Source organism: Ruditapes philippinarum, unplaced genomic scaffold, assembly GCF_026571515.1.
Source record: "Ruditapes philippinarum isolate M1 unplaced genomic scaffold, ASM2657151v2 ctg1622_1_1_1_1, whole genome shotgun sequence".
Lineage (NCBI taxonomy): Eukaryota > Metazoa > Mollusca > Bivalvia > Venerida > Veneridae > Ruditapes > Ruditapes philippinarum.
In genome coordinates, this window is record NW_026857434.1 from 158699 (window position 1) to 230787 (window position 72089).

General features: G+C 32.6%; 2 protein-coding genes across 2 annotated transcripts; both read right to left on the reverse strand.

The window, feature by feature from the left end:
- Nucleotides 1–1000: 1000 nt before the first annotated feature.
- Nucleotides 1001–7964, reverse strand: LOC132749737 (collectin-12-like). The gene is made up of 6 exons (XM_060739633.1): nucleotides 7532–7964; nucleotides 5165–5341; nucleotides 3775–3824; nucleotides 3178–3259; nucleotides 2206–2291; nucleotides 1001–1579 (listed from the first exon to the last, which is right to left on the reverse strand). Exons 1-6 carry the CDS (start codon nucleotides 7815–7817, stop codon nucleotides 1463–1465), a joined length of 798 nt encoding a protein of 265 aa, XP_060595616.1. The 5' UTR covers nucleotides 7818–7964; the 3' UTR covers nucleotides 1001–1462.
- A 15202-nt stretch (nucleotides 7965–23166) lies between these two features.
- Nucleotides 23167–33697, reverse strand: LOC132749738 (asialoglycoprotein receptor 1-like). Its single transcript, XM_060739634.1, has 5 exons — nucleotides 33306–33697; nucleotides 29048–29097; nucleotides 28636–28717; nucleotides 28174–28259; nucleotides 23167–26717 (listed from the first exon to the last, which is right to left on the reverse strand). The coding sequence occupies exons 1-5, from the start codon at nucleotides 33586–33588 to the stop codon at nucleotides 26601–26603; spliced, it is 618 nt and encodes a 205-aa protein (XP_060595617.1). The 5' UTR covers nucleotides 33589–33697; the 3' UTR covers nucleotides 23167–26600.
- Between the last annotated feature and the right edge of the window lie 38392 nt (nucleotides 33698–72089).

The following is a 72089-nucleotide window of genomic DNA, read 5'->3' on the forward strand; positions in this document are numbered from 1 at the left end:
ATTGTGTTACCACATGCCTGTTTGTTTTAAGAACTGAACATAACGACTTATGCACCCGACAATACATTGACTTGACTGAATAAAATACAGTCATCACACAACATTACACTTCAATAACTGAGCGCATTTGGATTTCCACCCAGTATATTGGGATTTTGACCCAGCATATTGTATCTCGGACTCAACAGAATCACATTTAACCATGTATATCAGTCATTCTACACATAAGACAGTCCAGGCGTTCCATACTTTGTGCTGCAAAATTAATCCTTTAAGGGAATGACTGGTGACATGTGCCGATTTCGTAATCGACAGCGAAAGCTGCATTTAGTGCATGAAAGGGCGGATGGACCCTCATTAAACATAGATCTCAACATCATAGGGTCAATGTTTATTATATATACAGAGTAAAGAACCTGAGATTACCGATGCTTAACCTTACAAGTTTTAGGCCCTACGATAGTGCCACCACCAAAAAATCATCAGTTTGGTAGTGTGATAATATGGGGTTCCAACAATATACATTATACTATCTTTAAACAGAGGGATTACAAACATAATAAATTAAAATCAAACAGTACAGAGTACACACAATTATATTACAAGGGAAATATTTACCCATATACATGTTGATAGGAATCGATACTTTAAACTTGTCTTAACGCTTTTTCCATTCACTATCGATAATTTAATTTAAATTGAAGTCTAAAGTTGAAAGATTCTAGAATGTTAATCATGGGAATCAAAACTGATGCGCAATATCCGAAACAAAAGTCATTTATTTAAGTCCTGCCATTCATTCCTACTTTCAAAATTATCGCAATCAAATATATTTTATTTTATCTATAGAATATAAACATGTGCACAAAAATGTATAAACTTCCCTGTAGCGAATTGAATTTTTTATTCAAAACCTATATGATCTTATATGATCAGAAAATAAATTGACATTGAGGGTAGGTAATTTTTCTGAGGTTAAGAGAAATCAAAACAATTCGAATAAGTGAAATTTGTTTATTGTTTTATAACTGTGTACACAACTATCCTGTATTTATATAAATACAAATATTAAAAACATGTTTATTTGATTTCAGGATATATAAATGAATATAAAAGTGACATTATGCCCATCCAAGGGTGTATAGTGAGTGAACGGGTGAAAGTCAAAATATGGTTTCATTTTGCCATAATTCCTTTTAATTTAATAATTAAGTTCGCATAAACATTGAATAACTCACAGATCCACGCGAAATTTCTGTAAATATCCATAAGAATTTACCTATAACGCTTTGTTTATAAAAAGAGTGGGGCAGTCTTTTTAAATTTTAGACAGATTTATAATTTTACCCATAACATTTTCCAATATCAACTGTTGGTCAATCACCATTTTGACAGTCAATCTTTTGAAATATAAAGTTAATTTAGCTCAACTTGACGATGAAAATATGAGCATAATGTCACTTTAAAGATATTCGCAAATAAATTCATTTAATGCATAGCAGACAGTATCATCCCATTTGTTTCCATAGTAACCGATCCATACACAATTCCTACCCTGTGGCTCATTAGGCGCCCATGCCTGTAACGAAAAAAATCTATAAATTATCGTTCTTGCCATAGATATTTGCAGCGTGCGTGTCTTATGCGTGACGTGGCTCTGGTAATTTAACAAAATAACACTACGCCTGAACAATTGGAAAATGTATGAAAACGTATTTGTGCGCATAAGTATCGACATTCAAGTACCATTTTATCAGAATAAGCATCCCAGATACAAAAAGTATGTTTATATTAGTGACAGCATGGCTAAGTGATTAACGCGTCGGATACTTAGGAGTGTTGACAGTGTAAATTTAGAACCCCGTCAGGGACGTGAAGCATTATTTTTCCTATAACAAGAAACTCTTTTCTTTACTCATTGTTAAATACTGTTTGGTTATTCGAGCATGTTTTTCCATAGCTTAACTCTCAACGTAGCTGAATTAAAATAAATTCTTTGTAAACTAAATATATATATATTTAAACAAGTCTAATGTATGCGGGGGAATATATATACAGCATATTTCCAGTTTGAAAACGGATTTAACATTTATCATCACGCTTATGAATCCACCATGTGATGAAGATTTGATGCAAACGTAAAACAGATAAAATTGATAACTGTAAATGTTACTGTATTTTATTTAGAGACAGAGAGATACGCACCGTGAAACCAAGATCAACGCTAGTCCCGTCAATCCATTTGCAGTTCTCACCCTGAGTGCAAGTCATTCCAATCCAGTGGCTAAATCCTGAAAACAAGCAGTGAAATAAACCACACTTAAACTTTCAATTTTTAGTCACTGACTGCTGATATTAATGAGGCATGGCTTTAGGGGAGCAAAACGCATTTTTATAATCCTATAATATGATTAAAAAATATAAAGTGAACGTTAAATGTATTCATATGCCAAACGTGGCCGAATTACCGTTGTGTTACTTACAATAAGTAAATTAATGGTTTGCACATTATGACCAAGAAACGGTTATTTCTGTAAGCGAATGGTATGATTACTGAATCAGCGGCCAAATAAAGATTATAATTAGGCTGAATGTCAAAGGTCACATTCCATGCAGAAAATTGCCCCTGGATTACTAATCCAATTATGTTTCTTTTAGCTTAGCATGTTGTTTGTAGACATACCAACAAAATAAAACAACAGCTAGATTTATCAATTTAACTTAAACAAAAGCATGTTTAGATTTAATCCAGTCTGCGCATCTTAAGCATGTTATATCAACAAGTTATATTTATAGCATTCTAAGTGTCCTTTGTTCTTCAAATGTCAGTCCCCATTGTTGCTGAGGGGTTGCCTTTAATAGTTGAGGCACCAGAACTGTATCCATAGTTTAACCCTGCATGATCGTGATAGGTCAGACAATGGGTCCAAATTACTGAAGATTCTCCAAGATGTGAGGTTGGAATCGCCAAAATCATCTATCATGCACCGGCATCATATGACCTAAATTATTTTGGTGCTTCGTCAAACCAAAACAAACACAGAGTCAAGTGCTTGATTTGAGCAATTATACATTTCTTATCAAAACTGTGCTAGTACTGTGCTGCCTTATTGACGGAATCTGACATACCGAATGTCGGGCAAATGAAGATTATGATAATTCCAAAGTAAGACCAACCTTCTACTAGGGTTCCAAGAAAATCTATTTCCTCTTGACTCTCCAGAATTACAAGTCTTGCAGACATACCATCACATATCGCCTGCAAAATATGTTAAATGTTGAACAATAATACATGGGATTTGTTTTGAAATATTGACTATATTTACTTACACGTGTATTACGAATGGCGATTAATAAAATAATAAAGCTTTAGTAATTTTACAATAAGTATGTTGAAATTGGAACAATTATTGGCAGTTTTTATATGTATGTTTAGAATGAGGTGACATATCAACCGATTCAATCAAAAGCAATATTTTAAAATAAGAGCTTAACAAAATAGGTTTTCATAGATTTAGAGAAATTTGACTGATGATCGTATTAAACGGTCTTTAATTAATAAATGACCAGTTCAATCCTATATAATATTGTAACTTTCCGTTATTTAAAGATCATTTAGTACACTGTATATCTCATTTCTGTTTATTACTTTGTATCAGTTACGACCTTTATTTAATATTATAAGTGATACAATACATGTTCCGTTGATAGGCAAATATGTTTTTAATAAATATACAGTAAAACAAAACAACGAAATATATGGTATTTATTTACCGCAGCTTGCGAATGTGTAACTACGTCTGATCCAAGAAAGTAGTCAGTTGCTATGAAGAAACAAAATATTTTAAAGGTCTAAAATAATCAAACATCTTAAATAGCTGAATCTTAGTTTAAATGGTTCTAAATATGAAAAGCCGAATATATCCATAATATATATAAAAACAGATGTAAATGACATATACATGCACTTTATAACAATATTTGAAGTTTTGTATATTCTTTTCATATGACGGAGCAAATAATATTTTGTTGTTGTTGTTGAAATCATAGTGGCCATTATAAAACGTAATTATCATGATTATAATGGTTACTTGAACTAGGCTTTCAAGACACTATTACGTCAAGAAAATTGTCGATAAAACAATCTGAATGTTTTGCTTTTCATTGTTATATGGTATAGTTAATGACTTTGTTAAATCATATAAGATCTTTCAAAGATCTAACTTCTGTTTAGTCGAAAATCTACAATATTACTGAAATAATAAATAATTTCCTCGTCCTGATTGGGAGCAGGCGTATAAAGGTGTATTGTACCACAATTTTTTTTAATAAGCATAAACGTATCGTGAACGTCATGATGCCGTAAGTGTACGATTATTAAAACAACTAAACAAAACAAACAAGCCCGCCAATGCAAAATGATTTAATTCATTTTCTTAAATTATTATGTTCACTTGATCATTTTTGCATGTTTGATGCCAGAGGTGCTCTGATTCTTTCAAGATATTATCATGTGTCAATGTTTTAGTTTTAAATAATTTTTCCTCAGAGAAAAAACAAAGTTGAAAATATGAAAATAAGTATAGGTTTACTCAATGGTCCCTCTGATTGCTTCATTGTCTAATATTTGTAATTACATCGAAATATACTAGCTGACTAAGTCGCTTCCAATATTGATTTCAATATATTTAGATAAACGGTGTTTGTTATAGTTATTTTATCTCCAAGTCATTTTAAATGGAAAAAGATATAAATCGAAATTGAAGAATGCAATCCATGCATCGCAAAATCAAAAGCGTATAGCCAGACAAAACCACAGAACATAATACGAACATAAACGAGAAGGGCACCAGGGAAGAATCCATACATTGTACTATTAAAATGGAGAGTATTAAAGGAAAGGGAATATTAGCAGGAAAATTTCTGATTTAGAGAGGTGGGTACAATGTACAAAGTGGGACAATATATGTAGCAACAAAACACAACGAATACTATGAAATGTTGAATTTTGTTTGACTGCTTATGACATATTCACTGATATAATGGAAATACTAAAATACTAAAACAATGTATGTTTGGTATTTGAATAATGATTTCCCGTTAAGTTCTTTACGTTCTTAAAATCTTTTGTGGGAATATAAACGCCAAAAATTAATTACACTACCCAGAAAGCAATAAGCTCTCTCATTACAAGCTTCGTTTTCAATTGCTACATCCTGGCATGTTTGTCCTCCATTGCTAGGCGACGGGTTAGAACATGTTCTTGTCCTTGACCTTGTTCCATCTTTGCAAGTCACAGAGCATTCGCCCCAGCTTAACCATGAACTCCAGCCACCATTCACTAAACATGTACAAAATGTTTTTTTATTACTATATCATCTATTTTGAAATTTTACAACAGGCTGACATTGACATATGAGTAAATATCGGCTTTAAAAGAAATAAATAATGCGGACTTGCTTTTGAGAACCTCTTATAGATGATACTGCGTAAAAGATGTTCAGTCAACAAGAACTAAAATGATTGGATTTGATCGATTTTAACGTCGTTTTAAATTTAAATTTGATAAGTTATCATTTAATCATTGATTTAGCTGCCATAATCAGCGGCTTGTGACGATGTCATTTTCTTTATGACAAGATCATGTCAATTCATAGCTTTTATAATTTGAAATAACTGTTTTATACTTCAAGAATGTTTTTAAGGTCTTTTTAATAACAATTGGCAAAAGCAAAATAAGGTAAGCCAAACAATTACCAAAAGCAAGCGAAACAAAATGATTATTTCAGTACAGAATACAGAATACAAATCACATGTGCATGTATGTGTATACGAGGGGTGTTCGGGAAGTTTAAGGACTTTTGCTGTATTTTTTTCCTTAATGGTGCGTTTTTATCGATATTTCACAAAATGTAATTTAGATAAGTGCTCAATTATGTAGTATAACGCTCACTAACAAGAATAGACAAATACCGCTCGAAACTTGTTTCTATAGGAACCGCATAACGCATACCCGGAGCACCCCGATTTTATCGTATTTAAGTTAATGGTACCGATATATTTAATTGATAATAATTTTCTTAAATGACAATGGATAACGTCACGAAAAAGCACGAGTGTTAAATACAACGTCAACGTCGTTTCCATAAAATTCTACTCGTTAATCGTTACAATTGTTTGAATAACAACGGTTTTAACATCACTGGTGCTTACACAAATCAAGAGAAAAATGACGTCAATAGGCGGCGTTGAAGTCAGGGAAATCATCAAGTTTTGTGTAGAATAGAAAAGACACCAACGGAGACGTATAAAATGATTCAAGCATCTAGTACAACAAAGAAATGCTGTAGATCGCTAGTATTTAGACGGACCGACATGTTACGAAACGGAAGAGAGTCAATAGAGGATGCCAGGACCTCGCGCTGATGGATTTTCGAGTTTTTCCGGAAATCAAAGCACAGCTGCGTGGTCGACGCTTTGATTCCGGGTTGGAATTACAAATTGAAACCCAGAGAATAGTTTCGTTATTCGACAATATCTGGTACGAGGACACGTACGACAAATGGGTCAAAAGGCATAGAAAATGTATCGCTGTGAATGGAGATTACGTCAAGAAGTGAGTCGATATGACGATCGGGGAAATATAACGTTAACATATTTAGAACTGACGTGACGTTAGCGTGCTCCGGGTATGCTTTGGTGTATGTTTTGTTTTATTTGTAATTTACTTATTTTTAATGTATTTCATTGTAATTTTTACAGCTGGCTGTAAAAGAATTAAATATTTTATGGTGTTTTTCTTGTTTGTCAATTCCAATTATTTATCAAACTACAGCAAAAGTCCTTAAACTTCCCGAACACCCCTCGTATGTATACAAGATACCTATAAATTAGTGGTTTAAAGATCAAATTTGATATGAAAGTGTTCATTATCTTACTACTTGAGAAAGAATTCGGCTGGTATTTACTTTATCAATCAAAATTGATCTTCTCCAAACTTTTATTATGATAGTTGATATTATGTTTATATGTTTATGTCATACACTGTTCGTTATTGTGCATGTTTTATGTCCGCATGGGCTTTAAAGCCTATTGGAATAACAGAATAACATAAAATGTCTACTGTCTATTGTCAAATTACATATGAATAGGTGAAGACAACGATAAAAGTGTATTCAATAAATGCAAGGGAACCACCTACTAGTATTTTAACTGGTAAATTGCAAAACTGCAGTGTAGCTAGTTGCTTTGAAATGTTCAAATTTTGATAGTATATCCTTTACAATATACGTGTATATCCTTTACAATATACGTGTACTTAGACAGCCGGATACTGCTTGCAATTTGGTGGTCATTATTTGACAACAACCTGACTTGCGTGATGTTTAAACAATAATACTAACCACTGACATGTGATAAACCTATAATGATAATAATAAGATCATTTTTGATTATTATTATTATTTTTATTATTATTATTATTATTGGACTTAATAGTAAAAGTGAGGATAAAGATAATTGTGATATTTACCAATTCGTGAGTACACGTTCCAACCCGTCGAAGCTATTGTAAAACCCTCGTGAAAATTGGTACTCAATTCGCAATGTTTTGTTTCTTTGTTGTAATTAAAAGAAACACTGTTCGTACTTCTTTCAAAAATAACCGAACATTCCAACAACGAAAGAGCACCATGCGATTCAGACACATTCGATATCCGTCCGTCTGTCTGAAATAATTCTAATTTTTCACATAGGCACAATCTAAGTATTAATGAAAAAACCGGAAACGAGCTCAATTTTTTAATTTCAAAACCCATTTTTGAATTTGTTTAGTTTACCAAATATGAAAAAATAGAGAGAAGTATATCCTATTTAATAAAACATTATAGTTTGAATTCAGATTAATAAAGAGTGCGTATTTCCAGGATCGTTTTATGATATTAAGTATTGATTTTCAAATGACGTTGCTAATGGTTTTGTTTGGGATAGATCCCCTCGGGTATATTTTCCAAGTGAAATTTAAAACGTAATGCTTGATTTCGCAACCATGACATCTGTTACGATGTCATATTAGTTGAATAAGCATTTTAAATCCATTGAAGATTGTACTACGGTGGCATAAAAGTGACATTTGCATTTTTTTGTTGTTTTTCATACTTATTTTTGTACTTATTTTGTTTTCTTTTCCGTACATATTTTATTTTAGTTTTGCATTCATATTTCATTTTAGTTTTGCATACATATTTTATTAAAGTTTTTGCATACATATTTTATTATAGTTCTGCAAAATTATTATTTTAGTTTTGCATACATATTTTATTTCAGCTTTTCGTCCATATTTTATTTTAGTTTTTCGTTTATACTTTTTAGCCAATCAACACAGCGGTTACATCTCATAACAGCCCATAGTTAAATAATAAAATGCAGTAAAAATAAGTAGCACAGTGGTTTGGTCACTTTGAATCAGCCCAGTCGTTTTCGGCCCAGTCTGGTTTCGGCCCACATTTTAAATTGTATGTAATTTACATAAATATTTTTTTACATAATTATATACTATTGTATTTGTGTCTATTTGGAAAGAAACGGACAGACGAGTGTACTTGATATGATTTAGTGACACTGTACAGCCGGTATATAATGAAGTGAAAAATTAGCATGTTCTAAATAGTACGTTTGAGAGAAGTAAACAAATGTTGTATATGCTCATTAAATTAAATGTATTCAAAATCGTGTAAGTGTAAGCTTGTTCATCATAAATAACTAATATTCGAAAAGATGAAGTATAATGTAATTTTCGACGAGTACTATAATTTAAGGTTTATCATATTATAGTAGTACCAGTAACGACTTTTATCATGCTTAAAAGTCCCAGTTACGACTTCAAACAAGATATACACATGCTTTTAATAACATCTCATTCATAGTAACTGTAACGAAAACTGTTGTTGTTTACTAACTGCATACATACGTTGAAAAAACCTATCACGTCCGTCAGCTCTTTGGCTAAGATCGAAGTCAAGTATATGCCATTCGTCAATATCCAATCAACGGAAGTGGCTGTGATGACACGATTACTTTGTTTAATTGACCAACACGGCGTACAAAGCTGCTCACTTGCAAAAAATGCTGATGTCTGCAGGTCACCGGACATGTTCTTTCGAAAATTTTACTTAGAATTTATAGAAAATAAATTTCTTATTACCTCCCTTTATTTACATGAAATGTTAAATTCGGTAATTTCTCTTTAAATAATGCTTATTGAAACTTACAATGCTGACAAATCTTAATTTGAGCATCATAACCATGAAAAAATTTTTGATTTAATTTGATCATTCATTTCTCGTTATTCTGATTTTTTTTCATTATAAATTTATTGCTAGCCGGTCTGACCACATAATCTCGATTACACAGTCCAACATTCTTAGAAATGCGATCCTTAAAACAATACCATTAATATACATGTGGGCCAAATGTGCATAAACTTGCCACAATAAAACTAATCGGTGTTTGCCGCATGGGCATCGCAGGTGCTCCGTTCGGCGTGTACAACACCTTAAGGTGACTGACTGACCTTGTATTGATTGTGCTCGGGCATGACCGTGTTTTTGTGATCACGGTGCCCGTACGGTGATAATTTGTTTTCCGACACGGCATCTCACCCATACGGGTTCCAAAGACTCAATTAAGTATCCAGCTATATTACGTGGATTGTTATTTGTGTGGTAATCATTTAACCTTTTTCTGGAAAATCCACATATACGTACAACCATAAATGCAGAGTCCGTACGGTTTCAATTTGTCATATCCTACGATATGCCAAATAAAATTTGATCCGGCACATGTCAGACCTTCTGTTGAACCGTCTGGCAATGCGATCCGCAAAACCTGCAAAAAATCAAAACATTATATTCAGCTTGTATAAGATTCACATACATGAAGAGAACTAGATCGAAGCATTTTATCCTGATGTGGCGATTGTTTTAACAGCTGTAACATAGGTTCTGCATATCGCCTGGATGTGATACATATTTGACACAAGGTGCAAGAAGGTCCTTTTTGGGGTTTAGAGGATAAGGAGCGAACAAGAAATCTAAGTCTCAAACCTTTGACATCCCGGTGTGACCCTGACCTTGAGCGGGTACACCTGGCATATAAGTTCTGCACATTAGCTGGATGTGGTAAACAATTTGTCCAAGTTTCATAAAAATCCTTCAAAGTTTAAGCATCTTTTTCTAAAATAGAGAAAATAAGAATCCCTAAAGAAAGTCCAAAACGGCAAAATTGAAAATGTTGCAGGCTCGGTTTGATTGAGCCTATTCATGGACGGTACTGTAAAGTGCAAACTACCGTCCAAGCCCCCTACCACCCGCTTAAGCAGAATTCAACATTTAATAATGGTGATGGTGAAATTTTGAAACATAGGCAGATGTGTTCAAACGGCGGTTATCATGGAACATTCAATGTGACACTTCCGTGCCATTCCATGAAAAGCGGCGTATGGTCCCCAGGTAAAAGAATGCGTGTGCCCTAATCGAGAAAACAATGGGCGGAACTAAATAAAATGGAATTGTGAAAGGGGATCTGAGGTTATGAAGCCTGCATATTACAGATAAAACGTGCAAATTTAAAATGCAGTATATCCCAAGGGTGATTTAACCAGTGTTATTATAAGTACCTATTTAGATCTTTTACTGTGCATTATTGTAATACTTCAGTCATTTGTAACCACCACCCTCGCCCCCGGGGGCAGTGCGGGTTAAAATGGAGTCGTGCTATGAAGTTTGCATAAGGCACGAATGTTATTATCAGCGTATTCCCCACAGGGCGAAGATTTTACCACAGGTGTCAGTTACCCCCGCCATTCTTAGGGGGTGAGGTTGAAAGGTACATATTCTACAAAAAGACTGAGAATATATGTTCAGCATTATCATTATCTAAATATACCAAGGCTTACCATCCTGATCGCAAATCTGCAAAATAGCAGCTACATCTTGCAGGCATGTTCTCAATCCACTTTTCAAACAGCATTGTCGAAATATTCGACAACGATGGCTATATTCTGCTGGACTACGCTTATGAAAACGTCTACAACCCTTCCAGAATCGCCAAAGTCTCTTCTGCCTCATGCTTGCGACCTAAGCATTATATTCAAATGGCGCAAGCTTACGAAGATTCCGTGACGTTCGGACAATACATGCACAATATCTCTATACCTTAGCCCTTCGCGAAAATATTGAGTTATCAGTAAAATTTATTTCATCATCCATTTTGAACAAGGGAATGGCGTAATTTATACTATTGGGAGATAACTATTACTATGAGATCTTACGCCTGTTTTGATTGGCTTAACGTATGTGTACGAAAAACTAAAATAAACAAGTATGCAAACAATTTTGTATACAAAACTAAAATAAAAAATGTACGAAAAACAAACAAAACATAATTATGGAAAACAAAAGAAGTATGAAAAACAAAAATTGTCAAATATCACTTTTATGCCACCGTTGCTTCTAAACTCAACAAACTTGCGTTATTCATGATTGATACTTTAAAATGGCCCACTAACCGTGACAGAATATTAGATAACAATTTAATGGGCTGACGAGGACTTTCCTAGAATTTTGCGGAATTATGCAGAGGCTTTTTTATTTTTTTTATTTTGTAAATGTCTGTGCTAAAAACCTGAATAACTAATGTACCGAACAATTTTGATCACATTTTGTAAATAAATTGTGTAATAGAATGCTGAAAACAAATCACAGTTACACAGTGACATATATAAATAGGCAACCGAAAAAAATATGCACTTTCATTAGAACATGTTATTTACCCATAATATAAAATGCATAAAATTGTACGCGTAGCGTAAACATATATTGAAAATACAAATAGATAGATTTAGAAACGCTATATAAAGATATTTTATTTTAAAGAAGAATTATGTTGGATAAATGTCGTAAATTTATAGCAACAAACAAAAGTCAAACCTCAAAACAAACAACTTATTGCCAGCACTATTAAGTGTTGAGAATTGAGTACCGCTCAAGCCGGTGCTAGGGGGCGTGAGGGATGTTGCACTCATTCATTATCCCTCATGTACAGACTCAATCAAACCGAGTCTGCAAGTCTGTGATTAATGCTTCCGAGGGATCACTTTGTTTCCAGATTTTTAGTCATAATTCGAAGTCTTTAAGTGACAAATGTTGTTACGATGATGTTTTCATAACATAAAATACTAACAAACAATAACTGGTACAAGAAAATATGTAATCAATAATAAAACTATTAAGTTGTTACTATAGTATTATCACTGTACATATATAGAAACATTGCAAAATGTGACAGCGCCAATTTATTCATAAAACTCTATTATAATTAACAAGATACAATCACTTAACTTTATTCATTAAGTCTAAAATGATAGAATAGACAATGAAATACACTTTGCATATACATTTTTTCACAGTTGTTTAGCGTCACATCACTGACAAAACCAACATTTTGTCAAGTAGAAAAAATAATTATAAGACTATTGATGCTGCTGTATTATATAAGATGGACTATAGAATATGCCATAGACAGAAAATGCCAGAATCTGCATCCACCTAACAATATAAGGATCTTACACCAGCTGCCGGTACAAAACAGAATATCTAGCTCCAGGGTAACTATATACGGAGGTAACAAGACCCTGCCGTTGTTTGAAACTTTTTCATTCTTGCATATTAGAGATAAACGATATTTCAAAAAGAAATAACGAAAATAATTATTTTCATTTAGCACTTCTTTCATATAGGTACAGATATTTCAAGCTAGTCGTTAAATATACGACTTTTTCTGGAGGCTCATGGGAGGCAACTCTTCCGGGCATGTAGGTTCTGACTACGCTGTCATTAACTACTATATCAAGAAAGCACGTGGAAACTTTCTCTCTGCCTTGGATTTCGTCTTCTTTTGAGCTTTTTCAAAGAAGAGAACTTTTTAACACGCGTATAACGTTACAACTTCGCTCATCATGGCAGCCTCAGAACGCAATTCATTCATAAAAGTCGCGTGGGAATGGCGTACATGTAATTTAAAGTACGTGACTTGTTTTACATGTGGGTGTTAGACAGGATTTTCTAGCACCGATGTATACAGAAGATAATCCTGTCTGATATGCAAGAATGGTTAATTACTGCTATGACTGACAGAAAACGCAATCTGTCTGCTTATTAAGTAGATATAACCACGGTTTATAATATACTAAACAGTGTGTCTTATATATGAAATAATATAAATAGTTGGAAAAACAAAGTTATTTGTTAAGGTTGTCAGTGGAAGAATAATATAGGAGTTACAACACAAAATTATTGAAACAAAACATGATAATTTAGTTTGAATTGAAGATACTCAAAGGTAAAATATGAACCAAAGCAGTGGAAAATGAAATGCTGATTATTTGCAAAAAATATGAAAAACAAGATCAACAAGGAAAGGCGGCGTTCAATGAACGCAACCCCCATATGACCCAGCAACAAGAACCAATGGCAAGGAGCCAGACAATAACCAAGGCAACATCACATGATATCATATGACCTATAAAAATGAAACTTTGAACATAATGGTAGGTTTTTTTACATCTTTGTATGATACATTAATGCACAAAACATATAACATAGTTATGCATTTGAAAATAGTGTTATGAAACGATTTTACATATATATTCGAAATTATTCAGGATATATAGTGGGTAGGGTAGATTATTTTACTTGTATTTTTTAATTATTCACCATAGAAAATAAAATTGTCTTACGTATGGACTTTGAATAGAAGCCGTTCAAAAATATAAGCTTTAGTTTGTTTTTGTATATCTTGGATTTCATGTTTTAATACCTTTTTCAAATTATGATAAACAAGAAAATCGGCGTTCAATGAACACTAGCCCACATGACCCAGCAAAAGGACCTGTGGCAAGGAGTCCAGAAGGACCCAAAACAGAAATGGGTCAGGGCGCAAGGCAGGGGACGGACAGGCTAGTCACTTAAAATTATAATTAAAAAGAAAAATAGTAATCGACAAAGAAATTAAAGAAAACAAATAATTGATTGATGAAAAGGTCCACAAAATAAAGGGGCACAGGCGAAGGGGATACCAGATTTGGGGCGCAAAATTAAAAAAAATAAGAACATGCTTTTATCTTTTTACTGTATTTTCATATTCAACAAATGTTGTACGTAGTGACGGTTCTATTTTTCACAAGTCAAACAAAACATGATTATGTTTTAATGCCTAAAGCAGCTATGCATTCAGAGGATTCAGAGGAAGATTTAGTGACATGTATATTGTAGAATTATGCATTGATATAAACGCTTCTTTTAAAATATGAAAAACAAGATCAACAAGGAAAGGCGGCGTTCAATGAACGCAACCCCCATATGACCCAGCAACAAGAACCAACGGCAAGGAGCCCAGGCGGACCCCAAACATAAAAAGGACAGGGCAACGACACACAACTCAGAGGTGTTGTTTACTTCGGTTGCTACAAACAATATTGCGTGCATATCCCTTGAGATACCATTTACTTATCAGACTTACACCTTATTTTACAACTTAATATATACATAAATCATCGCAAATGCAAATGCAGTTTGAATAAATATAACATGAAATTCAAAGCATTCAATTACATTTGATAAGTTTATCTTAATTGACTTGCATTAGGCGGTTTACTTATAATGAATGTCTGGCATAAACGGTATTTTACATGTTTTGAGAATGAGAAACAGGAATATATCAAGTTTAATCTTGTTCATTTTTTTACCCAATACAAACACGAAAAACAAAAAATAAAAATGGGATGTCCGTAGTCAAGCGATCATGAACAGTGTAGAGACGTGAAAACATTGTTAATTAAAACAGACTTCAAACAGTTCTCAGGACATCAGAAATTTTAGACTGTTAAAACAGAGTGTACCGGGAATATCAAAAGACAAAATGTGTATGTCTTGTATGAGAAGGCGGAGTGACACAGTGTATCGCTTATAGGGGTGATACTTTGGAAAGGAGAAACATTTAATAAATAAAATATGACTTTTGACCGTTGGCCGCATTTATTTACTTTTATAATTCAATCAGTCGATCGATCAATCCAACATACGACCAATCAGTCAATAAATAATTAAAAATAAATAATAATAAAAGATTACCTATACCAACCAGAAAATAGATAATTTAACTCAATTGTTGAATAACTATTTCATAGCAAACAGAAAACATATATACCTTCGGGTTTACCGGTTGGAGTTTCTGACTAAACACAATTCATAAACTTGGCGGGTCAGTTTGAAATGGAAGCACACATGAACAGGTTCACAGGACAATGTATTTTGTATATTATTGCTGTAATCCCTCTCAAATTTCCTGCACTTATCTCTCTAGACATTCCGAAAAAGAGGACAAACAAATAAATATCTACATAACAATAGCATCCTAGACTGTAACAATATGCAGAATTCCAAGTAAATTAGATGTAATCATGATTGTGTAGGGGTTAAGTGGATTTCTTAAGAAAAAATAGACTTGTTGAGACCAAATTTACATAGTTTAGTCACCCTCCAACTTTGGAAATGATCATTTACTTGTGACAATAAACAAACAAACAAAGTAACTATATATTGAATGATGGATATCAGAATAAAGTATTGCATGATGAAACAAACGAATCTGTTCAATGAAAGGTCTTTGTGTAACAATACAAATCGACGGTATCCGTAAAATATGATAAACAAGAAGCTCAACAAGAATGAACGCAACTCCCACACGACCCAGCAAAACATGCATTGATTATTTTAGCAATGTTTTGAAGATTTGACGGAAACTTTTTTATGATTCCATAATAGTTTTTTCCAATGAAAACTTAAATTTAACAAACAACGTTTTTTGTTATGTTATATGTATTGTGTGTATATGAAAGCGTCTTTCAAAATGTTCAAAATTATTATCAACTACAACGAATATTGTGAAACAGTAACAAATATATTACTATACATTTTTTACTTTACCGATTCATATTATTTAAAATATGATTAAATGATTTGCCAAAAAGTTATCAATGAGATTTTCAGTAAAGGAAAACCCAGAATATACAAACCACTCATACTGTACAAACAATCCACTAGAAAAAGCTATGTATACATTTATTTATTTATACAAACATAAAGCCAATTTTGTATTTATGTTTGAATCAGACAGCAGTACAAAAAATAGGAATTAATATAATATTCTTTATCTTTATTCAAACGATCAATAAACAAAAGCCATTTAAACAAACGGTTAACAATCCATCAGATAATTGGGTTTATTAATTTCATTACAGATATTCTATCATTCATAAAGGTTTCATATAAAATATCAAACATTAGCATATTGATTGGACCTTGCTATTATATGTATAATATTATGAGAATAACAAAACAATAATACGGAACAATAATCATATAAACCCATCTCTTGATGTGTCACCATCTCTATCTCTGTCGAACCGCCGTGATCAAACAGTTCCTCTTCGATGCCGAATTGGACACACTAAAATTACCCACTCTTATCTCCTTACAAATGACAATGCCCCTCTCTGTGTAGGTTGTAATGAAAATTTTACTGTCAAGCATTTTCTTCTTGAATGTCATGATTTTTCACAGGCCCGTAATAGATTTTATTCTGTAAATTCACTCAAAGAACTTTTTAATACAGTTCCATCAAAAAACATAATTGATTATTTGAAAGAGATAAACTTGTATTCTAGGATCTAATTGGTTCATTTCTATTGTCATTAACATAGTTTTACATAACATTTTAAGCCTTTAATAGCATTCGGCACGATATGGCCAGTTATGTGTTGACGTGCCGTAAAAATCCAAACAATACAAACAAACAAACAAATACACAATGTTCATGCAATTTATTTCAGATGGTTTGTTAATTATAAAGACTTTATAAAATTCGTTTTTAAATATTTCTTCTGAATTGCAATGAACATGAAATTTGCAAATATGAATTTATTTCAACGGAGTCAAAAGAATATAACTGACATTTTTGTATAAATCAACTTATTATGCAGCTATTTGTTTTGTATGATATGATATGCATGTTCAGGACCTTTTATTTTCTATGCTCCCCGAAAAGGGGGGAGCATATAGTCGCCGCCTTGTCCGTCCGTCCGTCTGCTTTTCTTGTCCGGGACATAACTTTGAAACAACAAGAGGTATCAACATGAAACTTTGTAGGTAGATAGATCTCATTGAGTAGGTGTGCAGTGCACAAGAACCTTGCCTAATTTTTGAATTATTCCCCTGTGTTTATTTTTTACACTTTGAACTTTGTCCGGGACATAACTCTAAAAGTATAAGAGGTATCAACATAAAACTTTGTAGGTAGATAGATCTCATTGAGTAAATGTGCAGTGTACAAGAACCGTAACTCTGCCTTGCCTTATTTTTGAATTATTTCCCTTTGTTTATTTTACACTTTGAACTTTGTCCGGGTCATATCTCTAAAACTATAAGAGGTATCAACATGAACCTTTGTAAGTAGATAGATCTCATTGAGTAGGTGTGCAAAGCACAAGAACCGTAACTCTGCCTTGCCTAATTTTTGAATTATTCCCTTTGTTTATTTTTACACTTTGAACTTTGTCCGGGACATAACTCTAAAACTATAAGAGATATCAACATGAAACTTTGTAGGTAGATAAATCTCATTTAGAAGATTTGCAGTGCACAAGAACCATAACTCTGCCTTGTCTATGTTTTTAATTATTCCCCTTTGTTTATTTTCACACTTTGAACTTTGTCCAGGACATAACTCTATAACTATAAGAGGTATCAACATGAAAGTTTGTAGGTAGATAGATCTCATAAAGTAGGTTTCCAGAACACAAGAGCTGTAACGCTGTCCTGCCTACTTTTGGAGTTATTGCCCTTTGTTCATTTTGACACTTTGAACTTTATCCGGGACATTATTCTAAAATTATAAGAGATATCAACATGACACTTTGTAGAAAGATAGGTCTCATTGAGTAGGTGTGCAGTGCACAAGAACCTTGCCTTATTTTCGAATTATTCCCCTGTGTTTATTTTTTTACACTTTGAACTTTATCCGGGACATTATTCTAAAATTATAAGAGATATCAACATGAAACTTTGTAGATAGATAGGTCTCATTGGGTAGAAGTGCAGTGCTAAAGAATCATTACTCTGCTTTGCCTTATTTTAAAGTTATTGCCCTTTGTTTATTTTTACTTTTTGACTTTTGTCCGGGACATAGCTCTAAAACTATTAGATATATCAACATGAAACTTTGTAGGTAGCTAGACATCATTGGATAGAACAGCAATGCTTAAAGAACCTAAACAAAGCCTTGTCTAATTTTGGAGTTATTGCCCTTTGTTCATTTTTACACTTTGAATTCTACCGGGACATAACTCTGAAACTATAAGAGATTTTTTCAGGAAACTTTATAGATAGATAGATCTCATTAAAGAGAAGTGCAGTGCAAAAAAAAACATAACTCCGCCTTGCCTAATTTTGGAGTTTATGCCCTTTGTTCATTTTTATACTTTCCAGTGTCCAAAACCTTCTTGGGGAGCATCACCCGGTTCAACCGGTTCTTGTTTTTTCTTGTGAAAAAATATGTACTGCAAATATTCGTTAACATTATATGTAATCATTAAAATATATGTATGCATTTCTTATTGAAATATTTGACTTAGACTTTATAGAAAATATCTTTAATTACCTACCTTACATGAATATTGTAATTAAACAGATTGGAATGTTCCGAATTAAGAAAAATATCGATAGCTAAAGCTTAGGTTTGGTAATGTTTTCACGCAAGCTCCACTGGCTTTCAATAGCATTTACTGCCACATTTCTTTCATTGTTATTCTTATCACAATATAAACACTAATTTTACAATCCACAGACAGCAAATGTATAGCTTTTTGACACACAACACCAGTGCCCGTAAAAACCGTATTTCAAGTTCGTGTTTATATTTTGACGTGATGTCTTCTGTGGTATACAAACATAGTGTAAATACGCGCTGAATGTTAACGTTATTCTATATTAACGTCAAAATAACAGTGATTCTGTATTCACTGTAAATGGTTATTTTTATTTTGGAATGCAATGAAAAGAATATTATATTCGTGTAGGTTTTTTTTTATTTATTGAACTCATTCATTTGGTTTAGTTTTGTATCCACACTCATTCACTAGCCCTCTATTGATACACTTTACTTTGACGCGTATTCAGTAAAGTCATTTATGTTTTATTGGTATTCAATCATGTCAAACCCATGAGCAATATCAGCATTAAGAGGTGTTCAGTGTAAAACTGAAATCGAAAAGCTATAAAATTCACAATCGAACCGTTTTATTGCTCCAATTATTCTAAATATAATCAAAACCTTGTCAAAGTAAACATATCAATTGAATATATCAAACTTTTTTGTCTGAAATTTTGACATGATTTTTGGGTTTGATATGTAAACAAATGCTATGAAGCTCATCTGAATTATGATTTACTGGTGATATTTTCGTTTTATGTTGTAAAAAACCTGTATATTAATCAGCAGAGCAGGAAATCTCTATTCCTTATGTTGTTAGAGCAACTGCAACCTATACTTCTGTATAATTTAATGCTTTAGTACTTTGAATTATAATATGCCTTATTTCTAAATACGAATCAATGTTCGTGGCTGAAACTATCCAAGATGCTCGTGGCTGAAATAATACACGATGCTCGTGTCTGAAAGAATGCAAATACTCGCAGATATTTGTGGCTGAAATAATGCATGAATTTTGTAACTGAAACAATGTCCAATGCTCGTGGCTTAAATAATGCACGAAACGGTATCCGAAGTCTTCGCTTGAAAGTCGTCAAATGTTATTTACATTGTTTATGTGACTAAACTCCCAATAAGACAATTATTAATACATTGACGCTAGATAATAACCGAATTCTATTTTATGTTCTTCAACTTATAGGCGCTAGAGCATATGAACAATTGCTTTCCCTATACTTTTTAAAAAACAGAAGCAAATGTTGGGGAATAAATCCACAAAAAATCTGTGTCAACCACATATTCTTTCACTGGTTCAACTTTTCTATTTGCCCTTAGTCAACTCGGCACAATTGAGGTCAAATTGTCGCTTGGTCGTCTCATATCAGAACCTGTAAGCTATATTTTTACTGAGAATATTTCATGACTTTTCAGTGAGTTTGCTACTACTTTGGCGTTTAAAGATTCACACCAGCACAGTACTCTTGAGAGAAACAGGTTTGATACCATGTGCCTACAGAAAATTGATTTGTATTGTCGGATATTGAAATAGACTCGTTTAATCAAGTGATGACAGGATTACAAAACGAATGTTCAATATGGATTACAATAACTCAAGGGTAGAAAGTTATTGTTGTAATGAAATGAAAACCGTTTTGTCTAGGTTAGACTTAATAGTTTAACAATGAATATGGAATGTGTTAAATCTAAAAGGTTCGTGCAACTATTTTAAGGGTTGGTTTTACAACCTTAAAGCAACACCAGGGGTCAAAATCTTGGAGATTAGAGATGCATAGACTTAAGTCCCCTCTTACGATCGCATAAGATCAAACGATGGCTGCCATAATGATGCCTCAGCCCTTAAAGGCAACCCCTTAACAATATGCAATAATTTTGGTATTTAACTATTAAAAAGTACCTAAATTAAAGACTTACAAAACATTTAAAACTAAATTTTCATGTAAAATATATTTGTCACTGATTTTTATAAGAAATGAACGCTCAATCCATGCTGTATTTTGCACATGAGTATAGAAACCAGAAGATAAATCGGAAAAACGTCAACTTAAAGACTGCACTTTATGCCAATCGGAGAAACTCATCGTTCTGATTGTGTGTCCGGTATATAACGATATTGGGTCAATGAAATGTTATAACATAATTACGAACGATGCATATATAAACAAGACAAACACGGAAGAACTTGTGTTTTTATTAAAGCAAAATAATTCACTTTCTTGCTAAAGCATATGTGTTTCGGAGAAATTTGCTTTATCGTATGTAATTGACGTTTAACGTGTCAATAGCGAAACATGATGATATATTGACTGTACTTATTTCTACAATGTAAGACTGCAATTTACAGATCGAGAAGCAACTTTGATCCTATTTAAATGTTCTCTTTACAGTTCTGTTAAATGTTCATATTTTAAATATTTATGCATTTCTTATAAGGTTTTTTTTATTGATCAAATATGGGTTTATAAACATACAACTTTTTAACAAATAGAGTATCATACAGCGAAACATTTAGAATGCTATAATTATAAAACAGCTATAAAAGTATTCAAAGTAGTAAACACAACATGACAATATTGAGACAATTAAACATACTTATATACTACACTCATTTATCTGCCCTCTCTCACTGTATTCTGTGTTTTTACATTTTATCGGCCATATTTAATCACCTTTTCAGTCATTTCAGTCATTTACTTATCTCTAAAGCAATTGTAAGCGGGGAAAAATAGAATAGTTTGACGTGTAAATTTGGGATAGGTTAATATAGAGTAAAAAGTTAAGTCTGCATATATGGAGAAAATAGTAATGATAATAAAAACACAAACTATTGTGTTAATCTGTATTAAGGAAAATATGATAAGAATGCCGAAATAAAAGTTTCCATCCACATTGACTTACAACAGCCTGTGCGTCGTTATAACAAAATTAAACCATCGTTTAGTAGAGATTTCGAAATTAAAGTAAGACAGCTTTTTTTTGTATAAATGTCCAAATGACAAAGAATCAAAAGCTTTTTCAAAATCAATTAAAAGAAGACCAGAAATATATTATTCTTCCTTATAATGCATACTGTCGCATACAATTCTTGATTCTTTCCTTAATAAATCCGGTTTGATCTTTGTTTATCAATTTGTTCAAAGTCTTTTTTATTTTATTTGCAATGACCCCAGAAGCATTTTTATAAACTGTATTTAACCCTTTCCCCCATCAGCATATTGTAAAAAATGGCCATTTTCACTGAAAAGCCTCCTCTTACAAGTTCAAACTGCTATGAAACTATGAAAAATGCTTCAATACTAATCAAACTTGGCACAAATGTTGACTGGACCATTGCCTTTGTAACGACATGCTCAGTCTTAAATTTCCTGTTACCATGGTAACGAGGGGACATCTCAAAATTGCCACAAATCACTATTTTGCCTCGATTTTTTCCATCAAAATTTATTTCAAAGTGCTGCAACTTCTCAAGGGATTGAGATAGAGTCAAAGGCTTTTCAGCGTTGGTAACACGTTACCTTATGATCGACCTGGGGTCATTTTAAGCCTCTCACAAGTCCAAAATTTTCTTGGCGATGAGGGGGACTCCGCCCACCTTCAAACCCCCCAAACAGAAGGGGCACATCACCCTTCTAGCAACCCCCTGATGTATTTTTTGGATGGGGGGGGCGCCGAAAAAGTGCTCACTTTTTTAGCAACATTTCTCAAACGAAAACCTGTGTTTGGGGCCCAAATAGGACATTTTTTCACTATTTCAGGCCTAAAAAAGGGGGGGGGTCGAAAGTGCGTTGTTTCCCGTATATATGAGGTAAAGGGTTAAAAGATTTATGGGCCTCCAATTTTGTAAGAAAAACTTTTGGTTTATTGTCTTAATGAATACTCGTACATGCAATTATTCCCTGTGATTGAATTATGGAGAGTTTGCCTGATTCATATGAGTTATTAATAGCTCTAACAAACATTGATAATAAGGTTTCTAATAGGTCCAATGAACAAGGTGCTTTTGTATCTATTATCATGAAGAATATGCATTTTATATAATAATACATAATATCACTATAATAATAAATAATGTATACACTACGTGGGGTGATTGAGAAACAACTATATGCAAGCTTTAAATATGTAATAAATTATTGATTGCATCGGCGTATAAATCAATGGACTTTTATTATGCTCGTTAAAAGGATGGCAGCAAATATTCTAACATTATGACAGCAAACATGTATAACAATAAAATGCACATTATCTGGTGTAAGTATCTAACATGATATTACGGCACGTGAAGTTTATAACAAAAACAGTTCAGTTATTTGAAAAAAAAAATTAGTTTTCATATATTTTATTGTTATTTTATTGCTGTTGTTTTTTCACTGTTGTTTCATACATATTTCACAATAACAGTCGATGTATGTATACAGTTGATACACGAATTGAAGAAGAAAAATAAAAACATTCACAAAACATTTCAAGGTAACATTTATACAAAAGGCAATATTTTAAAAACAAGCATTTCGTTTTGAATTGAAATTTCTTCAATATCAGAACAATAAAAAACAATGTTTTTGCTTAAAACATTCTTTATACTTGGAACAATGCAATACGACTTTTAACTCACTTATGCTGTGTTCTCACCGCCGATCAGATAAACTCGATCAGGCACGATCAAGCGAACGGGTACCGGTCTAGCTCGGTCTGCATGCGTGATCGGGGGTGGTCGGAGCGGTCTACCTTGGTCGCAATGGCTTGGGCTTCCTACCCAAATTTTTTGACATGTCAAAAAAATCGAATAGCGATCGAGTAGATAAAACGTCGAGAAGCAATCGTATAATGATCGAGTAGAAGATATAGTTGATCGAGAATAAATCGTGTTACGATCTAGTTTGGTCGAGTTTACATCGGGTATACATCTCTTACCCGATCTGTACACGATCATCTGGACTTCTTCTCGAGCATTTTCCGATCTGGTCAGATGGAAATCTGGCAACGATCAAGCAGAGGTCCAGTTAGTCTAGTTGAGATCGTGTATGACTCGCGTATAGGTCTGGGTGATCGAGAAGAAGTCGGGATGTTGGTCGGGTTGTCGTCAAGAAGAAGTCCTAAAGATGGTCGACTTGGGGTCGTGTAGGAGTCGTGAATTGCATTTAATCCAGCTTGGTCGGGCTTCATCGGAGAAATAATGTGATCGGGACGATCGAAATGATCTGATCTGGGGAGAGAAAATAGCTTTAACTACAAACTCATTATTTAAGCCAAATCAATTAACAGGCTTTGTTTTAGTCATTATTTTATTTCTGAAATCAATTATTTATATTCGTCATTACACGTTTTATAATTACTTGTTTTATTTATTACCATAAAGGGCCATTGATACAATTTTTAACTTTGTCGTATCCTTGCGTTTTATTTTTTCTGCACGAAACAATCCAAAGAGAAACAAAACCGTCAGGTATATTGCAAAAGGATAGTGACAGACATACGACGACTCGACACATGAAATGTGTCGATTTTTCCCATTACATCTGTCGTGTCAATGCTTTTACGCGCCGGAAATGCAAATTTGAGGAAATGCAAAGATATGAGAAATTTAAACCGTGTCGTGTTTCCGCTTGATCACATCGCTTCATTGCTCATTTCTTTATCATTTTGTTTCATTGTTACATTTTTAGTCGAAGCTGTGAAAGCGATGATGCAACAATGCTGAAATACGACAGTGCAACAATGCAAAAAAGAAGAAATGCAACAATGCGAAAAGACAGAAATTCGAAAAAAGCAATTATACGATAATGTAGACAAGACAAATAACAGGCAAAACACGACAGATTTCATGCTTAGTATTTTTGTCATAACTTGTTGGGGTCATTTTTGCGTATATTGAGGAAACGATGTTGCTAAAAGAATTTTGTCGTATTTGTATTTTCGTATTTTTTGTTCGGGTACAAAACGACATGTACGAGGGTTGTCCCAAAATGTCGTAGACTACATTAATTCTCTTCAACCTGACGTCATAACTTAATAAAATTTACCAGATATCTTCCTTGGTCATTTGTTAATTTACCTTCTTAAAGTCAATAGCCAATATATAAGGTAACGCTTTTTATCAGGGTTTTATATTACACAGTACAACATACCCGGAGCACGATAAAATACTAGTCAGTGTTGAGAGCATGCTTCTTAAAAACATGCCTTTAACGTCCAGCATAATAATAATTATGGGAAATACATTCCTGTGGAACGACGTCATTCATTTTTACGTCATATCACCAACAGACGTTTATGTAACGCTACTTTGAAAAAATCTGTAGCATAATATGTAACAGCAATGCTATTTTGAAAATTCCCAAAATGGCGACGTCAGATGAAAATGCGGCGCAGCGCGATGTCATTGAATACTGTGTTCAGTTCAAGAAGCGTCTAGCATTAACTGACAACATGGAGAACATTATATTTTATCAAGATAATGCACTTTGCCATAGATCTCAGGAGACACAGCTTGAACTTGATGTGATAGGTTTTTAGAGACTTCCATACGCCCCTAGACTTTGCAGTGTTGCCTTATGTGAAATCACAATTACGAGGTCACCCTGAGGTTCGAAAATTTCAGGGTACTATGCAAGGAAACTCGACGAGTGTTGAGAACATTAAAGTAGGACTATTTTGAAAATGGTTATGATAAATGGGTCGCCCGACACCGACAGTGGATCGAGAAACACGGAGAATACTTTGAAAAACATTTTTTTTAATCTTGTAACGTCATGACGTTTATGACGGCGTGCGCCGGGTTTGTATAGGTAGCATTCTTTAAATTTTAATTACTTGGTCATTTTTTGAGGTATTTTGATTTTATTTCGCATAGACACACATAAAAGGTGTATTGACTTTTCCCTAGCTTGACGACGCTATTGTTTTATAGTTGATTGAGTAACAGACTTTGTCTACGATATTTTGGGACAACCCTCGTAGTTGATCATCCAAAGGCGAAAACATCTCCAAATCTGAAAATATTATCATTTGCCGAGTTAAAAAAGCATTTCACATATTCGGAATTATGTATACTTACACAAAGTAAGTACGTGGAGCAATTTTTTTTAACCCCAGTGTTTACATAAAGCAATATATTATAAACAAAACAAGAAAAATACTAGTTCTGAAGAAAACAATATGCATAATAAATAAAACCTAGTTCGCAAGCCATAAAGCAATAAAACATAAATCTAGTTATAGCGACATAAAGCAATAGAACAACATAAATAAAATATAGTTCTAATGACATAGAGCAATACAACATACATAAAAATAGTTCTAATGGCATGAAGCAATACAACATAGATAAAAATAAATTCTGATGACAGAAAGCAATACAACAATACAAACTTGTTCTGATGATAACATAAATCCAAACCATACATACTTTTGTGTTATATAAAAACAAGTTATCATCAAGTACTGAATCAAAATCTTGCTAATTATTCCCAATGTAAATTCAAACAGATATATCTTTTTCTTTACTGTTCTTTCATGCCTTCGAGGACGATTACGAAGCTAATCGACACTTTGAATTGTAAATGATAAGCCGTTAAAGAAACATAATAAAATTAATTTCAAAGTTAAAAACTTGGTTTACTTCTTTTGAAAATGCCCTACTATCACACTATAATTTCCTACAATTAAATTCATCATCACATATAAAATTTCATTCTACAAAAATGCAATATAAATCTGTAAATGGTCACATTTTAAGTTTGTAGGGAAAAAATATTTTAAAGGTACTCGCAAAGTACTTTATGCGGAACGTCACAATACAAATCATCAAAGTTGTTTCCTTGGTAACCAATCCATACACAATCCATACCGGATGGCTCGTTAGGCGCCCATTGCTTCAAAATAATAAGAAAACGACATATGAGCTGCGTCACGACAAAACAAACATAATGGGTTTGCGACAAGCATGGATCCAGACCAGCCTGCGCATCCGCGCCGTCTGATGAGGATTCGTGTTGTTTGCTATTATTTTTTCTACTTGTAAAAGGGTTGGTAAGCGAACAGCATGGATCCTGATCAGACGGCGCGGATGCACAGGCTGGTCTGGCTCCATACTGGTCGCAAACGCACTATGTTGGTTTTGTCATGATGTGGCTTTTATTATATTACGGTTACTGACCGTTACGGACATAATTATGTCCGCCCGCAAAGCTGGACACATCGGATTTGCAATAATGGGGTCGCTCGAACGATTCTCGGGCGAGACAAGCCTTGTCGTTGACATTTGATCTTCCACAATTATTATATTTTAATTTGCGGAGAAATTGGTAAATCCGACCGCAGACATATGATAAATATGTGTTAAATAGGCGTAGAACCAGCCAAACAAAACTAAGAAACGTGTTATATACATGTAATATCACGAAAACACAAATAATTTCTTTCGAGATTTTCATGGCAGTTAAAAAAGCGAAACAATAGGTAAAGGAAGCTGTAAACGCATACACGTAAATAGCCGCTAAAAGATCATTTTGAAACATGTCTTATGTCTTTGAAAAGTGATTTGGTACATAATAGGTCCGTTATACAAGAAATAATTAGCCTATGTTGATAGTATCATTGTTGACAACAAGCCATTTCAGAATTATGTATCAATTGATACTGTTGATAATTGTGAGATATATGATTTTGCAAATTATAAATTGTTCCTGAACAAAATATTAATTTTTGTCAAATTACCGCTCAAGGTATATCACTCAGAATATGATTAACTTTTTATTCAAAAAAAAAATGTTTAAAAAGAAAATCCAAAGGGTACATTTCTTTTGTTTATATTAATAAAAAACTTTAAGGCTCATTTTCACTGCCAAGCTGAGATAAATTGGTTGCATATTTCAAAAGATTGACTATTTTCATGGCGACGGAACAAACATTGATACGCATAAAAGTTAAGGTAAAAATATAAAAACTGCCTAAAGTATAAAAAGATAGCCCCTTTACCATTACTGATATTTCCTGAAGAATATTCATAGATATGTGAGGCACGGCGATAATTGATTACTGAAAATATTTTACCATAATTTTGAAAACAAATTTGACAAATTGTAAAGTAATACTGATTTTATCCGAACACTAATCACTTACTCTCGGGCGGGCGTAATGCCACTTTAATTAAAAATGTGTCCATTTTAAGCCAATCCATTTTAAAGATAATCTGGTTCTAAGTGTTGCAAACCTATACTGGTACTGTGAACAATTTACGCAAATGACATCTGAGAGAAAATGTAAGACATCCTCTTGTCCCGAAGATAGATAATACAGTAAATTAAAAAAGAAAAATTCGATACACACCGTGAAACCAGAATCGGCACTTCTGCCATCAACCCATTTGCAATTTGTACCAGAGGTACAAGTCATGCCGATCCAGTGGTCAAAGCCTGTAAAAGAATTCCAGTGAACAGAAAGTAAGTCGGGACACACGATTTGGACGAAGATTTTCTTTTTATAAGTACTGTCATTTAAACCTAAAGGCCATAGAATATATTTTTACAGCGTAAAAAATAAAGTTTCTTTCTTGAAAAATTAACGATAAAATATGTTTTTATTCAGTTAACTAGTCTTTACATTCAATCTGTTTTCAACCTTGACTTTATAAGTACACATAGTAAACTAAGTCTTACAAAATACTTTGCACACAGCATTGTTCTTATCCTAATATTTTTTTATGTTCTAAGTAATTTAGCCTTAAGGCCTTAACAGACGGTAGGATAAACAAGTAAACTCAGATGTACAAGCAAAAAATGTTTAACTGACCTAGTACTTGAGTTTCAAGAAATTCGAGCTCTTCTTGACTGTCAATAATTACAAGTCTCGCAGACATACCATCACAGATCGCCTACAAATACGATAAAAATGTTGACTTGTTAACTAAGGAAAAGATTGCATGATAATAATTAAACATGCAAGTATTTGATCACTTGAGTTGTATTAGTGTAACGTTATATGTAATGATGAAATGTTTTTATATGAATGCAGACTACCTGGCAGCACTGATCACTGAACTTTTAACAACGCTTTATTCAAACTAGTTCAATCAAATCATGATGCTTTTTGTCACATCGATATTTCTCGGGAAAAGAAACGAGCTGTATATGTGTAGGTTCGATAGGCGTAATACATACTCTACGAATAAACAAAATAAAGCAAATAAATGTTGAATATTTACCACAGCTTCCGACTGCGTAACATAAGCTGATCCAAAATAGTAGTTACTTTCTAAAGGAAAAGAGAAAAATGAAAGTTAATTTCCTAATGAATAAAGTAGCCTGGAAAATTAAACAAAAATCTTGTCGTTACACTTTGACGGCACCGAAGCTTGGCACACTTAGTTTTAAACCTGTGTGGTTTTTTTTGTGTGTGTTTTTGTTGTATTTGTTGTTGTTGTTTGTGTTTTTTAGTTGTATATTGTTCGTGATCAATTAACTCAATTTAAAATCATTACCTTAAAGACCCTGTATGTTGTAATTGAGGTTGTATACCAGTAAAATATGTACTGAAAATATGTTTACATATTATATGTAATCATTAAAATATATGCATTCATTTCTTATTGAAAAAAATTGACTTAGACTTTATAGAAAATAATGTTTTTATTAGTTATAAAGCAAGCTTCATATGTGATTTTTTTACAAACTGCTTCGCATAATAGTATTGAAACTAAATGGTTATTAAAGAATGTCATTTTATAAGTTGATATCATTGTAATACATACTTTGGAAACAGTATTTTAAAATATATCAAATATAGTCAAATTCTTGTTTTATAATTATTTTCAGAATGCTTCAGTGAATCATTCAGGATATGTTTGTTTTTAGTTATGACCAAACTTTGACAGTAAACCTTGATCTGTCTAGCTATAATCGCATTTATAATCAATGAAAGACACATAGACACAACTGATGATCAGACACGTCTATCAATAAAAAAAATATTCTTAAAGTTGAATGATAAAATTTTTGACTGGACGTAGCATAACCATCAATGTACTTGTAGGAAAATGATACGATAAATAAATGTGACCTTGAACATTGAGCGTGACAAGCCGTGATCATGATTAAGACATTTGTGCCAAAGCACTTTAAATACATTCAGAAAAGACAGAATGTTTCATTGAACACAAACAACAATTTCAACTCAATATTTCTTAATTCAAATCAAGTGTGGCCTTAACCTTGAGATTTAAGAGTTTGACCTTATGTCTTTGTCTTAATGTGTCACACATTTGCGCAAAATCGATCCAACAGGTATTAACATGAAACTTTGTAGGTAGATAGATCTCATTGAGTAAAAGTGCAGTGCAAAACACAACCCTGCCTTGCCTTTTTATGGAGTTATTGCCCTTTGTTCATTTTCACACTTTGAAATTTGTCCGAGACATAACTCTGACACTATAAGAGATATGAACAAGAAACTTTGTAAGACATAATGTATTTAAAACTACATACTGCCAAGTGAACAAACACATTGCTATGTACACATTGCAAACTGCATTTAGAATCAAACGAAAATGACCAAATGAAGGTCAGAATATGCAGTCATTGAATTGTAAACATCATGTATATTTTTTTTTCTTGAATTGGGAATATTTTTACGTTTATTTATATTGAAGTACATATTTCTAAAGGGTGATTGTCTTCAAATATTATGCTTCAACTGGAGGGATGAGGCTTTAAACAAACATAAATATGACCAAGAAAACATTTTTTTTATAATTATTGTGGTTTCCAATTGTTTATCCCTGCCATATAAAATGTTATGCGGATTGAATTAAATATTTCCGTCACGGTGTCCTTGTTTCATTTGTATACATGGCTGACATGGTCACTAGCTGAGTCAAGCAAATACTGCAGCCACCATTCATTACAAACATAGCCCATTACTTTTTGTAATTAAAAGGCATTAATTCTCAAAACACACTGATATGGAAATAAAACTCTGAATCTGATAATCGAAAACAAATGATCGTTTGAAATAGGCCTTTTATTATGTGTTGTTGTGAAAAGCATCCTGTAATCAACGGTTCCAAGATAAAGTCAAAACATATCTCTACGTTCAGAAAAAAAACATTTAATTAAATTTGTTTACTGCCGTTCGATAATTGAATAAACATTTATTTCAAATTCGTCATGTTAGGAACCCATCAGGACACTAAACAAAAAAGGAGAAAGCGCAACGGTAAAAGCAAGAACTGTTGATTATTAATAATCAAAAACAGGAATCGCAGGAAAACAGGAAACGTTTTTGTTTTTGATTAACTAAGAGATCGCTGTTCGATCATTATGGCATGTCATAATAGCGAGGGTATGAATAGAGTCCTAATTATTCAATAGCAATTTTCACATAACACATTAATAACTAACAACAGGTGACTAATGACTGGTAAACCTTGGTTATTGAGTATTATATGACATTATGTTCCAGTATTTACATGGGAGCGATTATAACATAAAGTATTTAATTAATTTACTTAAAAAAGGGAAATGACGATTACCAAATTCGTTATATACGTACACAAAACCACTCAACACAGATTAAATATTTTGCCTATAAGTGTGTTTTGCATATAAATTGGTTGGTACATTGGAAATACATTGCGAAGTTTTCAATCTGTATTGGCACTAATTTATACTGACAATGACAACATGAATAAACAAGGGGTCATTGGCCCGAATGCGCTTTCCTGAGTACTCAATGCAATTGATATTCAAACGTAGAGCTACCAGGTCTTAAAAATATACAAAACAGGGTTATTTTTTGTGTAGATAAGAAGTTGATGTTTAAAGACAATAAACCAATAACTAAAGTTATGATCAAGGTTAAATGTGTGGATGGGAACAGTTTTTACAATACACATATAAAACAAAAAACCCTTTGACCCCGGGGCAGGGCCAATTTTGGACCCTAGGGCTATATATTTGAACAATCTTGGTAGAGTTGCACTACATAATGCTTTCATGCCAAATATCTAAGCTCAAAGCATTTGTCAATTTAGAGGAGAAGTTCTTTGTAAGTTTTACTATATACATATAAGGAAAAACCTATGACCCCGGGACGGGGCCAATTTTGACCCCAAGGCTTAAATTCGAACAACTTTGGTTTAGGACCTATAGATGATATTAAATACCAAATATCTAAGCTCTAAGCCTTGTACCTTCAAACAAGAAGATTTTTTAAGTTTCTACTTTATAAATATAAGAAAAACCTATGATCCCCGGGGTGGGCCAATTTAGACCCCAGGGCTATAATTTGAACAACATTGTTAGAGGTAAAGTTTGGTTACTGTGCAGTCATTGATTTTGAGAAAATGTTGTTTAAAGAAATTGTTGACGACGGACGATGGGGGATCACAATAGCTCGCCATGAGCACGGTGTACTCAGGTGAGCTAAAAATAACCACACACGTCAAGAGCGACATTAAGCAGCAGGGAGCAAACAGGATAGACATTTTCGATGACGCAGCCCCAAACAGTTACCAGTCACAATAACAGGGCACCATGAAAGCACCTAACAAATATTGGACAGGCACAAAGGCGGGGAAAAGAAGGGGGAATACTAAAACTATAACTGTAACCATTGCGCAATTCTGCAATACTACTGCACATAAGCATACATCGTTATCACATTCTTGCATTACATGTATTTGTTATGATATTTCAAATTAAAGTCCACTCAAAACAAATAAGTATCGTTTCTGTGCAAGTTATAATATTATAATTTTAGAGCTCTTCTTATATTAAATAGTTACTTTTGGGAATATCATATTATTAAGTTTAGTTTCTTCACGCAAAAATAGTTTCACTTTCTTTAATATCACTATCCAATCGAATTGTCGCCGAAACAAAGAAACTATTCTACCGACATAATATAAAAATAATAACCATATCTTTTGTATTATAAGGAGTCGTTAGAATATCGGAACAGATTGGCTTTAGTACTTTAGTACTTGATTTAATTTTAAAAGAAGCAACGTTTGTTTTACTGTCTGGTTTAAACCTAAAATGGGATATATTTTGTTTGGTAATCCGAGTGGGAGCATTTAGAGAAAAAACTGTATCCCGTTTTCAGGACTTAACTAGGCAGAAAAAAATTCAGCGTTTCTTTTTTTTTTCTTTTTTTTTTAATTAGATCGGCTCCGACAATTTTTCTGAGCAATGGCGTATCTGTATTTAAAGTAGCTTCTGAAGATACAGAATGATTGAATAGCTTTCATTGTACTATATAATAAAGAAAACAAGAATACCTAAATGACATTGTTCGTCCAATGGAAGTGTGATAGGAAAGCGTATGAACTCAAACGGCTATATAAACAACAATAACATAAATATCTTTGTGAACAATTCAAATTAAATAACAATTATAACAGCACAAAAAGTGTACGTTGATGTCAATAGCAGTAATAAAAATTAAGATGATGATGTATTTACCTAGTGAGTACACGTTCCAGCCTGTAGAAATAATTGTCAGACCCTCAGGAAAGTTGTTACTCATTTCACAAATCTGCGTTTCTTTATTGTAATTGAAAGAAAATCTTTTTTTATCATTTTGAAAGAGAACCGAGCATTCCAGTAACGAAAGATTGTCATAAGTTTCTGATACAGCGGTAACTCGATGATCAGTTTGAAACAACTTAAGTTTAACACAGAGGCAGAGTCCAAGTAAAACTGAAATGAAGTACAGAACAATCATCTTTGTTATTTCAAAACACATCTTTATTTCTGCTTTGTTTAAACGATATGACAAAATTTAAAATGTGTATCCTCTGTGATGAAAGATTTTAACTCAAATGATTTGATTACTTCCAAATGCACACACAATAACACTGATATTGATACTTTGAAATTGTATACATTATACATATTTCATTATGGTAATAAATTTAGTTTTTGTGTTCTAGCACAACTGTTTATTTTGTAGTTATGTGCATGCGTAAATAATTTAAACTGTGAATATTGAATACGTGCCTTTTCTATTCCATCCATGTACAATATCCATTTACCTAACAATACGCGTTCTTTGACCAGGATTACATTTGTCACGTGAGAAATGCAGCTGCTAATATCTGTGGTCACATTTGTTACTCTAAAAAACACGTTTTTTACTCTGCCTGTGAAGTTTGTGCTACAGTTGAGTTTTTGTAAGTGTAATTAAACGAAAATAACCACAACGTCTTTAAGTGTATACTAGGATATATGTTCAGAGTTCTAACTATCAAGAAAAACACTTCCAACACTTTTAAGTGTTGCAAATTGAGAAACCACTCAAGCCGGTGCTAAGGGGCTTTAAAGGATATTGCACTTTTTCATTATTCCCTCATGTACTGACTCAATCAAACCGAGTCTGCAAATTTCATAACATATTGTTGTGATTAATGCATCCGAGGGATCACACCTTTTCCAGATAGTTGTGCTCAAGTGGTAGGAAATTTAACTGTCGGATAACAGGCCAGAATCTCTGAGAAGGAATTTGATAAATATTTCCCACAAACACTTCATTTAGCTAGAGTACAGATTAGAGTTCAGGAAAGCAGTCATCGATAATAGTTCAAAATATGTACATTCTACGTGTTGTCTCAAATTTCAAGGTGAAATTAAAAATGATTTAACAAAACGTACGTTTATCGCTGGTCAATAGTTGCAACAAATATCTTAGTTGCTGTTTGGATTTGAACGGTTTGCTTTTTTTCAGAGAATTGTTGACCCTATTCGACTATAGCGAAAGGAGCATCTTCAACCTGTTTATGACCAGTTTCAATGCATGTTCATTCTACCGATCTAAGTGACTCTTACTATGACCAAAAAGAAATGCAACAATGTTGTAGTAATGTGGTAATTAAGTTCTTTCTATTCGGCTATTTTTTTGTTGGGTGGTCACTTGAATACTGTTGAATCACCCTTCGGATATGTAGCCTGCTTTTAAATTTGTCTTTTGACGTCTTATCTGTGATATAGCAGCCTTCATAACCTCTGATCCCCTTTCAAAATTCTATTTTATTTAGTTCCGCCAATTGTTTTCTCGTTAAGGGCACACGCATTTTTTTACTTGGGGACCATATGCCGCTTTTCATGGAATTGCACTTTACTGTCACATTGAAGGTTCCATGATAACCGCCATAAAAACACATTTGCGGCTGTTTCAAAATTCAAAATTGTACCAGTTCATGTTAAATCTTGAATTCTGCTTAAGCCGGTGCTAGGGGGCGTGGACAGTATTTTTGCACTTGACAGTACCGTCCATGAACAGGCTCAATCAAACCGAACCTGCACCATTTTCAAATTTTGCCGTGTTGGGCTTTCTTTAGGTATTCTATTTTCTCTGTTTTGTCCTTAAAATGCTATTTTTATACAAGCATTCTAATTAATTTTATGTTTTCTGATGTGCAAAAATAGATATAATTTACGAACAATAATGTTGTCAATGATATTATCTTCTATTGTCTCATTTAACCCTAAAAAATATAATTATATTATATGGTGATTTTTATCTTTTTAATCAAACAACACTATTCGCCTGGAAAAACAGCCAAAGCATCATCTGTACTATTTACCATGATATTGGTAAAAGTATGTTTTCATTGATGAAGTAAAGCAAAAAAGGCAAGATATTTATTGTACATAAATTAGAGTGTACTAGTACTACCAATGACCCTACCCCAGGGCTTGAATTTAAGGATATTACAGTTATGATAAGGATACTCATTATGTAAGGTATATATGTGTATTAACAGTACATAAATGATTTTGTAATAATTACCACCAAGGTCAGTTGGATTGTTACACGGATAAACTGCCCCGCCAGACTATTGTTGAATCTCGATTTATGCTTTCCAGAATTAATTGGTCACAAAAACAGATGTCAAGTGCTTAATATGTGACACAAATGATTCTTACATACTACACTTCGCCTCTAGACCCTAGAACTGAACAATCTTCAAAAAATGGAAAGAATCCCTTGCGAAAGCAAAAAAAACGCAAAATTAAAATTGATGTTTGCTCGATCCGATTAAGCAGCATGTTAATATACGGTATTAGAAATTGCAAGCTACAGTCTACTCTAGCCTCCCCCCTAGCACTGCCAATAGCAGAATTCAAAATTTAACGTGAAATGGTAAACTTTCTAATTTGAAACACATGATTGTATTTAGACAATATAAGAGAATCTACGTTGGAAGCGCTTCATCCATAAAATACAGACATAGTGCGACAGTTTTATCGGCCAACTAAAATTCATGAAACATTTGATCCTGATATACGCCTTGGTTATCCAGGTATATCGATTATTTCAGGTTTTAAAGCTTTAACAGAAAGCTTTTGTTGACACTATTTTAAAATCATACATAAAATATTTGCCATCTCATGTAAAATATCACTCTGGCTACTCTCTCGTGATATAATTCCTGGCATTCGAACTCCTATTAGTGTTTTTATGGAGCGATAATATCACTGTTTGGAATATATTATTTCTTTAACGCATCGTTATGTTTTGACGTCGTCGCTATTAACTTTATGTAAGGCCGACATTATTTTCTGTATATTGTTATTACTTAATTTTGTACCCTGACGAAGGATTTTCAGCCGAAACGTTGGTATATTGCAGAGAATTTTAAGAATTTACAGTTGACTACTTATTTTTACTATTAAATCTGAAACACCCGCAGATGTATTCATACGGTGTTTACCATTGACCCTTGACCTTAAGATACGTATTATGATACGGTGTTTATCATTGACCCTTGACATTAATATACGTATTATGATACTGCTAACGAATGTTGTGAGGTTCTTGTTCAGTAATATGTAAAGCCCTCGTTAATATTGGACCGTTTAAAGGCACACTATGCTTTATAAATACATTTTTAATTTGTTAGAAATGCCAAATATGTATTTAATTATGTTTTCAAAATAGATTTATAGCACGTATAATGTAAAACCAACTGACGAAAGTATCGCTTAACACGCAGTAATGTGTCATAAAGGTATCAAAATGTGAACAATAGTGTTATTTTGATATTTTGACTTCCATACAAAATACCAATTCACTATAATTATACCAATTGCCAGCGAGTTAAAAAAGCAAAAGATAGATCTTCTACACGGCACATGAGTAATGTTTTGAAATTGCATCAAAATATCAACAACAAAAAAACAATTATCAAAAAATAAAAAAAAGTATTTCTGAGGCATAATGGGCCTTAAAAAATCGTTAAAGTACAAATTATAAATGAAACTTTTTTCACTTAACCATAAACTAAACAGACATATTTATCTATGTTAAATGTAAAGTATTTTTGTTCTATATTACCTGTTTCATATATTAACATATATGTCTAGGGTACTCACGAAGATGACAGAATAGAGCCTAATCACGCATTATGACAACAGTTCCCAAATTATACATAATGAAACAATCCAAGCAAATATTGGAATAGTCTGTTATTTATTTTGCCAGATGCCACATCTTACCAATACTGTTTGCTTAACATATGTATCCTTAATGCATATCAACGTTTATTTTGTTGCGCTACTTCAATTAGCTATTTTCTTGACTTTGAACATTAGACCTGTCGAATAATGCCATGTACTTTGCGCTCCCCCGCCCCCACCCCCATTAAAATGTTGAACGTATTAGTGGAAATTAATTTACAATAACTCTCTGTCAAAAAAAATGCACCTCTTTCCATTTATCTGTGAAGTAATGATTACCAGCCATATTCTTGCCCCTTACACCTTCTATTTGTCTGCAGCATTAAAGTATTTAAAAATGCTATTTCGCGCAAATTTTCACAATGGTGATGCGGTGATTTTAGTGCAAACCTCAATGTCTGTGATCATACACAAAATTAATGCCAAAGATAGATAAATATAAAAAGGTAAGAATGGGTCGTTTTTGCATTATGAATTGAGGGATTTAACACAAATCTTTTCAGAATGAACTGAACAAACTGTTCAGTACCTCGTTGATCTTATTTTTGATTTTGTCAGGGTCCTCTTTCTGAGAATGTGATCCCTGTGCTTTGTTGACGTTTGATATCCTATCTAAAACGTTTCAGACATTCAAACGCCTAAAGCCATGTTATTTGAAATTCTTATATATACTGAACCAAAAAAGAAACTTTCGCAAAGTATGTGCCAGTTGTTCAAGGGTACCACTTATATACATGTAGTAGCTTGTAAAACTCGTTTTGTTTTCAAAATCGGTCAGCTAATCCCCATATAAAAGCCCGATATGTTTATTCAACGTAAAAATCGAGTTTCAAAAGGGTTGAAAAACTGTACTAACACATCTTCATTCAAACTTGGAGAAAGTTTCTTTTTTGTTTCAGTATAGATCCACTGTTGCGCTTGAAATGGAAAATTTGAAAAGGATTTGAAAAAAAGGAAAGTCTAAAATGTTAATTGAAAATCCATTTTGTATGAAGTTAAAAGCACAATTTCAGTTTAATGAAATGCAACTCTTTTTGCGGTTATTTTTCAAAATCAAAATTACCATTCCTGTAAAACGGATTGAGCGACATGTCTGAAAGTTTGCATACTTGTACAGTCTGGGCTACATAAAATGAGCCGCGTCACGACAAAACCAACATAGTGGGTTTGCGACCAGCATGGGTCCAGACCAGCCTGCGCATCCGCGCAGTCTGATCAGGATCCATGCTGTTCGCTTACCAACTCTATTACAAGTAGAGAAACTGATAGCGAACAGCATGGATCCTGATCAGACTGCGCGAATGCACAGGCTGGTCTGGATCTCTGCTGGTCGCAAAGCCATTATGTTGGTTATGTCGTGACACGGCTCAAAGGGCACACAACTCGTGACATTTCTAGCCCAGTCATGTCAAAATATATAAGTGGAGTCCATTTAATAATAAAGATTAAAAGAAACAACTATTTCATTAGCCAGATATGATTGAATAATTTTATTACTTTTCTGAATATTTCAATATATTAAAAAGGGATAAAAAGACGAGAAATCCATCTTCTTTTGATGATAATACTCAGCATTAACTACTTTTGATAAATTTAGTTTAGAAATCATTTTTGTATCATTGATCTATTATTTAATATAATACATGTACACTGTTTAGGAAAGTACAATGCAACAGTAATATCTTTGCTTCAAGTGTTCAATGAATCATAACATAAAAAACAACATGTTTTATAAATCAAATGATTACGAAAAACGTGACAACATAATGCATGATACAGCCTACTGCCGAAAACAGCAATTGCAAACAGATGTTTGATATAAAGACATCATAACGTTAGGCTACAAACATTCAAGATTGAAATCATATCTATATATAACAACAAAACATATATTCACTACTAATGAATGCAATATCGCCTCTAGCCTACAACCTATTACATTATTTATAATAATAATAAAATATATTTTACGCAACAAAGAAAGTCCATGAATTTTTGGATAACACCTCGTATGAGCCGCGTCAGAACAAACTTAGCATAGTGCGTTTGCGACCAGCAGAGATCCAGACCAGCCTGTGCATTCCGCGCAGTCTGACCAGATCCATGCTGTTCGCTTACCAACTCTATTACAAGTAGAGAAACTGATAGCGAAACAGCATGGATCCTGATCAGACTGCGCGAATGCACAGGCTGGGTCTGGATCTCTGCTGGTCGCAAAGCCATTATGTTGGTTATGTCGTGACACGGCTCAAAGGGCACACAACTCGTGACATTTCTAGCCCAGTCATGTCAAAATATATAAGTGGAGTCCATTTAATAATAAAGATTAAAAGAAAACAACTATTTCATTAGCCAGATATGATTGAATAATTTTATTACTTTTCTGAATATTTCAATATATTAAAAAGGGATAAAAAGACGAGAAATCCATCTTCTTTTGATGATAATACTCAGCATTAACTACTTTTTGATAAATTTAGTTTAGAAATCATTTTTGTATCATTGATCTATTATTTAATATAATACATGTACACTGTTTAGGAAAGTACAATGCAACAGTAATATCTTTGCTTCAAGTGTTCAATGAATCATAACATAAAAAACAACATGTTTTATAAATCAAATGATACGAAAAACGTGACAACATAATGCATGATACAGCCTACTGCCGAAAACAGCAATTGCAAACAGATGTTTGATATAAAGACATCATAACGTTAGGCTACAAAACATTCAAGATTGAAATCATATCTATATATAACAACAAAACATATATTCACTACTAATGAATGCAATATCGCCTCTAGCCTACAACCTATTACATTATTTATAATAATAATAAAATATATTTTACGCAACAAAGAAAGTCCATGAATTTTTGGATAACACCTCGTATGAGCCGCGTCAGGACAACCTAACAAAGTGCGTTTGCGACCAGCATAGATCCAGACCAGCCTGTGCATCCGCGCAGTCTGATCAGGATCCATGCTGTTCGCTTACCAACTATATTACAAGTAGAGAAACTGATAGCGAACAGCATGGATCCTGATCAGACTGCGCGGATGCGCAGGCTGGTCTGGATCCATGCTGGTCGCAAAAGCACTATGTTGGGTTTGTCGTGACGTGGCTCATATGTTTATTTGAAGAAGTACCTTAATTACATGATATATCAGCAATATCAGTTCTTGGTAAAAAATAAACAAATAATAAATTCATAAAAAAGCATTACATGAACCCTACGAGTTTTAAGAAAGAAAATAAAAAACACCCTAATTTGGAATTGCTGAAAAACTGAGAGTATTTTAATCTTGTTCCGAGAAGTACCAACAGCAATGATGACACTAATGAATCATTTTGGAAAGTGTGAACAGTACAATTTTGTTTTTGCCCATCCGCTGTATTAATACGGAATTATAATGTCATCAAAATACATTGTTTTGAGAGGAGAAGAAATATTTTCTCCTATAAAATAAAATCAAATGATCCGATTTTCACATGTCTTGTGTTGGGTAAAGATGATATGTAAACCAAAAACGTCATAGAACAACGATTCACAGGCCGATAGACATAAAAATGAACTTAGCTTAGTTGTTTCAAAATTATCTTTGTTTTAAATTATTCGTTTTCTGATTATAGGTCACATTTGTATCGAAAACTGTTAACGTAAATACATCCTTACACGTATGTAGGATTTGATTTATTAAATGTATTCGCACAGAGGTATAGAGATATCGCCACAGCTGGTAGTTAACCATACGTCTAACTTGTAACCAATCCGTACACAATCACCATTCGGTTCGTCGGGCGCCCATTTCTGCAAAAACAATTCGTCTGTAAACTACATGAATAGTAACAATTATCATGCATTTTAATAGTTACATAAACTTTGACAATTTGCATTTACCTTAAAGTTAAATAAGGCCTAATTCATTTCATAATAACTATGGAAGCATTCACTAAATTGTTGAAACTCCACCGTGTTTAGTCAATGTCCGTGGAAGATGTTCTAACTACTGAACAAGCTATTGGTTTGTTATTATGAAAGGGCAGTGACATTTTAATAACTCGGAAATTAAAAGGCGATACAAACCGTGAAACCAGAATCAACGCTCCTGCCATCAACCCACTTGCAGTTCGTGCCAGAGGTACAAGTAGCGCCGATCCAATGATAACCCCCTGAAAAGAAATATCTATTATTCTTAGTTTTATCAATGAAACTCGTCTTAATCGAGTTTAAATAATGTTTAAATAATGGTTTTGGAGAATGTCATATGCTTGATTAATTTACTAAGTATTATAATATTGATCAGTTCCCCTGATATAATTCAAATGTTATAGCGTCCCAGCAATACTAAATACGCATCGCAGTAGCAAAGAATGCGGTACCACGTGCATGACAGCGTAGTAAACGATGGTGTAAATGTTACATGACATTTGCAACAATGCAATATGTCTTCATTTCTATTAAAGGCACATTATGCCTCAGAAAGGAAGATTTATATAAGTCTTTAGAAAGGGCAAGCATGAAATGTCGCCGCAGAAACGGTACTCCTAATGACGTACATTACATTTTGTTATCACACATACTTAACATACAAGCTAGGCAGAACATTACAAAATCTCACCATGGATGTAGTTGTTTGGGTTAAAAAAGTAGAATTACTTTATAAAAAGGAGTATCTTTACAAATGATCAAAAAAAAAATACCGCCATTCAAGACATAGTGTGAAACAATTTGATAGCTTTTTGCTGGTTGAATATTTATCAAAGACCTTTAATGACGTCATATATGACATATATAAATTAAATGTGTTTACCGACCTGATACTCTGGCTTCAAGAAGTTCGTACTCTTCTCGACTGTCAATAATAACAAGTCTGGCAGTTATACTTTCACAGTACGCCTGTAAATACGACAAATTCTTCGACAAATTTTATGGGGAAAAGTAAACAATTAAAAACAAACAAAAATGATGACAAACAAAGAAATAAACTTTCAAAATGCTTGATAATAGGTCAAGAACCTAGATTATGTAAAATTTTGAAAAGGCGATAATCCGGTCAAATCCATGGTAGAGTGTAAGTATTATAATTATAGTGACCTTCTATTTATGGTCTCAATAAGTGTGCGAAATTACAACGCGTTCTCTTCAGTTAGTTGTTGAGATACAACAACTTTTGCTTCGCAAAACTAAAAGTGTGTCTGCGATGACAACGCAAGGTAAGTATAAAATCTCCCATATTGTCCGAATAATCGAACTAAAAACGATAAGAATATCTTTAACAATAAAATAAAAATCTCTTTCTTTCAAAAATGAAAACCGTTATGGTTTTTGATGGATAATATGGATATGGTTTTTACTAATTTTGTGTTTGTTTGGTGTCATGACATAACTCTTTTGTAAGCTTCGTAAGACAGGAAACAATGGTCGGATACACACAAGTTGGATAGACATTAATATAAGAGAAATAAATATACAAAATATACAAAAAAAGGAAGAATAATTTTAAATAATTACCACTGCCTCCGGCTGCGTAACAAGAATACTAGCTAAATGATAGTCACCTGCTGAATAAAAAAGAAAAAAAACAAGTATACCAACACTTTATCATTGAAACCCACTATCGAAACTGCTTTTAAATAAGCCCTATATTATTCTAATAAAATTGTGTCGATTCATTTTGTAAAATAATCGTTTATGACTTTATGCATTTTTAAATATTATCACATGTTTGCACCAAGAGGTAATCATTTTTATATACTATACGTTTCAGGCAGCCGTAATTTTTTTTGTATTTGAAACTATTGAAGGATCTAAAAAATCCATTACAGCAGCTCATTGTAACTCGAATTCCGCTTATCTCAAAGAAAAATTCAAAATACCAAGAGTCCACTGTCTATCTATAAGAAAATACAGTAATCAAGACGTCCGCCAACTTGTTGTTTTGCTACCTTATTAAGATTTGGATATTTAAAACTTGTCCTGAATAAAATTATTCAATACTTAAAAATGCACTTGAAACAACAGTATTCAATGGGACTATGAAACTAGGTTACCCAGATAGCAAACTCTTTCGTTGCAATAACCGTTTTCAGTGGCAAGCCCCTGCATGTTAGTGGCCTCCGTTGCTAGGCGATGGGTTAGAACATGTCCTTGACCTTGTCCTTGTTTCCACTTAAGCATGTCACGGGAACATGCGCTCCAGGTTAGCCATGTACTCCAACCACCATTCACTACAAATAAATCATATTTTTTTATCTCATCAAATATTGTTGATCTTTTAATATGCGCTGTAAAAAAGTTTGGACAATTGTGTTTTGTTGAACAGACCTGTTAAAACCTACATTGTGAAACGCATGCCACAGTCAACAACTTAACTAATTTTCGCCATATAATCTTATCTTTATTAGGCCCATTCTTTAACATGAAACGATCCATGATCACAATTTTCGCCTCAAAGTCGGCCAAAATCATTCTAAACCGGAAAAGTCGTGTTATAATTACAAGTACTTAAAAAGTTACCGATCAGGTTTTATTTTTTTGTAAAAATTTTTAAAACAAATTCATAATTTTTATAGAAGGGGAAAACCGGGGCAAATTTTATAAATTTAAAACATTTTTAAAAGCCATAACTCTGACAAAAAAAATGGGAACCAAAAAATTTTTGATGAGATCGCATTTAAATGGATGGGAATTATTCCCGTTAAATTTTTGAAAATGACCAGTAGTTTTAAGAGTTTGTTTAAGCATGTTCTTTTGTGGAAATTTAATTAAGGGGCAATAAATCATCCCCCAAACCCTTTTAAGCAAAAAAAATAGCAATTTCTTTAGCTAATTTTCCTTAATTATTAAAAAAGTAAAGATTGTTGTGTCCCACCAAATTTTTTAAACCCTTTTAATTTTTTCGGGGGCCTAACTCGGCCAAAAAAACATTCAAACTAAATACCCCAGTACTTTACAAAAAAAAAATCCCGAAAAATTTCATCGAATTTCATTTGTTGGGAAAGAGTAGTAGTCCGGACAAACTTTGAAAATATAAATTATTAAAGGACTATAACTCCGAAAAATATTATTGCACCTTAAACAGCAGATGATATGCACAACTAAACTTAGTTCAAATCATTTCTGTAAAGTTTGGATGTTATTGCACTCTGTTTTCTGAGAAGTACTTCGGACAAGCTAGCTTCTGTGAAGCTGGCAACAACAAAAAAAAAACATTTTTTCAACAGTCATAACTCGGCCAAAAATATAATTCTGTAAAAATGCATTGACATTACTTTTAAAGTATAAGAGGAGCAGTCCGGACAATCTTTAAAGGTTCAGGCTTCTTTGTAGCTGGCCACAACCAAAATAATACCTATTTTATTCACGGGCTATGACCGGAAAATGGCAACCTTATGCACAAGAGTTGGTACTGATCATTTCTGGAAAGTTTTGATGAAATTAAACTAGCAGTTTTTGAGGAGTAGTCCGGACAAATTTTGTAACGGACGGACAGACAAACGAACAGATGGACAAACGACGGAGAAGTTATCCCTAGTCTATATGTTGCCACAACTCTGTTGAGGCGACACAAGATGACAAGACAAAGAATCCATAGATTCGCTTGTACAAAAACGTTAATTACTTTGGAAATCATTGTTTTATAAATTGAAGTGTTTTCTTTAATACCCAAATTGGTATAAATCGACACAGTTATTATAGAAGATAAAAATGTCTTGATTCCATTCAAAAGTACACATGGTAAAGGTTATTATTTTGGATTACTTCAAAAGGTCTTTAAAATAACAAACCCAACGTGTTATTTAGAAAGAGGTTTTTGAAAAAAAATTGACGAAAATAAGGTCAAGGGACACAGTATTTCTTTCCCTCCCTCCCCCCCCCCCCCCCCCGCCCGCCCCCCTCCCCCCCCCTCCGAACCCCCCCCCCCCCCCCCCCCTCCACCCTCCCCCCCCCCCCCCCTGCAAATATGGAGCCGGTAAGTTTTTAATTGATTTTTAATGATGTGTGGGTTAGAAAGTTTTGAAAACGAACATAATGGCTTATACTGGGAAGGCCAAAATAGAGGAAATAAGAATCCCTAAAGAAAGCCCAACATGGCAAAATTGAAAAATGTTGCAGGCTCGGTTTGATTGAGCCTGTTCATGGACAGTACAAACTACTGTCCATGCCCCCTAGCACCGGCTTAAGCAGAATTCAACATTTAACATGAACTGGTAAAATTTAGAATTTTGAAACATCCGCAGATGAGTTCATATGGTGATCATGGCACCTTCAATGTGACACGTTAGTGCCATTCCATGAAAAGCGGCATATGGTCCCCAAGTAAAACAAGAGCTGTCGGTAGGACAGCAACGCTCGACTATTCTTAGTGCTTGATATTAAAAAAAATGCTTGATACAGTTACCTTCTCCTGTTTACAGGTTGGGGTAATGATGGTGAACAAGTGTGCAAAGTTTCAAAGCCATATGTCAATGGACGTGGAAAATATTTAAGGTATTACAAAAACTTAACATAAATTCTAAGTCGAAAAAGGGGCATAATTCTGTCAAAATGCTTGATAGAGTTACCTCCTCCTGTCTACAAGTTGGGGTCATGATGGTGAACAAGTGTGCAAAGTTTCAAAGCCATATGTCAATGGACGTGGAAAATATTTAAGGTATTACAAAAATTTAACATAAATTCTAAGTCGAAAAAGGGGCATAATTCTGTCAAAATGCTTGATAGAGTTACCTCCTTCTGTCTACAGGTTGGGGTTATGATGGTAAACAAGTGTGCAAAGTTTCAAAGCCATATGTCAATGGACGTGGAAAATATTTGAACTATTACAAAAACTTTAACATAAGTTCTAAGTCGAAAAAGGGGCATAATTCTGTCAAAATGCTTGATAGAGTTACCTCCTCCTGTCTACAGATTGGGGTCATGATGGTGAACAAGTGTGCAAAGTTTCAAAGCCATATGTCAATGGACTTTTAAAATATTTGAACTATTACAAAAACTTTAACATAAGTGGTTACGCCGTCGCAGACGCCGACACTGACGCCGACGCCGACGCTCGGGTGACTGCAATAGCTCTACTTATTCTTATCGAATAGTCGAGCTAAAAACGAATGTGCCCTAAACGAGAAAACAATGGGCGGAACTAAATAAAATGGAATTTTGAAAGGGGATCTGAGGTTATGAAGCCAGTCTAGATAGTTTGGAGGCCCCGCATAAAGGTAAGTGTAAGAACATTAAATGACATTTTATTTTGGGGAAAAAATGAACACATTTGTGCCAAAGTCAAAAAATATTGAAAATGTCATAATTTGTTATGCCAGTGGAGCTGGTTTGTGGAGGTTTTATTGTAGGCGACAAGACAAGTCACGTGATGGTTGTGTTGTTCTGAATCCAAAACTGATATTAGCTCAACATGGAGAGAGCTAGAGGATGTACACAGAGTCATCAATACATTATTTAAAGCCTGGAAGAGTTAGATGTTATTGTTAATTCTGACAAATGTGATTTCAGTTTTGAAATCAGGTAGCAGAAAGCAGAATTTGCATGCCGTTGCGGAAATATTCAAGCTACGTGTCCTCGCACAGTATTAATTTAATATAGTAACGAAATTGGTGACAAGAAGTAACAACATGGAAGCAGATTTTATAGAAGCTGTACATAGAGTTACGGATGCTCCGTTGAAATATGATAAACAAGATCAACAAGGAAAGGCGGCGTTCAATGAACGCAACCCCCATATGACTCAGCAACAAGAACCAGTGGCACGGAGCCCAGGCGGACCCAAAACAAAAACAGGACTCGTCACGTGAAAGTCACGTGTTTGAGACATAAGATGAAAAAATATTGTACTCAAACTTTTGATACGTTCGCATGCATTTACAACACACATTGTGATTAGTGTTTCTCAAAATACTGTTGCCAGTTGACCTCGGCATTGAAAAATTAGAATACAAATGAGTAAATGAAATGTGTTTTGCTTTCGCCGCCTCCTCAACTAATAGTTAATTGTTAAAATAAGATATGTTCAGACAAACACAAATGCACACTTGTAGTTCCAATATTGTGATGGGTGCCATTTTGGGTTTTCTCTTTCCCGAAAGTGGATTGACATGCGGTTGTGTGTCTTGTTTTAGCATTTTATTTACTCTCCTGGAAAGCCGAAGAAAAATGGCCTTTTGGACGGAATAAATCTAGGATTCGGCTTAATCGCCGTCAGATTCGTGTAGTATATTTATTTTTTATATTTTTAGCAGACATGAATTTGATGCAGAGGAATATTAAGGTGGATTTCATCATGGAAGTTTTAATGAACTGTCAACTAAGATGTCTGTACTTTTAGTAAAGTCGCATATTGACAACCCAGTAAAAAAGTATTATTCTGACTTATAAACAAGGGTAATTGTAGCAAAATACGCCCGTCACAAAATTTTTCACAGAGATGTGGGCATCATATATATGCGGAAAATAACTGGGTATTCTATCATCTATACTGACCTTAACCTTGCACATATTAACCTAAATTACATGTGTCACGCTTGTAGTCATGATAGTTATCATTTTCATTTCAATCCATCACTAAATAATGAATATATAGTGCCCGTACACAAACTTTGACCTCTCTATGTGACCTTGACTTTGGTAGCGGGGACCTGGATTACGCGTGCAATAAGCCACAAAATGGCAAACATTTATACAAAGTGACACTGCTTCTCATTTCTTTGAAGTTTTATTAGAATCCCATCATGTGTTGAGGAGATATGATCTGGACAAAATTTCTATATTTAATCATCTTTAGAGACCTTGACCTTGCATATATAAACCTAAATAAATGTTTCACACCAGTAGTGATAATGACCATTTGTATTTCAATCACTCAATAAATGATGACTAAATGATCATAATACACATTTTCATATTTTTATCTGCATTTTGATCCCTTAGTGTGACCTTGACCTTTGCTGCAGAGACCTGAATTTTGAACGCGACACTCGGCCTCCCAATGGTAAATATTTGTGCAAAAGTATATTGAAATCCCACTGTGCATACACAAGTTTTGTTTGACCTTGAGATTTGATTCATGCTTGCTACATGGCTTCTAATAGTGCTGAAAATTTCTATGAAGTTTCATTTAATTTCCTTCATGCATGTTTCAGATATGCTCCAATAATATCTCTATGTTTTACCATGTTTAGTGACCTACAATTTCATTTTTAGTGACCTTGACCTTGCATATATTAACCTAAATCACATTTTCACATCAGCAGTAATGATAATGACCATTTGTGTTTCAAGCTCTCAATAAATGATGACTAAATGATCCAAATACACCTTTTTATATTTTATCTGGACTTTGACCCCTTTGTGTGACCTTGACCTTAGCCACATTTTAAATGCCACACTCCACTCACAATGGTTAATATTTGTGCCAAGTTATTTTGAAATCCGTCTATGCATGTAGAAATTTAGCTCCTGTCAAGCGTTTTTCAATGACTTCTAAGTCTGACCTTGACTTTTACCTAGAGACTGGTTCATGCGCACGACACGGCTTCTAATAGTGGTCAACGTTTCTATGAAGTTTCATTAAAATTCATCCATGTTTGAAGGAGATAATTATGCTCCTGACAATTATAATAATAATTGGACACCGCCCTCCCGCCAGATGGAAAATATAATACGACCCGTTTTCAAACGGGCGTATAAAAAGGGGAAGATTTCATTACAAGTAAGGCAGTGTAGGACTACGATAAGCCAATTCATGATGTCTTGTTTGTTTTGGAATTAATTGACATATAAATTATAGTTCAACCTTATGTTTTGTATAGATTATAGTGGACTAATCCATTGGACTATCCTACTGATAACTTGTTTGTGAAAAATTCGCTTGAAGCCCAAAGACGGATCTGGTAACAACTGGCAATTTAATAATGTTGTATGATAAATACATTGAAAATGATTTTATTTTAGTAATACATGATTCTCAAAGCGTTCGGTATTAAATAATCTTGGATGTTAAGACGTTTATTTTCATGATTCACTTGAATCTTTTTATTCGTATATGAGAAAGTAACATCGACCTTACCTCAGTTACACGCGAGCTAGAGTATGTCTTATTTTGCGTTAAAGGGAGACACAGGCAACATTTTAATTTCTTCGTTATGAATTTTACATTCATTATTCTGTAAATGTCCTCAAAATGAATAAACTAGGTAGTCACTGGAACAACTTTTCTCTTTATAGAGAATGAAATGGTTGTTTCCTAACTTGACCCACGTGTTAAAATTTACTAATATTTGTCACAGTGAACTCTAGAAACGTTTAAGAACATGTCAAATGATTTACTAAGACTTGTTTCAATCATACAATATAAATAATATCTAATATTGTAACGTCCAGGGTTTGTTCAAGTCATTTGACTTGTTTTAAAACTAGTTGGTGCTTATATCGGCCTCTAAATTCATTCAACAAATATGGATATATTTAAGCTTCAAATCCAAAATATATAGAATTGACTCATAAATTCATGCTGGGACTTTACAAAATGTCATTTTAGCGTAGTTTGAGTACATAAGATCATTTTTTATATTTTTGTCATTAATTTGCCTGAGTATCCCTAAGAATTCGTTCAAAATTTGAACATAGGTAGTCATTCGCTACAAGCGGATGGTACTATTACAGCCGCAAAAGCTGGCATAATTGATCATTGCTGGAAAAAGCAAGGTAGAATCCCATTGCAATGATGAAAATAGTAAAGACCGATACATTGGTGACAATCTGTAGAAAAAGTTCAACAAAATAACTGTAATGAAAATGCGAAAAGATATGTAATACATCCATTTTTGTATACTTATCGAGCATTGTAATGCATTTCATCACGTGACACGCTAAATTTATGAAATATCCTTCCGGTTGTTGCTTTCAATGTAATGCAGTGAGCGAACACTTAAAATGGCACGAACAGGTTTAATTAGAGAGTATAATAAAGATTATTATTATTATTATCATTATTATTATTATTATTGATGAGTTAATAATACTTATGATATTGATAAAACGAATAAAATGTTGACAATGATATTTACCAATGGGTGAGTACACGTTCCAACCCGTAAAGAATGTTGTGGATCCTTCGACATAGTTGTTACTCAGCTCGCAAATCCGGGTTTCTTTATTGTAATTAAAAGATAAGCTATCAATATCATTTTCGAAAAGAACCGAACATTCCAGTAACGAACGAACTTCTTGAGATTTTGATACAGCGTTTACCCGTCCATCTGTTTGATATAACTTAAATTTCTCACAGGAGATCTGTCCAAGAATAACTGTAATAACAGTTAAAACAATAAACCTTCTGATTTTAAAACACATAATTGCCCTTCTTATTTTTAAAACAAAATGACAAAATGTTAAATGGACTACTAGATGCGCCACTCTTGATCAACTAAATTTTTTAAATGCTTAATAACGAACACTAACCTATACTTATAGATATATATGAAAGGCATTCAAAATTTCTGCCTAACAGAATAATTAAACAAAAACGGTTCTTCGCATGTTTGATTTAGGATATTTAAGAATATGTTAGTACCTTTTTTATCATTCGTGAAATAACATACCCAATGAATCGCTCAAATCACAAAGAAATTAACTATTTAAGAACGGCCCTGGAGGCAACTCCCAATTATGATCCCAAATTACCTTGTTAATATTTTTGTTCTGCTTCTTTACACTCTATTCACAAATCCATAGTTCCGTCATCACACTAAATAATTAAAATTGACTTTTTTCATCTTTCAATATGGACAAAAGCTATTCGCCATTTAAGTGCTGCTGTACTATATTGACTCAATGATATGTTACCTATGTAATAAAGTCTGTTTACTTCATACAATATTTGTTACCAAGTTTAAACAACATGTATCTCTTTAAAAAAAGACATTGTTTTTCTTTGAAATAATAGTAAATTATTTTTTTGTAAAATAAAGTTAAAACCCGTAAAAAACAGTTTTGTTGAATAATTGAACTTGTGTAAGTTATATATCGACCATCAAATCTTCAAAGCTTCAATGAAGACCTGTCTGGTATAAAAGGTTGTTGTTACGGTAAATATTAATGCAATATTTAAACAAAAGATGTAATTTATTATATACTTATCGATGACATATTGTGAAATTTTGATGAAGTAAAATGCGTATTTTCGTTCTTTATCCGTATTTTTACTGTGCATGATATATTTTTTCACTGCAAAAACATATTTTCCGTATTTGCCCTGATGTTTTGCCTGGCTTCTTTCTTCTATATTCAGCCAAAACACAAATTGAATGGGGAAGTTGTATGAATCGTAATGTCGAAAAAGTATATGATAAACAGAAAATAATAAATCCTTTATGTGTAGAAAACACTTGAATACCCTCTATTTATTATAACTTTAACCTGTTAGAGACTACAGAATCTACCTCCTGGTCATGTCTAAACAGTCAGTTATGCAATTTTCTCTAAAAATTAAAAATGATTTTTTTCTTTTTAGATTGAAACAAAATATCAGAAAGAGAGAGATGTGATATATGATAAAGCCAAGAATCACATGTAAATATCGAAACAATGTAAATAGTTGTCGGTTATAAATGTAAGAGTTTCATATAATCTGCAATATAATTATCAGTTGTTTGACAGATGGTGCACCTTTTATTGTATCTTATAAATAGATATAATTAATCTGAAATTTTCACCTTTTTTTACTGTTGTCATTACTTTTTGGGGATCTACCTTTACCAGTATATATTACCATAACACTTGATACTCAATTTGCTTTCATTTCAGTTAATTATTTATTGATAGATTAACATGTATAAGTGATCGTGAACATGCAATCTTTACAACATATTCATTGTTACCAAATATGAAGTACATCTTGGTATAATATAGTTATATTGTAGTTCTTTTCTATATTTCTCCATGCATAATATTAATAGGATAATGTTTTGCTACAAAAAATATCTACAATTGGTATAAAAGGGTCGAGGCAAGCTAAGGTTACAAAAGCAATAACAACATAATAATGATTTAAGGTTGTGTTTAAAATCGTTGGGTAACTTTTAGCAAGAAATGATTGGTTGTTTTTCTTATATCTAGCCATCATGTGACTATTTCAATTAAAATACTATTTTGTTTACATATTGCTACCTTTACGATACATTATTACACATTCAGCGCAACTTTCTTCACTTGTTAAACAACTTATATGCTCTAAATCAATTATTAAAACATTACTCAACACATGTTTGACATTTCTTAAAATAAGGATTTCTAAGGCTTAATGTGCCTTTGTAGACTATAACCAGTACTCATACTTAACGAAAATTGAGCATCATCCTACATTAAAAAGTTTAGCATTGTATCTAACCAAACTTATGGTTAATTTTGAATTGAATTGATTACGTTTCAAAGATTTTTTCTTAAATATTACGTACATGTGAACGTAAGTTCGTGAATTAATGTTAATTGTATAATGTTTCATATTTATAGAAATGGACAAGGAATTTTTATCCAGAAAAATACGCAAATGTAAACAAAGTATCTTTATCATGGATTAGTAGGATTTTTGTGTATAGTTTTTCATTTTCGGAACTTGATAAGATGTGTTTTACATTAATTGCTATGTAATATGTATTATTCTCTACCTTGTTGTACAATTTTATTTTATAAGTTTGACAATTTATTTTATAAGTTTTGATGTACATCTTGTTGATATAATATTGTGTATTTGAGTCGATGGCCTAGAGTTACATTAGAATAAACCTGAAATAGGGCATTTTAGAAACCAGATCACTAAGTACTTAGTATCCATGTTTATCTTTAAAATGAAACAATGCACATGCATATCTATATTCATCGTTGTTTAGCTCGGCTCATTGAACCTGAAAATCATAAAGTTTGATAATACATAGAGCTATGGTTGATCAATCGGCTAAATCAGTCCTCAATCAAAGTTTAAAGGCGTCCGCTACAGTGACATATATAATTTTAGTGGCTGTAATCATATTTGTCCGATGAGATCCTTTTGAAATTCTTCGGAACGCTTAAAGATCCTGTAACTCAATTTTTTATATCATAAATTTAATGCTCAAATGAAGATTTATCAATATTTTAAGTTCCAAAAATGCATTATTTGAAAAGATATTAACGCATTAACATTTCATGTTAATAAAGGAAGATTTTTAGAATTTTTTTTCTATAGAGCCTAAGTCAAGTTTGTCAATAAGAAAGGATTGCATATATTTGAATGATTACATATAATGTGGACAAAAACTTGCAGAACATATTTTACATATTCTTCAATGTTTAAAATTGTTTTATAAGCTATCAACTTAAACTTTAAAACATGGCCACATGTTACTTCAGTGAGAAATCAAATTTGGTCAGAAATTACAGCTCTTTCCTACAAAGTACTGGGGTGAGCGATATAGGGCCATCATCGCATTTTGTATTCAAATCGAAGTAATATCCGCAACATAATCAAGCAATTGTTGTAACAGTTGGACAAATCTAATGAATACCTTATTTAAACACAAAAGAAGAGCATAAAATCGCCGCTTTGTCCGACCGTCCGTCCATCCGAGCAAACATTTTAGGTTTATGTTGCTATGTGAACAATAAGTAACAGTTAATCTTATTTGATCCTTTTCTTTCCGAAAAGTTTTATGCGGCCTGTTTTTGGTTTTATGTGGCTTTTTAAAACAAAAGAATAGCTACATGAAACATAAATTCTAGAAAATCCGTACGTCCATCCATTTTCTTGTCCAGTAGATAACTCCGAAATCACAAGAAGTATCAAAAATAAACTTTGTTACATCTCATTGAGTAAAAGTTCTGTGCATAAAAACCGTAACTCTGGCATGCTTAATTTCGGAGTAATCGCCCCTTTTCATTTTTACATTGTAAACTTTGTCCGGTACATAACTCTGACACTACATAAGGTATCGACGTAGATAGATCTCTTTGAGTAGAGGTGCAGTACATACAAACCGTAACTCTGCCTTGCTTTATTTTGGAGTTATTGATCTTCTTTAATTTAATATTTTGAACTTTGTTCAGGACATAATTCTGTGTCAGTGCATATTTAAGATCAATAATCAAGATTCTCTTGGCCCATTGTTCGTTCACATTATTTAAATAAAAACAACCGTCTACTTGCAAAATCTAATCTAGATTTTCGGGGAATATCTCGTTCCAAAAGGTGAAATGTAGGCCTAATACAGACGTAAGGTATTTAATATTCTATTAAAGTAGTTAAATAGTGCTAAAATGTCCTTAGATATTTCAATCAGATCAAATCAGCTTGCCATTGCTGACTGTGCTTAGTGATTTAAATTCCGGGTTGTAAAGCTTTTATGACGAACACTAAAATCGTTGTTGTAATCAAATATTGGCAATTTTTCTGCAATAACGAAATCAAGTGTAGATGTATTCGTATCATTTATAATTCTAATATAGAATTTAATAAATAAATAAATAAATAAAACTTTTTATATTAATATAAGCAGTAACAAATATGTTTTAAAACGAATCGCTAGATATGTAATGAGGTGAACATTACTTTTATTAATACAGTAAGTTCTAACCCTATTTTCCTTGTGTCTTGTGTGCATATTCGTTAATGGACTTCAAATTCTGTTTATAAAATCACGTAAATGCTTGAAAAGATTGAAAATGTATATAATTCGACATGACAATCACATCTTCCCTTTTCGATATTTTCATTTCAGTATAAAAAACTCATTTATTATTTTAGAGAAAGTAACTTGTTGCAACACTGACTGTTTAGACATGACCTGGAGGTAGATGCTGTAGCCTGCACGTGTAGTAGGCTAAAGTTATTGTAAGTAGAGGCTATTCTTTTTTTTTCGATAAATAGAAGATTTATTATTTCTGTTCATAATAATATACTTTTTCGACATTACGATTCTAAACACTTCCCCTTTCAATTAGTGTGTTGGCTGCATATAGAAGGAAGAAGTGAGGCAAGACATCAGTGAAAATACGGAAAATATGTTTCAACGCAGTGAATTTTTTTAAGTAAAATACGGAAAATGCAAATACGCATTTTAATTCATCAAAATTTCTCAATATTTCATTGATTAGTATTATAATTAATAGAGAATATTCAAGATTTTTCCTATAAATACAGTATTTATTTTCATCAAGATGAAAGCAAATACCGGCACTCATGAAATATGAAGTTTTTCATACCACAATATGAAAATAAATTCTGTATTTATAGAAAAAATACTATATTTTCTGTAACACATATTACATACATTTTTCTCTTTTTACGGATTGCTATTTGAATGACTTTCCCTTACATTTCGTGTACTGGCAGAATTAAAAATAAAAGTAGTCCGCTACGACACCACTGAAAATACGGGGAAAATGATTTACTGCAGTGAAAAATAAATTTGTACGGAAAATGAAAATACGCATTAAATTTCATCAATATTTCTCAATATTTCATTGATAAGTATACAATAAATTGCATTAAGTGTTCAAATATTGAGTTAACTTTTCTTATTATTACGACTTTATTTTCAACAAATTGATTTTCATTGAAGCTTTGTTAATGTATTGGTCGCTATTGACACAAATTCATCTATTCAACATAACTGTTTTACGGGGTTAAACTTCATTTTACAAAAAAAAATTATTTTACAATTATTTAAAAAAATACAAGGTTCAAAGATACGTGTTGTTAAAACTTGGTAACATATATTTGATTTTGATAATTTTAAAAGTATACTGACATTTTTACTATAGCCTCTTAAATAAGCCTTCTTGAAGTTGTCATTCTAATAATAATAATAGATTCTCTAATAATAATAATAATAATAATAATAATAATAATAATAATAATAATAATAATAATTACCGGTATAATAATAATAATAATAACAATGATGATAATAATTATAATGATAATATAATACTAATATAATAATAAAAATAATAATAATAACAATAATAATAACAATAATAATAATATTAATAATAATAATAAAACACATATAAACCCTTCATGTAAATATTTTTTGAAGTTGTCATTATAAAAATAATATTGATAATAATAAATAATAATAATAATAATCATCATGATAATAATAATAACAATAATAATAAAACACATAAAAAAGTTTTTTTTACCAGCAATCATACGCAAAATATATTAACCTTCGCATGCCGGCAATAACAATTTCTACAAATGGTCTGCAATGTTCTAAATTAACCTTAAAAAATGAATGATTTTGTTCTTATTGAAAGATGGACTAGTCAATTTTAAATATTTAGAGTGGTTAGAAAAGAGATATTTGATAAAAGTGAAAAGAAGCAGCACGATGAAATTTTAACATGGTAATTTGTGATCCTGAGGCGACCTTAGAGAGTTATCGCTCTGTGTGTTGAACGACTCTTTTGGTTTGCTATTTCACGAATGACAAAATAGATATGTAAAATATTTTTAATATACCATAAGAATTCACTTTATTCAAGCATGCATAAAACTGTTTTAAATTATTATTTAGGGACAATATTCAATTAGTATATAATATAAGTATATATGAGTGTTCATTACTAAGCACCTACAAATTTAAATTGGTCAAGAGTGCCGTATCACATAGTCCATTTTACATTTTGTCATTTTGTTTACAAAACATTACATATAATTTTAAGCCAATTATAGCATTCGGCACGATATGGCCAGTTATGTGTTGACGTGCCGTAAAAAATCCAAACAAACAAACTATTGGTATATCTTCTATACAAATTGTCTTCCTTATTGTTATCTCTTGGGATACGTTTCGGTACTATGTAAAGTTTATATTGTGCCGAGAGCATGTATCATGCACGTTAAGCGCCACGTCGTGTAAATACTGTTCTCTGCCACCTGATTTTAAAATTGAAATCACACTTTTGTTGTCGATATTAGTGGTAACATATTGACATTCCAGGCTTTAATTGACGCATTGCCCATAATAAAACCCGCACAAGCTACCCAACTGGTATCACAAAACAAGATATTTTCAACTTTTGTTACTTTGACTTTCCAGCCTCTTAAAGAACGAATTTGTTCAATATTTTTTCAATTTTCTTTCCAAATAAAATTTCATCAAACATTCTTACATTAACTTTAATCGGGGCCTCCCAATTAACCGGACTTTCCATTCAGTCATATAGCGATTTTGATCGTTTTCTTACCTTCTGACGCACACGAGAGTCATCATTGAAATCAACTGACCGACTTTCCCGGCTACCATACGTACTGAAAATACTGTCTTCTCTTGACTAATTTCGTCAATGAGGTTTTGCAACAAATACTCTGTACTAGATATACTTTTGTTGGTTTCTTTAAAATTACTGTTTGAAGTATTCCAAAAATAGCCTAACCATACCATCCTTTGACATGGAATGCAATCCGATTATTATACCATTTGGTATAATAAGGAAACATTTATTAATTTATAGAATAATGATATCCAAGTAAATAAAAGCTTTTGCACAAATAAAACCCTTGCCTTTTCATCCTGATGAAAATAAGACTATGAGAACACAAAAAACTTTAAGTTAATAAGTGGTTTGTTCAGCAAACCAGCATTTTTTCTAACTTTTGACACCGCAAATTTAAAGGATTCTACATTAATTGATAGAATAACTAAAAATATGTTTAATTTAACGTGAATGGTGGCTGAAGTACCTGGCCAAGCTGGAGCTCTTGCTCTGTGACTTGCAGAGATGGAACAAGGTCATGGTCAAGGACATGTTCTAACCCTTTGCCACGCAACCGAGGACTATCATGCGGGGGGGGGCTTGCTACTAAAAACGAGGTTTGCAATATAGGAGATTGCCCGGGTAATCGAGATTTAACAAGGATGTTATGAGGAAACGTTTTTTCAGTATCAGGGTGATATTTAGTTTTCTAAGTAAAACAATGTATAAAACAATCGTATGGTTTCACAAGAAACAGATGCTTTTGTACAAATGTATCCATGGACTCATAGTATTGTCTCTATTATAACATGGACTTGATAAAATAAGATTATATACCACAAAAAATTGTGCAAATTTACATGTTGACAGTGGCATGCTTTTAACAATGGTATGTTTAGCCAACAAGCATTTCCTAATTTTATTTGGAACTGATGACAAGTCGTTTTTAAATACGACGTGCAGAGATGGAACAAGGTCAAGGTAAAGGACTTGTTCTAGCCCATCGCCTAGCAACGGAGGACTAACGTGCCAAGGGCTTGACACTGAAAACGGAGTTTGCCAATGAAAGAGATTGTTACCTGGGTAACCTAGATCTTAGTTTCATATTCCCATTGAACATTTTTGTAAGATAAATTCCACGGTTAAATAGACAATAATCATTCAAAACATTTCTCTGTGTGTGCATGTGTGTTCGTTCGTGCGTGTGTGTTTATCAGCAGTTTATCTAATACAAGTAAAAAAATTTTAAAAGAAATAGATATTCCTTAAAACTCTTAAGACCCAGAAACATGAAGTATACACAATATACACAATAGGGGAAAACATGAAGTATACACAATTTGTTTATATTACAACAAACAGTATTGAAACTATAGAAAAAGAAATAAAATCGAGATTAATTTTAGCATATATTTTCTTTTTATGAGTGAATTGCAATTCATATTTATTCAAACACATTTATGATAAGTGGGCATATTAATTAATCAATTTACTTTAATCGTGCAAAGTCTATTTGAATAATTTAAATCATTTTTAATACTCTAACAATTTAAGTTTGAATCACTTTATTTTGCATTTCTATGATACTGATTAACTATATTTTGTATGCCAGATCTATACTGTTGTGTCCTGTTGTACAATATTCTAAAGTGTTTTATCATTACAACAATATACTTTTATAATTTCAAGTGCATTTTTGTTTAAATATTGAATATTATTCAAGTGCTATATAATTTTTGTAAATCTTTATAAAATAGCAGTACAACTTGTTGCCGGACGACTTAATTACTGTATCTTTTTATTGATAGACAGTTGACTCTTGGTATTTCGAATTTTTCCTTTGAGATACGTGCAATTGGAAAAATGGATTTTAAAGAAACTTCAATAGTTTTCAGTGGCTTGAAGGGTATAGTTTACTACAAAATAAGATATAAGATGTTTTTTCTAAAAGCATGAATGTGAAAAAAATGACAAAAAATATTTAAAAAGCTGTATCGAGAATGGGTAAAAATGTAAAAGTGTTGATATACTTGTTTTGTAACGAACTTTAATGTTTTTTAGCAAGTGACTACTATATCGGTTCGAACACGGTTACTCAGCAGGAAGCAGTGGTAATTATTCAAAATTATTCTTCCATTTTTTGCACATTGTGAATATTCATTTATATAATATTAATGTTTTACTATCTATCAAACTTGTGTATCATCTACCTCCCCCCCTCCTGTCTTACGAAGCTTACAAAAGAGTTGTTATGACACCACATTAAACATGAGCTGTCGGTAGGATAGTATGCTCGACTTTCTCGATAATTTATAATGGGACAAGAACCTAGATGATGTCAGAAAAAAAAAAACCCACAAAAACCGATATGAAATCACCATATAAAATAAAGGTCGCTTTCTTTGAAATTGATAAGGATAATATGCATTCTCAGAATAAAATTTATATTTCTAATCATGTTGAAACGTTTAATCTTATTTTGCGTTTGTTTGTCATCAGTTTTGTTTTTTATTTGTTTATTTTTTTCCCTGTTAAAATTACGAGGGTATTTATCGTATTTACAGGCTTGTTATTATTGACAGTCAAGAAGAGTTGGAGTTTTCTTGAAACCCAATATCAGGTCAAAAACTTAATTTATCTATGTCATATATTTATTTGCTTGATTGAAATTCAACCTGTAAAAACTGTCAAAATTGTTTCACCGTATCTCTGGGATGGTGGTTCACTTGTAATAAAATACTCCTTTAATATTTTTAAAAGTAAAATTACTTTTTTTAATCGATACAGCTACACACACATAATGAGATTTTGCTTTGCAATGCCCAACCTGTATATTTAGTATGTGCGATACCTCCACTTTATGTACGTCCTCAATAGTAACGTTTCGCGGCGAAAAATCCGTCCATATTTAATTCACGCTACCTTTGATCCGTCTTTCTATATTTTAAATTCATAAATATTCTAAGAGATGTTAAAAGATTATCCATTTCTTCATAAATGCCATGACTTGTTTAGTTTCATATGTAATTTAGTCTAAAATGACAATTAAAAGGCCTATTATGCCTCAGAAATGCTTTAAATTTTTTATGTTAAAGCTTTTTAATTTTGTTGTACTTTTATAGTATTAAAATTTACTCTTGGCCATATAGCGGAACCATCCTTTTTTATCTGTTATTTTTTCGCAATAAACACATTTATAGCAAAACAGTTTTTTGTATGGAAGTCAAAATAATACATTGTTTACATTTTTCTATTTTTATGAAAAATCAATTCGCGCTTTGCTACATTTTTCAAATAGCAAGCTGACATTCTCTAAGACCATTATTTATACATTATAAAATTCATGCTTGCCCTTTCTAAAGACGTAAACCGTTCTCTTTTCTGCGGCAAAATGTTCATTGAATTGAAAAAGGACGACATATGACATTGTCGCTAATTTCATGTTACATTTACACTGTTGTTAACTACGCTGTCATGCACGCTGGTATGCACGTGGTACCGCGTTTGGCTACTGCCGTGGACGTTGGCAGTGGTACTCAGTTTTGCTGAGACGCTGTATGTAAATAAATAACGATTTCAATTATATCAAGGAAGCATATCAATATTGTAATACTTGGTATCTTTTCCTTGTTAATTGTTAAAAACAAGTGTCAAGCATTAGACTTTCTCCAAAACCATTATTTAAACATAATTGCCTTTTAATTGTTTTTGCATTCGCCGTCTGTCTGTTCCTCCGGGCAAACATCCAATGGTCAATGAGCTTTATTGCGTCCATAATCGTAGTAACAAAAAAGAAATTCCCATAAACCGACTGGTTTATGTGGTAATTTATATAGAGGATATTTGTTTGTTTTGCATGTAAGATTGAAATATAATTTCACTGAGTGAACACCAGATGCAATATTTTCACGAGTGGCGTAGCCACGAGTGAAAATATAATAGCTGGCGTTCACGAATGAAATATTTTTCAATCTTATATGTAAAACAAATAAATTTTCTTTTTATTTCATGCCTTTTAAGTGATTTTAAGTGTTATTTACTGATTTTGCCGCGTAACGTCGCGAATTCTCCGTTGTGACGTCATCACATCGTGACGTCACATCACAAAATTTGAAATTTATAGAGGATATTGAATGAGTGTAGGTTTAATACTAAATTTATTGAACGAGTTGAATAAAATCATATTATGCGAGCCTCTGGCGAGCATAATATTGTTTTATTCAACGAGTTCAATAAATTTAGTATTGAATCTACACGAATATAATATTCTATTTATCACATATATAAAATAAGACCGGTAAACTGTTAACAAGAGTCATTTTACTTTGACGCGCCTATAGTGTAACGCTAACATTAGCGCGCTTTAACGCTATGTTTATAGTGCAAATGACGTGACGTCAAAGTGTTATTACACTAGTGTAATATCGTCTAGTGTAATATCGTTTTTATTAAATGGCTTTATTACACTCCTGCGCCGCGGTTTATGTGATAAAGTTCTGTTAAATTTCTCTAATTTTGTCACATTTATAACATGATGTATGGTGACATCGACTTTCTTTTCCTAAAGCAGCAAAATTTACGCATGACAGCATTTATTTCTGCCTGTTATTCCATGTAGTTATGATTTTCTTTTCATCCGCATTTAGATATAGTCCGGCTACAGTGAAAATTACATTTCATAAATTTCACTAGTGGTTTATCAGAATATAATCATCTGATATATTACAATAAAACACTGGAAAGCATGAAATAAACTGGTTTATATGGAAATGTGCCACATGAAGATAAAGGAAAAAACACATAAACCCCAAACCGGTCGTCCGTTCGTCTGCATTAAGATTGTAATGCGTTTAAAGCTTCAATTGCTGATGTGATTTAAACCAAACTTAACAGAAAAGATCAGTATCATCCCTTGTAGTACATATCGCTGGCAAAATGCCGCCAGAGCATTAAATAGAAATATCTTGTTTGGCTTTCACAGGTTAAACGTCTGGTTGGATTTCAACTAAACTTCACAGAAATGATCAGTACCATCCTAGTTGTGCATATTGCCAGCATGTTCCGTTTTGTTGCACCAAAAAAATGGCCACCAAAGCTAAAAATAGAAAATTCTTGTACGGTCTTCAAAAGTCTAACTGCTGTTGGGATTCCAACCAAACTTCATAAGAGTGATAATTACAATCTATAGTTGTGCATATCGCCGGCACCTTCTGCTTCGCTACACAAATTAGCCTCCGGAGCTTAAACTAGAAAAAATTTTGTCTGGCATTCATAGGTAAACTGCTGGTTGGATGTTAACCAAACTTCCCTAGTCGTGCATAGCGCCAGCACTTTGCGCTTCTTTTAACAAAATAACAAATGAATACCAGAGTTTTAAGTAGAATTATATACCCCGGTTTTCATGGGTCAAACTCGACATTGCTTCATTGGAGTGATCAGTGACATACCTTGTAGTGTATATCGCCGGCAGTTCTGCTTCGCTGCACAAAATGTTTTAGTTTTGGGAGACATATGTTTTTGACAAAAACTCCTTTTTGGTTAAACTGAAATAAGACGAGTTTCATTCCTAATACATTGTATTCTGTTTCCAGAATTTAACCACTGGATCGGCGTAACTTGTACCTCTGGTACGAATTGCAAATGGGTTGATGGCAGAATTGTTGATTCTGGTTTCACGGTTTGTATCGCGTTTTAACTTAAAATGTCAATGTCCATTCATAATAACACGCCTATTATTTATTCAGTAGTTAAATACATCTTTAACGGACATTGAATGAACATGATGAAGTTCTGAATATTTTTAGTGTGTATGCTTTCACAGTTACTATGAAATGAATTTAGTCCTAATGTTAGGTTAAATGCGAATTGTCAAAGTTTTGTATCTATTAAAATGCATGATGATGCATTACCGTTCAGGTACTTTAAAGACAAATTGTTTTTACAGGGCATGGGCACCCGGACGAGCCGATGGGTCATGATTGTGTTTATATTGGTTACGAGGTAAACAAATGGGATGATTACCTCTGTGAATACGGAAGAATATCTCTGTGCGAATACATTTAACAAATCGATTCCTACATACGTGTCACCATGTATTTTAGTTTGCAGTTTTCCGTACAAATGTGACATATAATCGGAATAACAAAGACAATTTTTATACAATTAAACAAATTTTGTTACTTCAGGCCTGAGAATAGTTGTTGTTCTATGACGCTTTTGGTTTATATATCACTTTTACTCCACACAAGTAATGTGAAAATCGAATCATTTGATTTTATTTTATAGGAGAAAATATTTTTTTTTAAAATGATTGTTTTTTCACTCTCAAAACAATGTATTTTGATGACATTATAATTCATTGTTTATACAGCTGAAGGGCAAAATACTTTGTATTCTTTTTATTCTTCCAAACATTGTTCATTAGTTTCATCATTGCTATTGGTACTTCTCGGAACATGATTAAAACACTCCCAGTATTTCAGCTATACTAGTAATTCCAAATTAGAAACTTGTTTTTACTATACACAAATCGTTCATTGTTTTATTATTTTTTCTTAAGACTCCTAGGGTACATGTCATGATTTGTTATTCTGTTTAATTAATTGTTTGTTTCTTATTACCAGGTACTGATATTGTTTATAGATCATGTAATTTAATTTCAGCGTTGTTATATTTTTCTGGTCTTTCGGGATCATTGATGCCAGCACTGTTAAGAGTTGAGAATTGAGCACCGCTCAAGCCGGTTGTAGAGGGCGTGAGAGATGTTGCCTTATTCATTATCCTTCATGTACAGACTCAATCAAACCGAAGTCTGCAATTTTCATGTAATTTTGTTGTGATTATTGCTTCCGAGGAATCACTTTACCTACCCTTGAGCACAAATATCTGACACCAGTGTTGGAATCAATGGCCCGAAAGTCACAAATTAAATGCCTTTTAAAGTATCAGAAGTGCTTTGTTTTTTCATAGTTAGAACTGTGAACATATATCCTAGTATACACCTAAAGACGTTGTAGTTATTGTCATTTTATTACACTTTTAAAAAAAACTCAACTCGAACACAGACTTCACAGACGGAGTGAACAATGTGTTTTTTTAGAGTGACAAATGTGATCACAGATATAAGCGGCCGCATTTTCTCACGTGACAAAATGATTCCTTATCAAGAAACGCGTATTGTCTTAGGTAAATTTATATTTTACAGGTCCGAGGGGAATTAGGAAAGGCACGTCTTCATTTGCTTCTAACGTTATGATATAATGTTATTCTATGCATTCTGCAAGAACTCTTTCTTGTAATTTTTCTAAACAATTTATTTAGGTTTCAGTGTAATTAGGATAATTCATTCTAAAGGATTAGCTCTCTCTAAATTAAAAGGATCAATCACTTCAAAATAGTGAAAGCTAACGATCACGGATATATTGATATTTAATTATATCCAAAACCCACGCGTATCTGCCGAGTGTGGTCAAAATGCAGTTAATTCATAGACCATTACTGAGAGGCCAATATTCTAGTTTTGCCTTTAAATGAAACAATTTTCGCTCATCCTTGACCTTCATAGCCCACCGAGCCCTTGATATGATTTTAAATGATAATCATTTAAATAATGTATAGCGCTATGAATCAAGAGAGCTATTGCCATTCTTTGACCTTAATTAAGGTAAAGATTGTTTTTAAATGGTTCATGGTACGGTGACATACCTTAATGAGGTTTTTTTTTCAATATCCCTGTGCTATGAAGATAAAACAGACTCATGATAAATGACAGAACAATGTACAGTAAAGCATACATTATATCAAAAATATGTGCATGTAACATATAAATATACATAAACATCATAATAAAAAAACCGTAAACTAGAATTTATCTGAACTTAAAACTTAATAAAAAGAAAGAATGTTTCTATTATGGAACATCCACATTCTGATAAATGTTTGCTAACCTCAATATTTTGTCAAAAACTAAGTCAGTTGAAATCAGTTTATAATCTATATATCTAGTTGCGACATCATTAAACAAAAATTGTTAAAATCATGGATTAAAAAAAGTTTCTAAAAGATTTGGTTTACGGTTGCATTAAAGCTGCGATAGATGTCTTGTTTAGCAATATTGGTAGTACTTAATAATTAGTTATAATAATTGATTTATGTATTTTTTCTTTAGGTCCGTTTACTATTATTATAAAAAGTTATTTTCTTTTTAATTTAATAGTTAACGAACGAGCAAGTATTTCAAGAAAAGAAACATTTAGTATTCAATTATTTTATCCCTACCAAAAAGTACAACAATTATCCTGAACACATTGTCAATAGTAACAGGTTATAATAACAGTTGGTTTAAGGAAACACCTTTAGATGATTTAAAGAGAACTCTAGGCCTACCGTTCAATAAAGATCATAGTTTAAGTGCGGAAAAACTAATTCTAGACTCGCTAAACAATAATCCTCCTCTACCCATACGATGCTGATCAGTGTGTCTCTGCTTAGATAATTACCTTATTAATTTAATGAATGTCAAGCTAGGCGTTAGAGCAGCGTGGAGATCATACGAGTTTCGCTTTTATATGATCACCCACTGCTACACAATCTTTCTTTAAACCAGACCTAGTCTTAACTAGAGCATAAACTCAGATTTTCTCGTGCCTTTTTGTAAAATGTTCCAACTAATGTAATTATTTTGATTATGGATGTAAGGTTTTATGTGCAGAAACACTATATAATTATATAATCGTTGTTGTTATTATAAATGGTCATTACTCTTGTTACATAAAGATAAATTGTGTATCATAGTTACAAGTGTAACAGCATCCAACATACAAAATAAAATAATCAACATGGGCCTAAAAGTCACCTTAAATAATAGTCTAAATTAAGCATATGTGATCAAATGCTACTTGCTAAGCATATTATGATAGAAATAGATCAGGTAAATGCAAGGTTTTGTAGAAATATCTTTTTCTTAAACATCATCTGAAAGTTAGTTCTATCTTTTTGATTGTGATTGTCAGGTTTATATTCGTAGACGGTCGCATGAAGAACTTCAAACAGGTTAAACAGTTAAGTTCGATGAATGGGGCTTGTATGATGCATTGTTGTATGTACTACTGGGTAACTAGAAAACTGCAGGAAAACCTTGAATACCTTATAGTATGGGCTTCATTGAATCTTAAGAGACTGTGTTTAATTGGTTTTAACTCGTTAAAATTGTTTACCATTATGAGGCGTTTTGTTGCAAGACTAAACTGGTTTCAAGGTAAAAGATCATGGTGACTCTTAAAGGAAATAGAGAAAAAAATATGTTTTCAATCGTGAGGAGATGTTTCTAGCGCAAGCTTCAGTTTCCGTGGCAAAGGTTACTGATCAGGGGGGAAATATTGCAAAGTACATGTCTGCCATATGCTTAATTTGGGACCCTATATAGCTTCTACGACTGGCGTATTGTGAGAAAATGGCAACCCTGTTTTAAGTTATTCTATAATTTCTGAAATTTCCCGTACCATAAGCCAACCATCCGGTCAATGTGCGCTACCAAAATATTTACAATTTTCTAGGACATTTAATTTGTCAACAGTATTTTTTATTTATTTGTCCTTGCTTAAAATAACTTTCTTTACGCCTCTGATATCTTCGAGATTATAAATCGTAAATAATTAAACAGCCGTTTCTTTTCACGACTTGTTCTTAGGAACTAAAAATAGCAATCGGTAACTGAATAATTAATACCAAATGATTCTCAAAACCTCCTTCCTGTTTTCCTTGATCGTTTCTGCAAATTTAATGCCGTTATTCTTTGTAAAAAAGTTATTAAGATTTATGTAAGTGAAGTTTATTTAAAGAATAAAAACTCTACTCACTTGTAACTTAATGGCACACACAAAACCTACATAGTTTGAGATTCATTGAATAATAGAAGCAACAATTGTTAACAATTAATGCTTATTTAATAACGAATTAAAGCTTCAAACGGGTCGGTGTAATTATAACAATAATTTACAATCCTTGCAATTATAATCTACCTACGTCTAAATTCGATGTTTTTTGACACAACTAAGTCGGGAAATAAATAGATAAATACGCGAATAATATATTTTCTTTCGCAATGTGGGAGGTAGTTTTTCTGGTATAACAAACAAAATGTCTGGTTCGAATTCAAAAAGACTATATTTATTGGATATCTTTGATTTTAATAATTGCATAGACAATAAGTCTGAAATGCCTGGGTAAGTGCTATATTGAGTATGGCCACAGGGTACACAAGTCTTTTCTTTATTTTTTTTCATATCAGTGAATTATATGCTTTCATTCAGTAATGCCATACTGATTATTTGCTTCTAAATGTGTATTTATTGGTATTCCCAGACATTCATAAAAAGAAATAATAACACAGGAGTTTCTGTGGATGTGGTTGGACATGGTGTTGTAAGACTGCATTTTTAAACTCTTTAGTTGCTGATAGCAATATATAAACGTTTCTTGAATGCATTGGAGCGCCGATTAACGTGGAGCATCTGCAATTTCGCTAAGACTAATTAAATTGTTTAACCCTTTACTACGGTAAATCATTATGGAAATAAAATGTGTAGTGATTAAATAGCGAACAGTGTAGTCTTGCAGTAGATGGCACGGGTATGCCGGCTGATCTTGGTCTGCATGTATCTCATGGATAACTGTAGGCTAGAGATTAATGACTAATGGAATATTTTCATTAGATGTTATAGGGAAAAAGGAACATCTTTCTTGCATTAAAAATAACTGAAAAAAATCCTCAATGCATTTTGGATACTGATTGCAAAATTATATGTTTTGGATCTTTGAATGATCCATTCCCTACTGTTTTTGTATGTGATATGGTTGATTGTTGCGTGCGTGTTACCCTTCATTCATATTTTAAGACCACAAGCGGCGTTCTTTATCTTTATTCTTCATCTTAAAGCATTTATAATAGAACAGACCAGAACTTTTATTTTCATGAGCTTATACTTAGCATTTAAAATATTATGTTATAATTTCATTGACATTATAATCGACAAATAAGATTTTGATGTCATAAATTTTGAAGTTATTCATGAAGGATATATCCCTTTCGTCAGTTTGTTTTGCCTGGTAACAACATGGGTAGACCGTTAAAGGCTCGGACTCGCATTGACGGACGTAAAATGCAACTCGATTGTAATATATAATATATATGTATGCAATTTATAGGTAACACTTTAACTATACAATGTTATAATCTTTAAAGGGAGAGTCATCTTTCATTTACATTTTGCGATTCTTCACGGGTTTGTTAACTTAAGGTTAAATCAGTAATCATTTATACATTTGCTAATAATTATCCTAAGATTGTTGTTATTATTATACAAATAATATCAATCAAGTTACGTTCCAAGAACACACCAAGCTGATGCATGTTTTTAATCGTGATATACTTATTTGTTGAAAACCGTAACTGTCATGGTACATGAAACAACATCAAAATTATCGTAAGCCATCCAGGAGATGATGTCATAAAACATTCATTTAATATGGTCTTCATCGGCAAGTGTTCTTTATTTGGAGGTTTAAGAAATTAATGTTTGTCAAAAAGTGGTCCTTATTAACATTGTGATCTTTATTCAGAGGTGGTCATTAACACAAATTTGACATATTCTCATGGCAATGTCATGATCTAAATTTAAGACCTTATAACCCTTCATTATAATAATTATAAACAATATATTCTAGTTTCAGTGTAAAATGGATATCAGTTCTTAAGGATACCTCCCTCATAACTATAAGGATCAATAACTCAAAAATGGCGACAAGTGAAGATCACGGATTAATTGAAAATGTTAATTATATCCAAAACATTTCTGCAATTAACTCATAGACCATTTCTAAGAGATCAATATTCTAGTTTGGCCTTAGAATTGGACACTATCGCTCATTGCTGACCTTTACAGCCCACCGAGCCCAGAAAATATTATAAAATAATAATTTAATAATGTATAGCGCTATGATAAATAAATCAACAGACTATATACCATTCTTTGACCTTAATCAAAGTGAAAAATATTGTATTTAATGGCCCATGCTACAGTGACAAAAAAAACATACATGGACAGCATAATATAAACCCGTTAAATAGAATTTAGACAAACTTAATAAATAGAAAAGGTTCTTTGAAGTCACTGCATTATGGAACATACACAGTCTGGAAATGTTTGCCGACCTCAATATTTTGTCAAACTATGTCAGTGAAATCAGTTTATAAAAGCATCTAGTTGAGACACCATTCAACGAAATTTGTAAAATCCATGTAAATTAAAAATCCTTACAAAAAAAGATTGATTTCTTATCCATTAAAACTGTTACAAATGTCTTGTTTAGCATATTGGTAGGTACTTATCTGACTGAACAACTATCAGTTATAGAAAATCTTTGTTTGACATGTGATTATTTTTCTTTATTCGTTTACTATTATTGTAAATTTCTTTTTAATTAATAGTAACGAACGAGCAAATATTTCAAGAAAAGAAACATTTATAATTCAATACTTTTCTCCCTACCAAAAGTACAACAATTATCCACAAACACATCAATAGTAACATGTTATAATAACAGTTGATATGCAGGAAACACCTTTAGATGATATAAAGGGTACTCTATGCCTACCGTTCGGTACCATACTCAAATAAAGATCATAGTTTAAGTGCGAAAACTAATCTAGACTTTAAGAAAATATCTCATTCTAAAGCGGAAAAGCGTACGCCTAGAAAATTACCCTTATGTGAATGTCAGGTACTTACTATTTCATCACAGGCGAGTTCTAACAGTAGGTAAATAACGCTCAAAAATTTCTTAGACAGAAAGTTCAATAAGATAAAATCAGTTTGCTCGTGCTTTCTGTGCTTAGTGGTTTTAAAATGTTCCGCTACTGTAATTATTTTTGCCTGAATGTAATGGGTTTTTTTTTGTGCGAAACACTATGAAATTATAATAATAGTAATTATATACTCATTGTATCAAAATAATAAATTGTCATATCCCTTATATTCAAGAAAACAAATGAAGATGTATAATTAATACAAGTAGTTTATATATTACGTAATGCAATGAATGAATTAAATGAATTATATAAAAGTATTCACATATTCTTTTTCTTTATTTTACAATAATAAATATGACTTAAAATGCATTGTTAGATATCTTTACAACTGACGTGAATAGCATACGTTTTATAGATGTTTCATAAAGTTATAAACAACAAAGCATGCTATTCAAAATTTACAACATTTTAGCATTTTCAAAAATGAAAAATGTTTGTATACTCCCTTAACAGCAAAATGTGTACATCCGAGACCATTACTATTCATAAACAGAACTAATTATACAGGAGCTCCTGCGGATGTCCCAGCAATATAACACAACAGCAGATGTCAAGGGCCATGTGGCAGCAGTATACTTTGCCCCTATTTCATTTCAGTATTGTTTCATCTTTCTGATTATTCGGGATCATTGATTATAACACTTATAAGTGTTGAAAACTGAGTACCGCTCACTCCATTGCGCTAGGGGGTTTTTGATGGATTTTGTACCTTTTTCATTTCCCCTCATTTTTCATTATCCCGCATGTACAAACTCTATCAAACCGACACTGCAATTTCTATCTAACAGACTCTGCATTTTCCATGTAAATGCGTTATGATTAATGTTTCCGAGGCATTTTTGTAAAACACGAATATGCCGGCTGATTTTGGTCTGCATTTGCCGCCAGGGTAGCAACAGGTTTAAGGAAAATGACCAATGGAATATTTTTAATATATTTTATAGGAATGAAGGGAGATCTAAAAAATAACTAAACATTGTTATTTGCTTCCTACTTTGATATTTAAAATATTATAAAAAAAATATTCATCAACATAATCATACGACAAATCAGAACTTTTTGTCGTAAAGAAAAAAGTTATTTATAGAAAAATATATCCGTTTGGTCGTTAAGTTTTTCCTGGTTACACTATTAAATCATGAAAGGCTCGACAGATATACCTCATACTAATACATATACCTTACGCAATGCTTTTTCCAACTACGCCTCGAGACAGAATAAATAAAAAACGATATTTTGTTTTGAAAATATTAAGTATGTATTTTGAAGTTTTTTTTCTTGTAATTTATTGTTAAAGTTATTATTTGCATGTATGCTTTTCATTGTTCGCCATTTGTACCATCCTTGGAATGATATCATGGGCTTAATGCCTTATGGAATAAAAGAATAATGCAATATTTATCTGACCTGAAAGGACGATATCAATCACGAAAATGTCCCTTGAAACATTATTCCATTGCTATAATTGAATGGGTTTTTTTACAGCGAAACACATACATAAATCATTGCAATTGGTTTTGAATCATGATGTAAAGTTTCACTGTTGTAAATAAATAATGACTGAAATGTTTCAAATGTTTTATTGTTTTTATCTCAGAACTAGGGGAATGAATATCCTCTTAACTAAATTGTGCCTGATCGACAAAGGTCAACTGTTCATTCTATATCG

Excerpts from the sequence above, each read along its gene's own strand:
- LOC132749737 (XM_060739633.1), bottom strand. The coding sequence starts at position 7,817 with ATGGGTTTTGAAATTAAAAAATTGAGCTCGTTTCCGGTTTTTTCATTA. Across the intron at positions 3,260-3,774 it reads TTACACATTCGCAAGCTGCG|GCGATATGTGATGGTATGTC; the intron begins GTAAATAAATAC and ends CATATTTTGCAG. Across the intron at positions 2,292-3,177 it reads TCTTGGAACCCTAGTAGAAG|GATTTAGCCACTGGATTGGA; the intron begins GTTGGTCTTACT and ends GCTTGTTTTCAG.
- LOC132749738 (XM_060739634.1), bottom strand. The coding sequence starts at position 33,588 with ATGTGTTTTGAAATAACAAAGATGATTGTTCTGTACTTCATTTCAGTT. Across the intron at positions 29,098-33,305 it reads CTGGAACGTGTACTCACTAG|AAAGTAACTACTATTTTGGA; the intron begins GTAAATACATCA and ends CTTTTCCTTTAG. Across the intron at positions 28,260-28,635 it reads TCTTGAAACTCAAGTACTAG|GCTTTGACCACTGGATCGGC; the intron begins GTCAGTTAAACA and ends ATTCTTTTACAG.